Source organism: Manacus candei, unplaced genomic scaffold (assembly GCF_025592945.1).
Source record: "Manacus candei isolate 608988 ecotype Guabito, Panama unplaced genomic scaffold, ASM2559294v1 h1tg000010l, whole genome shotgun sequence".
In the NCBI taxonomy this organism is placed as follows: domain Eukaryota; kingdom Metazoa; phylum Chordata; class Aves; order Passeriformes; family Pipridae; genus Manacus; species Manacus candei.
The window spans coordinates 1,535,165-1,598,767 of record NW_026138058.1 but is presented as its reverse complement, the minus strand read 5'-3'; the positions used below and the strand labels follow the sequence as shown (position 1 = coordinate 1,598,767).

Here is a 63,603-nt window from a genome sequence, read left to right as displayed (position 1 = left end):
TGCTTTAATACATTAAGCCAGTAGCATAGCATCAAAGTATTATAAAGAACAAACATATTTAATATTGCTAAGACACTATAGCTCAGATGATTCTTTAGAACTTTTTTTACATAATGTTACATGAACTGTTACTTTAATTCCCTGCATAGTGACAAGCAGTGTGTTTTATGCCCTTTAAGCCACACACATTCTGTGTGCATGTTTCCTCTTCCAGTAGCAGGATCTGGACAGCGAGTTCACTTCTCTCTGATTATTGTTATTACTACATGAAACACTATTGTTCAAAACAGTTAAAATATCACAAGTGGCATCAACTCACTTCTTCCCTCTATTGTGTTTCCTCCATGAACAAAGTTCTATTAGTTGGAATTAGAAAAATTTACAAGATCCATGTAAAGAAGTTAATCAAGCCCTTGAATATCATCACAAAGAACAATGGGGTGGCACAGGTTAAACATGGAGATATTCAGTTGCTCACAATGCACTGCACCATTTCCAGTGTCTACAGTTCTGTGGACTAGCTCATAACATTAATTCCATCTGTCCATCTGAGTTCTTCAGCAGCTACATGCACTGTTGAAACATCAGGGAGGTAATTTTGGAAAATTATGAAGGGTATTTGCAGTTTGGTTTTTGGGATGGAATTATTTTAACATGAGTCATTTTTCCCCCTGTAGATTTAACATATCTTTCTGTATTACCAACATTGTTATCTTACCAGAACTGTTCACAGTGGGTTATTTTCAGGGCTGAAGGTTCTTAAGCATATGGAAACCAGTTTCCTCATTCTGGAAACAAGTGTTGCAAGCTGCAGCATTTTCTTTCTGGCCTGGTAATCATGGCCTGAGCTGGCACTGTAGTGGTAGGACTTCAACAAGTAACACTGACTGTGAGAAGCTGGAGTATGGTTACTATGAACAAGAATTTGACTCAGCAAACATCTGAGTTAGTTTAAAAGGACAGTTGTGACAAACCAAACTGTAATTCATAATGAAAGGGCTGCCAATCTCAGGGTGGATAGTTAATACTGCAGTCCAGTTCTACAGCTTTTCTGTGCTCAAAGAACTGGTGTAGTCATACAGTGCAAAATTGCTCTTCCCTGCACTTTCCTGTTCCTGTCAGCAGTGATGGTTGTGTCAACACTCCCAGAAACAGTGGCCTGCAGCATACAGACTGTGGTGAACATAACTGAGCAGGGGAAAAATCTCACCATTTTTACAGCTCTGTGGCTTGTCTGTGCTCCTGATATTGGCCTCAAAATTTAGCTATTCATGTAAGAAACAGGATTTAATTCTTTCTCAGGCCATAACTGGTCAGTAAGACTCACTGCAATGGTAAGACACTGAGGCAAAGGGAGCATGTTGATTTAACACTACTAGTCAACTTCAGCATAAGAGGCCCACATCAAATGCCATTAATGTGCTTCTGCTTTAGAACAGCGAGTCCTATTGCTTAAAAAAAAAAAAACCACACAGAAAACCAGCATAAAATAAGTGAAGTACTGCTGTCTCTGATACAGCTAAATTCAGTTTCAAGTAACCAGAGTTTCAAAGGATTCATAAAGCAGGCAAGGTGGCTGCTTGCAGATTTAAAAACTGAACCTATGTTTTCACCAGCTAAAGCTGGACCAGTGTCACTGTATTTCCAAATCACTCCTAAGTGACACCAGTTCTTCCATACATCGAGCACACAGCTCTCACACAGGTGAGTTAAAGCTGACACAGAACAGGCTGTGGGAGCCTTGCACCTAAGCAGACCTGCAGCCTCCCTGTTTGGGGTAACAGGCTGCACAATTAGACTGGGTCTCGGTTTCAAAGGGCACAGGCTGGAAGACTAGATTTAAGATGCCATTTTAGTTAATCACAGTGTATAAATGCCTGAACGGCTATAACAGATTGGGAGGGGAAAAAAAAATTAGAAAACCAAAACGAAACAGCCAAAGACCTCCACCCCTCAAACATAAATATACTAAAACTAGTGATCTGCACAAACTTCACAGAGTTACAGAATAATTAGGGTTGGAAGGGACCTCTGGAGAGCATCTACTCCAAGCCCCCTGTCGAGGCAGGGTCACCCAGAGCAGGTTAAATAGGAACGCATCCACGTGTGTTTGGAATGTCTACAGAGAAGGAGAATCCACGACCTCCCCGGGCAGCCTGTTCCAGCACTCTGCCACCCTCAGTGGAAAGAGGTTCTTCTTCATGCTGAGGTGAAAGTTCTTACGTTTTAGTTAATGGCCACCGCTCCTCGTCCTGTCGCTGGGCACCACTGAAAGGAGTCTGGCACCACCCTCTTTAAACGCCACCTGCACGAAGAACCTGCCCGTGCAGACGCCTCCTGCCCACTTACAGTCCCGGGGCCGCTGTCTGCAGCTGTACACCCGCGGCTGCCTCCCGGCCGCGGGCAGCGCGGCTGGAATGGGCGTCTCCCCACCAGCGCCATACCGGCCGCGCCGCCCCGACACCGCCCGCGCTCGCGGGGCGCCCTGCCCGCCGGCGAGGCGGCGGGGGCAGGACAGGAACAGGGCAGGGCCTGCCGGCCGCCGGAGCCCGTGCCCCCCTGGCCGGGCGGCGCTGCCGTGTCCGCGGCCCCTTTAAGGCGCTGGGCGCGCCAAGACCCCCGCGCGCCTGGGATCGGCCCCGCCCACGGACAGAGCGCGCCAAGCCTGCCCGCGCGCGCCGGCCCCGCCCCCCGCCGCGCCGGGCCAATCAGCGCCTCTCAAAGGGCCGCCTGCCCAATGGGATGGCAGCAGTCGCGGAGCCGCGCTCTCGGGACCCGCCTTCCGGGGCGGGGCCACCGGCTTCCTCGACTCGCGATTGGCCGGTGGGAGCGCGCGCCCCGTGACGCTCGCGCGCGGTGATTGGCTGCGCTCGGGCGCGAAACGTAACGCGGGAAAAGCGGCGGGTCGGCCAGGGCGGCGGCTCCTCCGGGCGCGGCGGCTCCGGTAGCGCTTCGGAAAGGTGCGGGCGCGCTGCCACCGCTTCGGCCCCGCCACTGCTAGGGCCGGGGGCCGCCGCTGACGGCGTAGGTCTGGTCGGGGGTGGCAGCGGAGGCGGAGGGGCGCGGGGGGAAAGGCACCGAGAGCGCGGGGGGCCGCCGTCCCGGTGATGAGCGTCTGAGGCGGAGCCGCGCGGCGACAGGTGGCGGCGGCTGCGGGACGTCCGTGCGGCTGCACGGCCTGGCGCGGGTGGCGGGGCCGTGCCCTCCCTCTCACCGCTCTCCTCTCGCCGCTGTCCGCGAGCGATCGGTGATGGCGGAGCGGCTGCCGCCGGGAGCCCCCTCGGTGATTTTTTGCCAGGACTCGCCGAAGCGCGTCCTGGTCTCCGTTATCAAAACCACCCCGATCAAACCCTCCCCGGCGTGGGGCGGGGGCGAGGAGCCGATGCCCGTCCCGCCAGTCCCCACCAGCCCCGGCTTCAGCGACTTCATGGTCTACCCGTGGCGCTGGGGCGAGAACGCGCACAACGTGACCCTCAGCCCCGGGGGCGGCGACAGCACCGCCGGCCCCTCGGCGCTGCCGCCGCCCCGCGGGGCCGCGGGCAGAGCCCCCGCCGGGGACGAGGAGCCGGCGGAGAGCGGCGGCCGCCACCGGCACCGCAAGGTGAGTGCGGGGAGGGGGAACCCGCGCGCGCCTCCCGCGCCTCCGCCCGGGCGTTTAAAGGGAGGGCACTTCCGGCAGCGGGGCGCGCCCCGGGACGGGGCCGGTTCGCGTCCGGGGAGAACGTCCGTCCTCTGCCCTCCCGACGGCAGGGCCGTGCCCAGCTCGGGGCTTCTCAGGGCCAGGGAGCTCCTGCAGCCGGCCCAGCACGGGCTGCGAGGGTAGTCAGGGGACAGGAGCATCTCTCACACCGGGAAGGGCTGAGGGAGCCGGGCCTGTTCAGCCCTGAAAGGAGACGCTGAGGGGACCTCATTAAAGTGTGTAAATACCTAACGAGGTTGACAAGAGGACTGAGCCAGGCTCTGCCTGTGATGCCGAACAACAGCACAAGGGGAACGGGCAGAAAGTGATGCACAGAAAGTTCCACCTGAACATGAGGAAGAACTTTCTTACCGTGTGGGTGACCACACACCGAACAGGTTGCCCAGAGAGGGGTGGGGTCTCCCTCACTGGGGATATTCTGGAACCCTCTGAACACAATCCTGTGCCATGTGCAGTGGGATGGCCCTGCTGGAGCAGGGAAGTTGGACCAGATGACCCGCTGTGGCCCCTTCCAGCCTGCCCCATTCCGTGGTTTTGTTGCCAGTTCCTCCCCATGTTCCTGAGCATGTGGTGGAGCACTGGCAGTGCCTGGCATCTCCCCTGCTGCCACAGCCCAGCCACCAGGAGCAGGCTGGGGATGGGCTGGACGTGGTCTGGGCTGGTTCTATGCTGTCACGGCACCACTGTCACCATCGTCAGTGCCGTCACTCCGGGGCGTGCTGTGCCTGTTGGCCACGCTGCAGAGCGGGGAAGGTGCTGGAGTTTAGTTCCCTCGTTATTTATGCCCAGGATGGGATCAAACGTGGCCGGCCGAGAGCAGACACCGTCCGAGACCTGATCAGTGAAGGAGAGCACTCCTCCAGCAGGATACGCTGCAATATCTGCAACAGGGTCTTCCCACGAGGGAAATCACTGCAGGCCCACAAGCGCACTCACACGGGTGAGTAAAAGGGAGGGGTGCATTGCTGGGCTGAGCACTTCGGGAGCACCAGGGAAGGAGTTAAAACCACAGAGGAACCTCCCAATACTTGGCCTGTTAATATGTTATTGTAACTACTAATTTAATCATACTTTACTTCCAGTGCTTGTTAGTCACTCACAGTCTTTGTAGCTGTGTTTGTTGTGGCAAAATGTAGCAGCAATTTTGGCTGTAATAGTGTAGGCAAATTACAGAAATATTTTATCTGTTGCAGTTGCAGACCTGCTTTGTAAGAGGGAGAACTTTTTTTGAGCTTGGTGCTCTGCACTTGAGCTTGGTAGCACTTTGTATTCTGACTGCCTCTTCTGTTATTTTCCCTGTTGCTGTTGTGTTTTTCACACCGCATTGAAGTTTCCTGTAAGAGGTTACAGTAACTTAGAAAGTAGATGGCAACTTCAGCACTGTAACACCTTAGAAGTGTAGTTTAAATGTTGAGAAAAGAGTCCACCTGCTTAAAATTAGCACCCAGTTGTTTTTTCCCACCATCTAGAATTCATTTTCTTGGGTGGAGGTGGTCATGCTAATTCTCTGAGCAGTATTTAGAAGGCAGCTCGCAGTTAATTGAAAATGTAGGATGAACTCATTCAGCTGGGCTTGGAGATACTGTTGGTTTAGGTTTTTCAACCAAGCAATTACCTTTTTTTTTTTTAATTCATGTTTCAACAGCACTCTGTATTTGCAATAAAGTGTGAACTAATGTAGCTCACAGTACAGACACAACCATCAGCACTCGCCTCAAGCCAAGCAAACGAAAGCCCACAAAAACCTTGGCTCCCACCTTCGCTTCTTCTGATTCAAGTCCCTACAACTAATCTAGATAATGAAATTAAACAGCAGTTTCCTCATGGATTTTGGTCAAAAGACATTCTTTCACTTAGTTGTACAAGCTGTTGAACTTGTAAGAACTTCTTACCTGAGCAGGTAAGACACCTTACCTGGTGTCATTCCTCCGAGTCACCTCTGTTTGGTCTCCTTCCTGAGGAGCCCTCTCGGGGAAGGAGACACTTGCTGCCTTGTTTTGTCTGGTTGCAGTTTGCATGGAGAAGTCTTCCTTGGTGACTGTTCTAAGAAAACTTTGTTGACTTAAGTCTGGAATAAGTTTCTCGTGCAGCCTCCATTCTTATGACTTTTCTCAAAAGTGAGACTTTCTCCTAATGAGATATTTCTGCAACCTTGTATGTTATTTTAATGTTGACCTCAAGTATTTCACCCTAGTTCAGGCTATGTTAAGGATAAAATTTCTCTGGTTACAACTTGAATTACATCACTTGTCCATTTACTTCCTATATTTCTTGCTCTATAGGGGTCCATAGTTTCACTGGACAAAGCTTATGTGGTGTTATCTAAGAGTCTTAAATCAGAAAACATGACAAGGGAAAAAAATTTTTTTTTCCTCTCTGGAAATAAGTATATTGTCCAGTAGCATAGAACATGTACTTCAGAGTAAACCAGGACTTCTTAAGTAGTTGCAAGTGTCTGAGTGGCTAAAAGGAGAGCTTGCTTGTGTGAGTCTCATGCCAGGGATCACCACTGGGTACTATGACACATAGTCAGCTTTCATAAATCTCTGTTCATTATTTTTAAGGTGAAAGGCCCTATTTATGTGACTACCCAGATTGTGGGAAAGCCTTTGTACAGAGTGGGCAGCTCAAAACTCACCAGCGTCTCCACACGGGAGAGAAACCATTCGTCTGCTCAGAGAATGGTGAGTCATCAGAGAACAATTTGCAGCTTTCTAGGGTCAGAGCAATACTGGAATTGTATACAAGTTCACTTGGCAAAGATACATAAAAGCCTTGGAGTTTAATTTTGGCTGAACTTCTGGGGTGATTCTGCAAATATGTATCTAAGTTGCATATGTTCTCTGCCAATAGATACTAACTTATAAAATGACGAGACACGTTATGAACCTTGCAACTTTGTTTTCAAACAAACCTAGGGTTTTGTGAATGAGGAAGGTTGGGTTCAGTGGCATCTTCATTCCACAGATGTTATGCTTAGTCACTGGTTGGCTGCTTTCCATAACGTGTTCATTTTTGCTTGGTGTTTTTAAGGCTGTTTGAGCAGGTTCACACATGCAAACCGTCACTGCCCAAAACATCCCTATGCCCGGCTGAAGAGGGAGGAGCTCACAGACAGGCTGACCAAGAAGCAAACGGCTGACAATAAAGCTGTGGCTGAGTGGCTAGCAAAGTAAGTTCCCTCATGGTGTCACCTTCCTTGAAATACTTATAAGGGTGGTTTGAAAAAGCATTTTATTCTTCAGAACAGTAAAACCCCAACAAACCAAAACTATACGCTCCTCCAGTACATATCAGTCCTCCTTAAAGGAGTCTGAACTCCTTTAAGACAAAGCTCCTCATGAGACTTTTTTTCTTCCAATTTTTTTTTGTTTTTTTTCTCTGCTTAAATGTCCTTCTTTGCTTGATCAACCCCTGCTAATACCTTGTTAGTGCTGCAGTCTTGCTGAATTTGCCCTTGTATGAGGGGCAACATCTTGTGTTTGCCTAGGGAGAAACGCCTGCTGGGAATGCTATGTAGAGGAGAAACCTGTCACAGATGTTCACTTGGGCACTTTACACTTAAAATACTGAATAAAGAAGGTTTCTGACAGCATAAATACTGTCCTATAAGGGCTGAAAGATAAAGTGAAATGCAGTGCTTAGGCAGATGCAAGTCAGTACTTGGGAGGATTTTGGCAGCTTTGGATTGTTGTCAAGTGTACTCATAGAATCACAGAATCAGCTGGGTTGGAAGGGACCTCCAAGATCATCAAGTCCAACCCTTGATCCAACCCCACTGTGGTTCCCAGACTATGGCACTGATGCCACATCCAGTCTTGTCTTAAAAACCTCCAGGGATGGAGAATCCACCACTTCCCTGGGCAGCCCATTCCAATGCCTGATCACCCTCTCTGGAAAGAAATTCTTTCTAATGTCTAAACCTCCCCTGGCACAGCTGCAGACCCAGCCCTCTTGTCTTGCTGAGAGTTGCCTGGGAAAAGAGACCAACCCCCCCTGGCTCCCCCCTCCTGTCAGGGAGTTGCAGAGAGTGAGGAGGTCTCCCCTGAGCCTCCTCTTCTCCAGGCTGAGCCCCCCCAGCTCCCTCAGCCTCTCCTCACAGCACTTGTGCTCCAGTCCCTTCCCCAGCCTTGTTGCTCTCCTCTGGACCTGCTCCAGCCCCTCCATGTCCTTCATTTGACGAGCGTTCCCCACATTTGGTGTTACAGATACTGGGAGACCAGAGAGCAGCGCGCTCTTGCTTTGAAGACCAAAGCGATGCAGAAAACGGACCAGGAGCAGCAGGACCCGATGGAGTATCTCCAGTCTGATGAGGAGGACGATGAAGAGAAGAGCAGCTCTCACTCAGCTGCCTGCCTGCGCCGGCTGCAGGAGCAGCGCGAGCGCATGCACGGAGCACTGGCTCTCATCGAGCTGGCAAACTTAGCTGTGGCACCCCTGAGACAGTAGATGGGAGCAGTCTCTGCCTACACAAAACGTTACCTGCTGGTGTCACTTAACCAGTTAGATCCCAAGCATAAGCTAAGCACCTTATTTGCTTATCATAGGCTGCTATTCTGTAGAATTTATGAAGAATGTTGTTGCCCCCGTAACGCGGGGTGAGAGAATTGCACTTTTGATAAGATAGAAGACATATGTAAAGTTTATAAGTGTTTTGTAAATATAGGGTTGACAAATTTATGTGTCTTGGGAAGCTAGATTTTGCAAGGTTAACTCATTTATTTGGAGCAGTTTTCACAGGAAGCACTTTCTGAACAAAGTGTTTGCAATTAGCAGAATGGTACATGTGGCCAAAGAAGGCTGACAAAAAGAAAAGCATTTATCTGACTATTTAAGCAAATTTATAAAAAGCGATAGGTCTGGGGATACTGTTAAACAGCAACAAAACTGTGTTTTTCTAATGTCAGTATGTCTTTACCTAGTATCACCAAGGCAAAAGGCAAAGGTTAATCATCTCAGCTTGCAGTGGGAAAGGAACTGCTTCATGCAGGAAATCCTAAGGTTGTTCAGTATCTTCTCTGTGACTGCTCAAGGTATGAGGCTTGACTTTGCTGCTTTACATTTTCTGATTTGATTTCAGCAGAATCTCTTGGTAGCACTTGTTGTTCCTAACATGTGACGTTGGGAACTTTTGCACATTGTTTTGTCTGAAAATGATTAGTCTTGCAAAGTCTAGACAAAGTTAAACAATTGGTAATATTTTTTCAGAGGTTTTTTGACCCTGTAGTGGTTTGGCACTTGATTTTGTTGATAAAGGGGGTATTTACAGGGTGGTATAGATTTCTAGTTAACTATTCCAGATCTTCTATTAGCAAACACTAAGTTTTAAAGTATTGCTTTCATATGATGATCAGCAGATATGAGCCTCCGTACTTTCTGTGCCTAAAGCCACCTTACTGCTTTATTTCAGGATAACATGCCAATTTTGTGTTCACTAACCATAGCACAGCTATCAGTTAAACACTGCAGGAAAATATTCACTATACAACTAGAAAATAGGCTTCCAAAGATAGTTACAAGTGTGTTAACAGTGGGATTTCGTATATTTCCCGAATAAATGAAGTTACAGAATGCTGCCTAGTACTCAGATGTTGATATAAAATGTTTAACAGGGTATCTTGTCACTTTGAGAATGCTGTATACTTTTTAGTAGCATTGTCTCATGGTGATCTTTTTCCATAATTTTCTTTGAAGGCAGCCAGAGATTCCTAATATTCTAACAAAACTTTGTTTTCAGATTGGACTTCTTGTTGTGTGGTTTTGTTGTTGGTTGTTGTTATGAAGCTACTGCTTAAGGGGATATTAATAATGTGCATTTACTGACCTGCTTGCTTTAACTCCTTCCTTTTGTTAGAGGTCAGGAATTTCAAATGAGAAAGGAAGCTTTTTTCCCTCTCACTTAAACAAGAGGAAGAAATAATTTTATCAATCACTTGGTAAAGACTGACCAGATGCATACAGCTGTTCCAGAAAAGTAGAGTGGTTTTACACCAGGAACTGCAACTAGAGAAATGTGTTCTCTGATAACCTGTTGTCTTTGAAAATCTCATTAACCCAGTTCATTTAAATCTTGTATTGATGCACTTAGCTAAAGAGTAATTGAATAATTAAAATAAAAATCGCTTTCATTGAATGTAAATGATTTTGCACCAGTGATACGGTTTAATTTTTGCTTCAGCTTCTGAAAAAAATAGAAAACACTAGTCATACTAGGCTTCTTAGCCTATGTAAAACTGGTAATTCATGTGTGTAGGTTTTGAGTTTCTCAAAAAAATTACATGCTGTTGACTGTTAATCAGGCTTCATGCAAATAATCTGATCCCAAAATGAGCCCTGGACTTAAATCCGTTGTAGTTCTGAGTCATAACTGAGAATTGCTCCTGAGTAGTGTTTCAAAGGGCAAGAGACTCTGTAATTACCAGCCAGTTGCAGACTGGTGTTGTAACTTCATTAGGATTTTTTTTTTTTTCCTAGTCAGCTGTAATGCTTTGGGCAACTTGCGGGATATTTCCTCAAAAATGACAAGTACACTGAATTGTAGTTGGCTGTAGACAAAATTCAGACAGCTGAAGCAGTTCTGGATCATGACAAATTTTGGGTAAAATACCAAGTAAAAGAAAAACCCAGTGTGTGTGAGACTGCTTTTTGTTTTATTAAGTGATTACATACAAGGAGTCATGAAAGTGTTCAGTGCTTTGAAAGATTAAGTTGTAGTTTGGCATGAGTTAAAGGCAGAAGAGTTGATGTGCTGTCATTCTAATAGATGCTTTGAATAAAAACTTTAATTTTCAGGTTTAATGTGTGCTGTTTGGTAATCCTTTAAGTATTCAGCCTCCTCCTTGTTTCTGTAGTGCTGACAGCCCGACTTGTTGCAGAGGGTGAAGGTCCAAATTTGACCCAAGTTAAACCACCCGAGGCAAATTCTGTAGAGCGTTTTTTCACAGTTCGACAGAGCTGTGGGAGTCCCGGGGGCTGCTGGAGCCTGTCCCTGCCGCCGTGCCGGGGGGCTCGCACCTCTCCCTGGCCCGCGGGTGAGTGCCCGGAGTGGACTCGTTCCCACCGGGATGGTTTGACTCCAGCGGGGGCTCGGCGGCACTGCCGGGGGGTGGCCATGAGCCTCGGGAGCCGCTGAGGTGGTGTCGCGGCGCCCCGGGCTTTCACCCCGAGTCCTCTTGCTCGCCGGCCAAGCCCCCCACAGCCGGGCCCCCAGAGCCGACCCCCCCACAGCCGAGAACCCACAGCCGACCCCCCACAACTGAGAACCCACAGCCGAGAACCCACAGCCGGGCCCCCACAGCCGAGAACCCACAGCCGAGAACCCACAGCCGGGCCCCCACAGCCAAGCCTCCCACAGCCGAGACCCCACAGCCGAGACCCCACAGCCGGCCCCCCACAACCGAGAACCCACAGCCGAGAACCCACAGCCGGCCCCCCACAACCGAGAACCCACAGCCGAGCCCCCCACAGCCGAGAACCCACAACCGAGAACCCACAGCCGGCCCCCCACAGCCGAGAACCCACAACCGAGAACCCACAGCCGAGCCCCCCACAGCCGAGCCCCCACAGCCGAGAACCCACAGCCGGCCCCCCACAGCCGGCCCCCCACAACCGAGAACCCACAGCCGAGAACCCACAGCCGGCCCCCCACAGCCGAGAACCCACAGCCGAGAACTCACAGCCGGCCCCCCACAGCCGAGAACCCACAGCCGGGCCCCCACAGCCGGGCCCCCACAGCCGAGAACCCACAGCCGGGCCCCCACAGCCGGGCCCCAGAGCGGCGCCGGGGCGGCAGCAGCGCCCCCTCGGGCGGGGCCTGGAGCCGCCGCTCCCCGGCGCGCCCGGGCCGCGCTGCCGCCGCCGCGCTCGGGGCCGGGCCGGGGCGGAGGAGCAGCAGCAGCAGCCGCGGGATCAGGAGCGGAGCGGGGCAGCGGCGGGCCCTGCTCGGCCCCTCCTCGCCGCCATGAGCGCCGGGCAGGCCGCGGGGGAGGCGGCGGCGGCCCCGGCGCTGCCCAGGGTGCTCTCGGCGCTGTTCTACGGGACGTGCTCCTTCCTCATCGTGCTGGTCAACAAGGCGCTGCTCAGCGCCTACAGGTGAGCTCAGCCTGCAGGTGAGCGCCGGCCAGGCCGGCCCGCGCGGTCCCGGCCCGAGGGCAGCGCTGCCCCGGGAGCCGGGCCGGGCTCCCCGGCTCGGACCGACCCGTGCCAGAGTGTGCGGGCACGGCGGGCCCTGCCGGGAACGGCGCGTCCCGCGGCTCTGCCTCCGAACAGACTCGTTGCCTTCCTCCTTCTCGGGGGTAGCCAGAAATGAAAAGTGAACTTCGTAAAATTGCTTAGTCACAAAACCACTGAAGGACTCTTTGAGTTGACGGGGCTAATTCCCATCGTTCCTTATCCCGTGATGTGGAATCGTTGTGATAGTTGGCATCGTGTACCACTGTGTTAACTGCAGACTTCTTGCACTTTCCATTCTCTTGCAGCTCGGGAAACAGAGGAACTTGAGCATTCCTCTCCAATTCATATTTGCCAATCTGGATTAATACTTGGATTTCGATGATTCTCGTGGGTCCCTTCTAACTCAGAATATTCTGTGACTGTCCTGTGGCTGTGATTTTTCTCACCATTAATATATTTTACTTTGTCTTTGCTCTAGTGTTTTGTGGTTTGGCTCATTATGTACCAAAATCAGAACAAGAAAAAAACAAAAGGAAAAAGAAAAGTTTAAAAGCCAAACTGGCTGTTATTTTCTAACGTTCGCTGCTGTTGGAACACACAGGAACTGTGTATAACATCTCTCAGTATGCAGATGGAGAATGGCCAGTTACTGCCATACTTTGAGTAGTTTTAACTTGATGTACATTAAGGGGGGGGGGAATGGAGACACTCAGGCTTTTCAGGTGTTCTGCTTGAGTTTCTGCCTTCCTAACTTTCGAGTATCTGAATCCAGGGATATCCAGGGACCTGTGATGTGGATACTAATTACTATTATTAATATACTTAGTATTATTAATATTATTAGTATTACTAGTAATTAGTTCTCTAGAACTAATAATTTAGTATCCAGGGAACTACAGGCTGGTCAGTCTCCCCTCAGTGCCTGGCAAGATCACAGAGCAGGTCCTCCTGGAAACTATGCTAAGGGACATGGTAAATAAGGAGGTGATTTGGCTGCACAAAGGGCATATCATGCCTTGACAAGTTTGGGGGCCTTCTACAACAGGATTACAGCAGTAGTGGATGAGGGAAGGGCACCTGGACTTGTGCGGGGTATTTGACCATGTGACATTCTTTGCCTCTAAGCTGGAGAGACATGGATTTGATGGATGGACCACTGGGTGGATGAGGAATTGGCTGGATGGGCACAGTCAAAGAGCTGCGGTCAATGGCTCAGTGTCCAAGTGAAGAGTGATGAGTGTTGTCCTTGGAGACAGGTGCTGGGACTGGCACTGTTTAACATCTTTGTTGGTGATGTGGAGGCTGGGATCAAATGCACCCCCAGCAAATTTGTGTAGTTGACACACTGGAGGAAAGGGATGACACCCAGAGGGACCTTGGCAGGCTTGAGAGGTGGGCCTGTGTGATGTTCATGAAGTTCAGCCAGGCCAAGTGCAAGGTCCTGCCCCTGGGTTGAGGCAATCCCAAGCACACATACAGAATGGGAGGAGAATGGATTCAGACTAGCCCTGGGGAGAAAGACTTGGGGTTGTTTGTTGACAAAAAGCTTAATATGAGCAGGCAATGTGTGCTTGCATCCCAGAAGGCCACTTGTATCCTGGGCTGCGTCAAAAGAAGCATGAGCAGCAGCTCCAGGGAGGGGATTCTCCCCGCTCTGCTCTGATGAGACCCCACTGGATGACTGTGTCCAGGTCTTGGACTCCCAGCACAAGAACGAGCTGGAATGAGTCCAGAGGAGGACCACTAAACTTATCACAGGACTGGAGCACCTCTGCTGTGAAGACAGGCTGAGAGAGTTGGAGTTGATCAGACTGGAGAAGATTCTGAGACATTATTGTGACCTTCCAGTACCTTAAGGGTGCTACAAGAGAGCTGGAGAAGGACTTTTTACAAAGGCATGTAGTGATAGGACAAAGGGGAAAGGCCTTAAGCTGAAAAAGGCAGGTTTATATTAATGTTAGGAAGAAATTCTTTACTGTGAGAATGGTGAGGTACTAGAACAGGTTGTCCAGAGAGGCTGTGACTCTCCATCCCTGCTGTTCAAGACCAGGCTGGATCAGGCTCTGGGCAACCTGGAATAGTGGAAGGTGTCCCTGCTCATGGCAGGGAGCTGCAGCAAGATGATCTTTAAGGCCCCTTCCAATCCAAACCATTTTATGTTCTATCCATTCTTTCAGCTAAAGCTAACTGAAGCTGAAAGGAATGGTAGGATTTGGTAGGCATATAGCCCTTTAGCAGACAAGGGATGTTTCTACAACATTTACCCAGGAATCTGATTTTCACAGAAACATATTACAGGTACATTTGGACTGTAGAGATAAGCTTCCAAGTTAGGCAAGTGCAAGAGATTTAAGTTACTATACCTTCTCAGAATGCATAATTTGTATGTGAGGCCACTCAAAAAATGATGCATTGTTAAGAGTTCACTGAGTGTGTTACCTTCACTTACAAATGTCCCCCAAACTATTAGCAGTTTAGAATTGACCGCCTGTGCATTTCCAATATTATCTAGATTGTGTTTTGCTGCGTAAATAAAATATCAGGACTACAATAAGCGTAGCCCTGGGCACTTCTGAAACACAGGCCCGTCATTCTGTCAGTTGTTGGTTTTGGTATTAAATTTAAACTTTTTTTTTTCCCCTGATTATTGTTTTTCCATTCCTCAGTATTAAATATCTGTCAATACTTTTCAGCTTCCCATCTCCAGTGTTCCTTGGAATCGGACAGGTATGTTCATGAGTAAAGCGTATTTTACATATTCATTATTTTATAAGTTAAACTAATGAAAATAGAGTTAGATTTCAGAGGGCCAAAATCCGAGTTCTGCTGAACTGCTTGTCTTCTGGATTAGATAGACTATAAGGAACTGTAATTTGCTTTATGGAGAACTGGGAAGTTGTAAGTTCAAGTCAAAATTATTGCCTGAAAAGAGTCACGTAAAAGACTGGGAATGCCATTTATTTCTCCTTACAAAGTTCAGCAATTAAGAGATCAGGCCTTCAAAACTGCCAAGGTTTGTTCTAGAAAGTGCATACATCCTGTAAGAGTCCTTGAGCATTTGTGGATTATATTAGATATTGCCCCTCTTTGTAGCAAAACCATGTATTTCCTCATAAATATGTCCCTCATTTCCTAACAGTTTTGCAATAGCACCAGCACAAAATTTTGATTCTCTGCTGCTTTATTTGCAAGTCACAGTACTGCAGCAGAAATGTTTTTTATTGTTTTTGTTGTCAGTAGGCATCGCAATAAAACAAAATAAAAAAAAAGTTCAAATGTTTGCAGGCATGGTCTGTAAAGAAGAATGTGTGACTGGGGTCACTGGGAAAGATAGAGCCTTGAAGCAAGCTTTTTTTTATTTAGGCAAATACATTTTAAAGAGGATTTGCTTTCTGCCAGGGTTGCATGCCAGGGGGTAGTGAGGAAGAGGTTAAAACAGGGTACTACAAGCCTGATGTCTCTGCTGTTCAGTACTGGAGACAGCAAAATGTCTTGTAAAGTTTTTGTGAGTGGGAGGGAGAATTTTACACATCCACACTGCTCAAGGAACCTCAGATCATGTTTCAGTGGAAGACTACAAAATGCAGCAATAATCCATGTGATGCTATGGCTTTGTTTCATTGCAGAACCTAAGACTTAATGGCATTTCCATTTTTTTTTGTTGACTGATCCTTCCAAGATTTCCCTGTACACTTTGTGAAGTGCGTAAAGTATGGTATAACACTTTAGTCTGCAGAACATGACTCCCCTGCGTTCTCTAGATAGTCAACTACTATATTTTTGTATAAGGAAAATTTTACCATTTTTGACTCCCTGAGGACAGCATTAACACTTGTGGTGTGATATGTGATTGCTAAGATATTCATCTTCATTCTGTCTATATCTGTATTATTTCTCCCTGATATTATCTACAGACTGATCAATGCACAACCACTGTCTTTCATTAGCAAAAAAAAAAGCTTTAGGAGTGGTTTTGCAGACTAAACAACTCTTTGAGTAAAAATCTTATGGTTAATCTGGGATTGTGTCCTGTTTTATTTTTCAGCTCCCTCTCAACATGCACTGTTTCACAGAGTGCCACCAATTTTCTTCAGATAGGAAAGTGCATGTGTATATTTTACTTTTAAATAAATAGCTGGCAAAATTGGTAAGAATAAAGTTATTTCAGTTTGTTAATTGCATGCTGTGTTGTTCTTTGAGAGAAATACAGAATACATAGCATGTGTTAATTGCATGTAAAGATTTTCTATGAAGCAGTTCTTTTATTCATATATTACAATTTTGCTCTTACATGACTTCTTTTTGTTTTTTCTTTTTGTTTAGATGGCAGCCACTATACTTATCTTGTATGTGTCAAAATTAAATAATATCGTTCACTTCCCTGATTTTGACAAAAGTATACCTGTGAAGGTAAGAATTAGGTATGTCTTGATATTAATAGCAAGGAGTTATTTCTTATAGTGGCATTCTTTCCTATGCAGACAAAAAAAATTACATTTGTTTGTCAAGTGGGATTATTTGTATCTGTGTTTTGTTTAATATTGGATTTGATAGTTTTAAATTCTTTTCAATATTCTTGTGTGTTTGGGCTGTAGGGATGAGCTCTGTTTGCAGAGAAACCTGGTGCCATTTGGTTATGGAGTAGATGGGAAAGCGTGCTGTACCTTCATACAGCTGGATGAACTCTTTCATATTCCTCAAGTGTTTTCCTGATGTATTGTGGTGGTTTGACAGCTCTCTGTGGGATCAGTGGGAGATATGAGTTTGTGAAAGACTTTTGCACACAGCATGAAGGGGGAAGGGCTGCTTGGAAATCTCAGTGGAGCATGTGATGAAACAATAGGAAAAGAACACGTGATAGACCAAAAGCCTGAACAACAGTTGACTCCAAATGTAAGATTTATATTCCGTAGGAGGGGCTAAGATAATGCCCACTGAAAACACTGTAGGTAGCAGCTAGGTGCATTGTACAGACCTTAAGTGTATATGGTCTAAAGAAGCAGGCCAGAGCAAATAGGAAAGGATCTCCTATTACCTCAGTTTGGGAACTAGGATGTGAAATGACTGCAGCAATGACCCTTGTAGATTTTTGCACCAATGTGCAATGTTGCTGGAGTTTTACTCTGATACATTAGCCCATGAATTTGGGTCTTGTTCCGTGGTGTTGGTTGGTGTTTGCTCAGAGGTACAGAGAGAGTTTCCAGCTCTGCTGCAGGGCTCAGATATTGTGTCTTTTCTGGCCAGCATCTTCATTGCAGAATCTTGTCTTGTCCATGTGAGGTTTTCTATGGATGTCTTGCAGACTTGTTCATTCTTAATGCAGGTTGAAATCATTGGCATTTCTGCATGTAAAAAGTCTTGGAGGAAAATCCGTGGTGTCAATCATAAAATGGACAATCCTTCTTTATTCCAGAGTAAGAAAGAAGAAGGTTTTCCAGAGGAGAGCTTTGAGTTCCACATATAAGCAACTTACTGAGACCTTGAGAAGTTCCTTCCCTCCACCTCCCTCAGTCCCACTGTGCTCCCTCTCTGCTGTTGCCTTCACTTTAATGTCAGGACAAAGGCATTAGCACAACACAGTTCCCATTTTCTTTATCCTAATAATTTCTGTCCTTTGGAAGATTTCCCTGAGTGGACTGGGAGCATCCAGCACTGGAGCACCCAGGACTTGCATATTGCTTGTGGTGCTGGATTTGACCAGTCACAGTGAATCAGCTGGATTGCTCATTGCTTGTTCCTTTACTTTTTAAAGGACCCTTAGACCAACTCTTCATCCTTTTGACAACTTCTGCTTTGACACTAAGATAACCATTACTTTTCACTCCTGAAATGGTTTATGTCTTCAGTGCTTTCAGCTAGAGTTTTAAAGTAGTGAAATGCTTATTTTAATGATGAAGCTTTGGAGTTCTTGACCCTTTTTAAGTATATGATTTACTTATCTCTGGTCTTGTGCTGGATGTTGTAATTTTGTCTTTATAACGCATGAGTTTTAGAGGAAAGATAATGTAATGTCCTCTCTTTGTTTGGTCTATATATGAAATAAACCAAAATGTTCCAAAAAAAATCTACAGAAGAGATAGTGCATTACAAAATTTTTGCAAACTTACGTTGACAAGCTGAATATTTATTGTTACTTATGCTCCTGCTTTCTTTGTAGTCCTAACTTTTACTGTTACTTTCACTCAAAAGTTAACTTCAATTAACTATAGTTAACTTTTACTTCACTTTTCTTCTCACTTGCTGTAAAAGAAATGCAGAATTTTTGACATAGATAAAATGCAGCCCACTTCTCTGTATGCTTTTCCAGCAGACCATGTTTTATCTCCTGAAGCTTGTGTAGGAACAGCAGCAGTTATTAGGATAGAGGTCTGTTTTGTCTTCCTGCCATTCCAGCTCCACCTGACTGATAGTGAATGGGACTGACTGCACACGCTACCTTTGTCCTCATTGATCACTTTAGTTGGTTTTTATCTTCTGCAAATTCCAGCTTCACCCCTTCTCTGATACTACAATTTTTCTGTAACAGGAAAATTCACAGCTTTGAATTGCAGCTGAGTATTGTGTGAAGATCCCTGGCTTCTTTTCTTAAGGCTCTGAAGTTCTGTTATGTTTTCTCTGTATGCAAGTCAGTCTCTTTATGCTAGAAGCTATGATGGATAAAGTTTAATTTATCCCTAAATACTTATCTTTCCTTTCTAATGTCTTGCATAACGTGATTTGTTGGGTAGATCTAAAACATTGTAACTTCCAGGCTTACTAATATATGTGGAGTCTGTAGAGAAGCACAGCATACTTACAGTTTATTCATTGTTTTATGCCAGCTGTTCACTTGCTTATTTAGCTACTGTTATTAGTATTTATACCTAAACTTAAATATTAGAATGGGTATTAATCTGAGGATATAGTAATTAAAATAAAACTGACCAACATTTACTCTAAATTGCAACTCTTTTAATGAATCAGTGAAGCTGTGGTTGTGAATGGTCACATAAATGTGAGCTGCAGATGAGTTTGCAGCATAGTCACATTTTTTCCCCTCAAAAAAACCCCTCTTTCTTGCTAAAAGTACATCTGATATGGGTACCAAATTCTATTAAGTAAAGTTTCTCAGCAGTGCTTCAACACATAATAATCTGAGTTGTGCTTTTAATTTTATCACAGTTGTTTCCTCTGCCTCTGATTTATGTTGGAAACCACATAAGTGGATTATCAAGTACCAGCAAACTCAGGTACAGTAAATGGAAATTATAAGTAGACTGTTTTTTGTCTTGTGAGGTAAAAGACTTTTCTCTTGTGAGGTAAAAAATAAATACTAAAGAAGAGCATTGGGTAGGGCCTTAAATGCATGTGGTGTCTGTCTGTCTCTCTAAACCCCTTGTGCTATTAGGAAATTCTTACCCAATCATTTGATCTGTTTACAAGGTGTCTGCTTCTTTTAAAAGGAGTTTAGCCAGACCTGTACTGCCATAAAAATCACAATTTTTCTATGTGACCATGAAAGTGCTTCCACTTTGCCCTCACACTCAAGTGCCCAGCTTTTCATGGGTATCCTAACCAGAGAGCTGGAAAACTCCTAAGATGTTTCTGAAGGAAGAAGCATAAGTTAAAGAGGTGTAGCATGATGTCATTGCAGGTGTTTAGGAATCACCAAGAGATGGGAAAACTACTGTGTAGTGGGGTGGTCGTAGAGCCCCAAAAGTGGGTTGTTGGGGGGTATTGCTGAAGGGCTCCCAGACTCCTGTGTGCCTGTCAGCATGGATTAGTGAGAGTTGCTTCCACACTAGTGCTAAAAAGGTGCAAGTTATGTACCCAGCATGCTGTAATAGATTGAATGACCAGATTTCCTGTGGAAGAGGAATGCAGGAACGTGGTGGCTGCATCAGGACTGGAGGATACAGCCCTGCCATTGTGGTGGTTCTTTATGTGTTACTGCAGGCTCCTAGGGGTTTGGTTGCAAGCTAAACCAAAACAGGGAGTTTTGCAGGTTTATTGCGTTTCCTAACTTTGAGAGAGATGCTGGGAAAGAAAATAGAATCATAAAATCATAGAATTGTCAAGGATGGAAGAGACCTTTAAGATCATGAAGTCAAAACTGTCAACCCAGCACTACCACTATAACCCCTGAACCACTAAACCACATCACCCAGAGCCTCTTGAACACCTCCAGGGGTGGTGACTCCACCACCCACCTCCCTGGGCAACCCATTTCAATACCTGACCACCCTAACAGTAAAAAAATTTGTTCTAGTAGCTAATCTAATCTAAATCTCCCGTCTCACCTTAAGGACGTTTCCACTTGTCCTCTCACTGCAGGCACAGTAGAAGAGACCAGCCCCCATCTCACTACAACCTCCTTTCGGGTAGTTGTAGAGAGCAATGAGGTCCCCCATGTATGACTTTTAAGTTGTTTACATTTCTTTTTATTTCTTTTTATTGTTTACATTTCTATTTATTAATTCTCTATAATTAGAGAATTAATTTTTCCTATCTAGGAACACTGGATGCCTGATTCTGCAACTTTTTGTTGTATGCATTCAGAAATTGTTCCACTGAAGTGACTGTTCAGGCAGACATAAAGACTTAGGCAGTCCTGTCCCTGGTAGCACTTCAACCATTGTGAATATGAAAGTAGTTTCAATCCTGTAAAAGTTTGATTCATGGGTTTTTCTTTCACTTTCCCTTGACTGTAATTTTAAATGATTAGTGTGGTATTCTAAACATAAGTGCACTATCTCCCTCTCCCGTGGCTGATATACCTCTCTTAGATTTACTATTCGTAATTAATTTTTATAACAGAAAAGTAAAAATGGCTGCAGCATTTCTACCATTAACTTTTTGTTACAGCACATTCTGTTACGATATGTGAGATTTGTTTATGCTGTGGAATTCTCCAGCTAGTTTGGGTTGTCTGGAAGGTGTAGACGATCCAATGCATAACTCAAAAATATCTCTTTCAAACTGATTAAACTCTGTGTTAGGATTTGTATCATTTATTAATGCAGTTGGTAGTAACTATCTTAAGCAGAGGATTAATTGGTCCATATGGCCATGCTGTCAGATTTCCAAAGTCAGATGCAAGTGTTTTCTCAATCAAAAAGATTTCCAACTGCATTACTTCATGAAGATCAACCATATGTTGCTCAAAAGTGACAGTTTGGTAGTTGCAGCTGGTCCCACCTTTCATGTTTCTTGTGCTTGCTCTGATTTTTTTTCTCATGGATTTGTTTTACTTTTTTGAAGGTACATCTTGTTTAATAAGCATGGTTTCTTTGTATTTTATTTCTTTTACATGTTTTCAGAGACAAGTTTATTGTTCATCCTCTAACTTTATTATAGAAATAATTTTCGCTTAACCCTGACCATGAATTTTGAAAAAAAAAATAAATTTCATGGGGTTATGCTAGGTAGAAAATATCTATTAAATTCCATTTCACTAATGCAGAGGGACCTTTAGAAGGTAACCAGTTGCACTGGTTTACAAATTATCAAAGCTTGTTATTTTTCAGTGATTTAGTTATCTAATTTGTGTCTAATGTCAGACTGATGCTAAGTGATTGGATATTTGATTTGGTTTTTTACTGCTGGACTGATGGTTCCATCCTCTGTTTAGCAAAATAAGAATTAGAACATAAGAATGTTGTTAATCTGATATTATGCTTGGATTTTTATTTTGTTTTTTTGACAGTTTGCCGATGTTTGCAGTGCTCAGGAAGTTTACCATTCCACTTACTTTACTGCTGGAAATCATCATACTTGGGTGATCCTTTTTGTTTTGTTTTGTTTCTTTTTCATTTAAGATACCTTTATTTTAGATCATATCAAATGGATTACTTGTGACAGCTCATCAGAATATTGAATGAGTGATTTTTACTGACAAATAGAGAAAAGCAAAGAAAGTGGTGTTTTTTTGAAGACACAGATACATAGATTTTAGTGAATGCAGAAAAAAAAATAATCTTGCTTTCATTTACACATCTCTCTTGGCTGTTGCATGGGATTCATGTAAGCAGACACAACTTAGAGACTTTTAGTGGTTATGTTTGTGTCTCATCTGGAAGGCCCCTAATCTGCAAACGGCTTCAAACAGACAAGTCCTTCTGTCTCAAAACAGTGGTGATAGTATAAATACATCTTATTTTGTCTACAACTTCATAGTTCTATCCACATGGCTGGTAGTAGATTAAGATGAAGTCACAAGGGGAAAAACAACTTGCTGAAGCTGAACCCAGGCAACAAGAGAGTGATGGTCAAGCTTTCCAGAAAGCCCCCAAGTAGACTGTCATCTCCTTTTTACTGAAGCAGCAGCTGATCAGTGTGATTCATATTTGGAGATGCTCTGGTATTCTTTGCAGTTGTAATTTCTCACAGGGAAAGCACAACTTGCTATCTTCTCCTGTGGGCCTGAAGACTCCCACAAACACGTGAGAAAAACATGTCAGTGAGATTGTCATATGTGTTCAGCTGGACTACAGCCATGTGTCTGTGAGTGCAAGCAGCATCCTAACATCCCTGCTAAGGGAAGCTTAGGAGCCTGGGACAGTGTATTTCCTCAGGGCTGAAGATGAAAGGACTCCAGAGGGTCTGTGCAGGTTTATGTCAGGCTTTGAAAAACAGTCAAGGTATGGCTTGTTACTGTTGAGAGTCATTATGATCAAAGATTGTTATGTCCAGAGCCTGCATATAGCTTTATTGTTGGGACTGTGGTCCACAGCTGGGCTCCTTTAACACACAGGATTTCTCCAAGAGCATTTTTCCAAGAACACTGTACATTTTCTTTTGATGTATCTCCTCTCTCAGGCTAAGGACAGACTAAGGACTAGGGAGATGTCTCTAAGGCATATCACATGTGGTGCGAAAAATGAGTACTTAAGGCATTTCCAAACAAAGTAATGTAGATATATAAAAGAAAGAACAGCTTTACATTATGCTTTTCACTGCTTTGTGGCAGCACTTTGGTAGTGAAGAATATCATCAGCTCCGTGCTTTCCCTTTCATGCACAAAGTTTCAGTTTGACTTCAAAATAAGTATCTGTTTGAAAAACAGTCCAGATAATGTGTTGTAGGGCATCCTCCCCAGGAAAAATGATATGAAAAACTAAGTGAGAGATACACAGTGATTTTCCCTTACTGGGTTGCTGCAAGACACTGAAATATGTCCATTATGAATACCAATACACATTTATTCCAGTGCTGTTACTTTAAATCTTTAATATTTACTGCTGTAATTACCCAGTAGCAGAATGCTCACAGTGCTTTTTCAGTCTCTGTTCTCAGGGGCCAAGGTCTGACAGTGTGGCACATGGGCAATCACGTTGCTTCTGCAAGGTTATCAAGACTTTGCCCTCCTGTTAAATGTTCTGGGACTACTAATTGCTTTGGAGCTTTTCAGACAGACAGCCATTTAATCTCCTCTTCAAATAATGAAAATGTGAACTGTCTTATTTTTGCCTACAGGAAGTGGTACCCACTGAGTATTATAGTCAGCGTGTTTGCCATCATTCTTGGGGCCTTCATAGCAGCTGGGTAAGGTTTTAGATTGTTATATGAAGCCATTTTATGAGGGGAGGGAAAACAGAAGGGTTTTTTTCCTGGTTTAGTTCCAAGTAAACCTAAGCTTAGATCAGTTACTCCGGAATAAATTGATTTTTAAAATCTCTCTGCTGACATCACTGGGAGGTGCAGGAATACAAAGGGGAAATTCTGGTTCCTGCTGGAAGTATTTGGGTGCTTCTATTTTCACCTCTAAGTTTTTCCATGTTTGCAGGATCATAAATGAAGCAAGCTAAAGCTGTGTGAGGAATGTTGCTTTTATTTCATGATATCAGTGTATTTTAATATTCTTAGAAAAAGATATATTCCTGTTCTGGATAGAAAGATTGATTTTTTTGGTTGTCAGATATTGAGTTAAGTATTGTCTATGTTTTTAATCACTGTGAATAAGTTCAATTGTGAGATTAAGTTCACAAAGCACTCATATGCTGTTGTCCTGTGCTTTCTTTCTGTTTGAATATTCCTTTACCTAATTGGAAATGTAATGGGGTTTTTTGTTTGTTTCTTGGCTTTGCTGTGTACAAGGGTAAATAATTTCCATGTGAGGTGACTCAGATAGAGCCATGTCCTATTAAGTGAATTACCCTATATCCATGAGGTAACTAGTCAAAACAGAAAGGATGACAATATGTCTGGCCTGGCTGTAACAAACCATCAGACTTTATTCCCTAGCTACTTTTTGTATTAAAAGTAATAGGTAAGTATACTCAGTAATAATTGGAGTGGTTGTCAGGGTTGAGATGGGTGGAATTTTTCACTGAATGAAAATTGAACATTTCCTGCCACTTTCACACTGACTGCTGGGAACTCTCCAGTGGCTCATTAGTGAAGGTCCTGGGCTGGAGAAATGTAGAGTACCTTGACTTACAAAGAATGCTTGAAGCAAAACCTGTGACTTGCTGCTGTTGTCAGGATTTGCATATCCTCATTTACAGTGTCCGTCTAGGTAAGCAAGGCAATGCAATGCATTGCATGCTGTTTGCTTATTTACAGTATAATGTTTCTTCCCCAGGTCTGATCTGTCTTTCAATCTGGAAGGCTACATCTTTGTGTTGCTGAATGATATCTTCACAGCAGCAAATGGAGTTTACACAAAGCAGAAAATCGATCCAAAGGTAACTGTGGAGTGATTAGATTGAATTTAACATTATGACAATGCAATAACAGTGGGTTACTTGTTATGTAATTTTATGTACTTAACAGTTACAAACTAATAAAGAGTTTCATTTACTTTCACATTTCCGTTGATATATGCGTCTTTAATACAGAACAGCCTGGGAAAATTTGTTATTTGAATCATTGGCCAGGCTTAGGTAAACAAACAGTATATTTTTTAGTTTGTCCCAGGTCTCCTAGGCAGAGTTTGAGGTTACTTTAAAACCTTGCTTTTGGCAAAAAAAAAAAAAAAAAAAAAAAAAAATTAATCCAAACCATAAATTAATCATTCACATGTCAGACTTCATTCATTTTCCTGTTACGTGTTTTCATGGTTAATTTGCAAGAGATGGAATGAGTAATCCCTTGGCCAGGTAGAGCCTTATGTGGAGTCCCAAACAAAGCAGTTCTGGACCAGTTCTTTGGGAAGTTCTTGACTAGCTGGCATTGTACAGAAACTGTCCAAGGTATAACAGAGCAGTCATATTGTGCTGGGTATACAGACAAAGGGACTGAAGTGGAAATTAAGCTTAGTACAAAACAATGAATCCAAGGATCACAAGGCTGTGTTTTAAACTGAAATGTATTATGTCCTGTCTGCTCATTGACAATAATGTCAGGAAGATTGCCAGAGTCATATGTAGTATTTTGCTCCCAAGTGGCTTGCAGTTCCAAACACCATCTTCCATTTTTTGCAGGAGCTGGGAAAATACGGTGTCCTGTTCTATAATGCTTGTTTCATGGTGGTTCCAACAGTTATTATTAGCTTTTCTACTGGAGACTTTCAGCAGGTAAGTAGCGGTATTGCATATCTCAGACTGATAATTTTGTTTAGTTTAGGTTTTTTTCACTTGGGAAGTGGGTGGGCTTTTTGTTTGTCTCTAAAGAGATAATTCTACCTCTATGTTATTGACTAATATATGAAAAGTGTGACTTGGACTTACCCTTCACAGGTAGGAACTTATGATTATTTACTTAATAAGAAGGTGAATTTGTGTGGTAGTCCTCATATGAGGTTTTGTTTAAGAACTAATATATGTTTTTTCAGCTAGAGCAATTTGGTTGATAATCCAGCTGCATTGTGTGGTTTGCCAAATGCTCTAAAATGAAATGGGAAATACACGGACATTTCCAGTCCTTCTCTCATTTTGGTGTGCAGGACAGATTTCTGTTTAGTCTTAGTCTAGTTTGATAACCTACATTTTGCATTCTCATAGAATGACAGCAAGACCCTCCATAGTTAATCCTGATACAGTATCACAGTCAGCATGTCCTGACATATAAAGGATCAGACCAGAAGGTTTGTGTTTTTCTGGCTCCCTCATAGACTCACTGAGTTGCCTTTTTCTTAGCAGTAAAACGAGTCTAGTCACTCACAGTCTTTTTTAGAAATGTTTGAGATTTGCTACTGAAAATTCTTTGGAGGGTCTCATAAATTGTTGCTATGTTCTTTGTTGTATGTTGTTGTGCCCTGGACTTACGTGATTTTGTCATTGTGTTCCTAGAAGTCTGTAATAAGTGGAAAAATTATCATTCCCTGAAAGTGATGGATTTAGGTCTGCCGTGAATGTGAAATCTCTTTGTACCATCAGTCCATCATGATCTTGAGCCAGTTTAGGAGAATGCAGCTACTGCCTTTCTTGGAGAAAGGGCCCAAGTTTGTGTAGCTGCAAGGTTTGAACTGCTGTTCCAGCACACAGGGCTGGAGGCATTTTGGGGGACCTGGGCAGGGAAGTTTAACTTGTTGCTAAGTTTGCTCCATGGGAAAGATAAACAATGTGCTGTGGCCACTGCCTGATTTGGGGCAAGCAACTTAATGCTCAGTTACCTGAAAAGAATAAATATATATCAGAGAGATCCAGTTTGCCTGTTGTGTATTGCATTGGCTTGGTCACTCAAAAGAAAGTCCTGTTAAATGATGCAGGTAACCGATGTCAATGTGACACACAGAAATTTAATCACAGAAAAAAGGGAGAAAACGGAAAAATACTGACGAGAAGTGGACAAATTATTGTAGATAACACATGTAGATAACACATCAGATTTTCAGGCCAGCTTTTATCCTAGCAGAACTTATTGTGTTGCTCCATCACAGACAATGCATAGCATATGTCTTTTGCCAGTCAAAACATCAGTACCATGTCTGTGTGATAAGCACATTGCTTCTGCTCCTCTAGCTAGTTCTGGAACGTTAGCTACCACCTCATGCGAACTGTAGTTTTTGAGTGTCTCATTATTCACTTCTCTTTTACCAGCTGGTCCACTATGAGGACAGTTAAATGCATTGAACTGTTTCCAGTAGTAGTATAAATGATTCATAATTTTAGTATGAATTAAATGTATTTTGTGTTTTTTCACATTTTCATATTAAGCATGTTTTATGTGTGTTTACAGCTGATTATATAGCACATAATTCTCTCTCTTTTTTTTTTTTAATAGGCAATACATTTCCAGCACTGGACAAATTTTTTATTTCTCTTTCAATTTGCTCTTTCCTGCTTGTTGGGGTAAGGACACAGGGGAATCAAGCAAAATGTTTTTATGACAGTGTTTCAGATTGCAGATCTCAAATATAAGACTCACTAATAAGTTATGTTAGAGTTCAAAGAAAATTTTTTTTTTTTCCCCCAGGCTTCTGTTGTGTCTTTTAAGTATTTCTGATGTTTGAAATAACCGTTTCAGTACTATCTGTGTTGTTGACCTCACAATACAGTGAGGTAACAACCTGATATTTAGCTTTGTACTTTCTGTACTCTCTCTTCTATCTCTCTTCTGATCATTTAAATGTTTTGCAGTTAATGACATGTAAGTCCTTCAGTATAGGAACTGTTTCAGTGTGTTTGTTCTGTAAAGTAGCTGGGGAACGTGTGGGAGACTCAAAAGCAGTGACCCAATGCTTTGTTCCTGCTGGAACTGCAGAGTCAAAGGAAGAACAGAAGAATGAGTTGCATCTTGTTTTCTCTTCCACACATCACCAACCAAGGGGTCAAACTAATTTCAAGTACTGACATTTAAAAAGCACAGAGAAGAGGGATGGCTCTGCTAGAGCTCAAGCATGTATTTTGAATATTCTGGATACATACCTCATTAACTTAAAATACAAATCCACAGGTTTGGGGGGTTTTTTTAGGGTTTGAAACAGGTGGGATTGAAGATCCCAGAAAAATACTGATCCAGAAAATGTTGAACATCTCAAAGTGTTGCTAAACTTCTGAGCTCCCTGGGAAGAATTTATAAAATTTTCTCTGTTATTTAGGTTTCTCTTGATGTATTCTACTGTCCTATGCAGTCATTACAATTCTGCACTCACAACGACAGTAGTTGGTGCCATCAAGGTGAGTTATGGAGCAGAAGAGGGAAACAAGAATGCTCAAATAGACAGGGAGGAGCATTGGCTCAGCAGTGATTCTAATTATACTCCTCTGAGATGGAAAGTCAAAATGAGAGCTAATAGTGAGACACTGCTTGTGCCCAACAGGGTCACACCACAGAGTGACTTTGTTCTCTTCCACTGAAGCTCATGTATACCCTAGAAAGCAATGTTAGTGTTGGTTTATATTTTGTTTTTCTACGAGAATAACTCGAACCACTTTAATTTAAAAACATATATTTAACCACATTTCATCAGGTACTACCTGCTTCTGTTCTTTTGTTAGGTTATTGTGTGTTAGTCAAGGTGGCCTGCTGCAAATGCAGGCGAACTGACACAGACTAAGCTGAAGTAAGAGCATATTCCTTTTTGTTTAACTGCCTCAGCCTCTGTGTGAGAATTTGTGTTCCAGCTGAATGGACTATTTCCTTTTGGTTTGTGCAAATTCTGGTCAATTTGATCAGCAGCAAAACATGCATGTCTTAAAAAATTGGTTTCTTAAAAACTCGGTGTCTTTACAGTCTGTTTTCTTTGACATGGTTTAATTTAAAACCAGTGCAGCTTCCTTGGTGTTGTTGAGGCCAACATGTCTGAACTGGGAACATCTCTGACTGCCCAGGCACCTGGAACAGCTTTAGCAGGAGATAAAACTGGTGCAGTTGTGGGCCAAACACTATCAGAATCCAAACTAGTTAAGGCACAGCAATAACAGTCCTCAAGGTCATCCCTTATGTGGGTGGCTAAGGAAAACAATACCTCCAGCATAGGAAAACCTGCAAAAGGAGGATGGTACTGCACTTTTTCCAGGGTTTTTTTCCCTTTTTTGAAAGCTGGCAAGATTAATGTAGTGGTTTTCATTCTGTGGCCCTGAAAGTGTTCTTTACATTTTATATGTCTGCATATATGAAGTCAGAGCAACATAATTTCTATTTTCTGAGCTGTGATAGTCCTTGAGACGCTTCGTGCAGCTTTATAGTTGAGAAGCAGGTTATGATGCAGCAGATACCAGCAGAAGCTGGTAGGAATGATGTTGTTGTCCAGACCAGGTGCTAAAACATCTGAAGGCAACAAAGTGTTGGTTCACACAGTTCTACAGCTTTCTTTCTATTTTTAGGAGACATTTTTTCCAAAACTTGAAGGGGGTGGGTGAGAGTTTGAACCTTTAACTTTAAACTGTGCCTGTCTGGAACTGATGCCCAGTGCTTTCAGTGCACATTTCGTTGGCAAAGTAAGCAGATAACCTTGTTAAAGTAATAATAAAAGAATTTTATTGTAACTTTGAAGTGTCCTTTTTATGCTTGAGAACCCAAAACTCACTTTTAAGAAATGGGATTTAAAGGGAACCTTCCAAAGATTATAAAGAAGTAGATTTCAAAAGGTGGCCATAGCTCCATTTTGCCTAATATCTAGTAGCTGATTTTCTTTTTTTCTTTTTTTAACCCAGAAAATCACTCTCAGAGCATTTAGAAAACATGCTGATTTTATTATTCTGTTTCATTGCTACATTATCCATAAGGCTGACATCACATGAAAGGAATTTAAACACTGATTTTAGAGTGGTCAGTAACAGAGTATATCTGTTTCCCTAGTTGATATCACTTATATTCATGGGGATGAAACCTGAATTAAATAAATGCATGACTTTTTTTTCCTTTCAGAATATATCCATCGCTTACATCGGAATGTTGATTGGTGGAGATTACATATTCTCTGTGTTAAACTTCATAGGCCTAAATATTTGGTGAGTGAAACTTGAAAAGCCTTTATTTGTTAGACTGAAAATCTCTCAGTGTTGTTGTTTGGGTTGTTTGATTTTTTTGACCTGATGAAGCACTGCCTCAGGATGTAAAAGTACATTACAGTTAGTTAGACACATTTTATCATGTCTGTTTTCAGGCATTGAATCGAACTGTGGTAGGGTCTTAACTGTGGAAGTATTAGTAAAACTGTGAAGTTTTACTGTGTGGGATTGAATTGATTTTTTTTTTAATGAGCAGCAGCTCTGAGCTGCGAGGCTTGCAAGCGAAAGCCCAGTGGTGTAGGAAGTGAGAGCACTGACTGACTAAGTTGTGCACATTGAATATAAGTTCTGACTCGTGAGCTGTTGCTTTTGTGCTTGGATGAGCTGTTACATCTGTGTGTATGAATCTGTGTGAGCAACTGGTGATTGATCTTTGCCTGCTCAGATGGCTTACCTAGCTCTGAGGCACTCCTAATTTATGGTAGCTGGTGTTCTTTAATCCTCTGGAAGGAAGGGTTCATACCTATGAAATGGCATCTGTAACATCAGACATCTCTGACACTGCTGTTCATTCCCTTTTCTTTAGCATGGCAGGAGGACTGAGGTACTCATTTTTAACATTGAGAGGAAGCAGCCAGCCTGCACGACCTGGGGATGAAGAGAATGCACTTCCTGCCTCAAAGAGTTAGCCAAAGTGCCTGCCTTGAAAGGGACTGAAGATACAAGCATTGCTGAGAACTTAAATATGTGATGGGACACATTTGGAACTAGAAAATCTACCTCGATTGTCAGAGATGTGATTCATTGGCTCAGAAATGTTCTTGCACACCATGTTTTTTACATATAGACTAGTTTAATTTCAGGGTTTTTTTTTTACACCACAAGCCAATTTATAGGAAGGAATGCTATGAGCAAATCTCAAGCTGTAAATTTCTGTGTTTACCTGTGTTTGGGTGCTGTTTGTACTCACCAAGATCAGTGTCTGCCGATAGTCTCTTGAGGCAAAACTCCCTTTAAAGACCATGAAGCCTGATTCACCATTGCCTTATGCCATGTGCAATCCTTACTGTCAGTGAAGAGATCAAAAATCCTGGTGGTGCAGACTGTTTTCACATTTACCTGTGTGTGGGTGATACAGAACATATGGGGCAAAGAGGATATGTTCCCCCAGATTGTTTCCTGTGTTAGTGTTGACTAAAAAATTGGGGATATGTCCAAGTGTGTTCAGTATACATTGTGTAGGCATTCCCTTTCAGTCTTTTCTTCATGCTCAATAACACCCTGGTGCTCTGCTGCAATTGGCACTGTTAGAAGTGAATCCTCATAACTTTGCAGCAGGATCAGGGAGAGCAGGAAAATGACAGAGGATTTTTTAGTATTTAAAGGTGTTTGTGTGTGTGTGTGTGTGTGAGAGAGAGAGAGCAAGTACCAAAAAAAAGTAAATCTGTTTTTGTTTACGTGATTTTTTCTTTTAAAATCACCATCACCTCCTCTGATATTTTGTCTCTATCTTGCTGCAGAGAAGTGATGCTGATATGTACAAACATAGTAGGGAGGGGAGACTGATTGGTATATGGGAGACTAACTCGTGTTTAAAATGAGAAGAAAGGCTCAGTGTCTTGTTGTGTCTTTATATATATACAGTGAAAGCTTGTCTGGTACTAGTTTATGCTTTGAATTCTGAGCAAGAAATCATTATAAGCCTGGGGATTGCTGGAGTAGGCACAGTCCACACTTGTGATGGTCTGAGTTATCATCTGGGACAACAGTGACACTGCTCTGTATCTGTGTTTCCTTCTTTGAAAATACGGTTGACAATGCTTACCTGTGCCTCTGAGGATAAAGTGTTAACCTCTGAAAACATGATAGAAGCACTGCAGCACTGGAGGACAGCAGAGTAATTAATCTTGTTGAAAGTCTCAATTCCCTGCAAGCACGAGCCAAGATTTTTGAAAATAATCAAATCAAAAGAAGATTTTGGAAGACTTTGATGTGGAACCAGTGTAGTCTAATGACTTGTTTGATCCCCCTCTGAATTAAAGCAGAGCTAAATCTGAAAAGCATTGCTCTGTGTGTAGCACATGGATGACCAGTCTGGATTAGGTTGAAGAGATGTGGGTGGATCACACCAGAAGCTTCAGGCAATGAATGGGCTTCCCACTGCCTGCATGGATGCGAATGGCAAGTGAAGCAGTGACTGAAGATATTGCAAGTGGAATTTAAGGGCACAGTTGAAGTGAAAAGAGAAATCTGAGCTCTCCCAGCTGGCTAAGAGATGTGACTTGCATTTTCTATCTGTTGAAGGTCTGGGGAGGGAAGGATTTGCTGTAAATATTTTAAGAGTTTTTAAAGATTTCCTTTATACTTAAAAAGCCTTCAATATTTTTGAGTGCATTCTTTTGTAGGACTGCTCTTTTTCCAGATCATCTCTACCTCCACAATCCAAATTATTGAACCTCAACCCTCTGCAGTGAGACAAGGCATTGGAAGGTTTTCATTGATTATGAAATGATTATGAGTGCCATTTGATTGCAATACCAATGAACAAACAATGGCACCTGCTAAATAAGATGTAGTTCCCACCAAGGAACCCCTACTGTGTGCATTGAATTAATTAATATTTTGCTGTACCTTTTATAAATAAAAATATATGAATTATGGTTTTAATAAGTTTTTTGATTTTTTTTCCCCCCTGTGGATGGACACCTGCTCTCAAGCACATGCACAGGACAAATATTTGCTTTCTCTATAATCAACTGCTGTAACATCCTTGAGGTAGTTTCATTGGTTCATTCTGTACCACAGTGGAAATTACTTTATTTAATTCATTGTTCATGTAAAATTTTTGAGGTCCTTCAGATTTAGACTTCTCACCTAAAATACAGACCTGATTTTCCTAGTCTTTATGATAGTATTACTCAGAATTATTTAAAAAATACATTTAGGAATAACAACAAGTTGGTACTATCTAGAAGGACGTGCAAGTGCTTGCATACTTTCACAAAGCAACTCAGCTTCAGTCACTATTTTCCTCTGTATCTGCAGAGAGAATGCAAAAGATGAAAATTTGCTGGTTAAAACCCTGAGAATATGGTCTCAACCAGGCACAATATTGTGTCAGAATTTAGGCAATTACAGAAAGGGCTGTTTCATTCAGAACCTCAGAAATTGTGTCTTTCAACTGATAAGATAGGAATTTAAAACTCATTTTTGTTAGATACAGCTGTTGATAGTCCTCACCTTTTCTACAGATTTCATATTAATGAAATTAAGGTTTCAAAAATTATACTGGTACCATTACAGGAGTCGAGGTATATTTACAAGGGAGCATACAAAGAAAAACAGTAACTGGACTAGCAAGGAATATTGTCCTGTACCTTGATCTGTTCATACTCTAAATTTTATGGGGATTTCTTAGCAGTGGCCTAGCTCTAGTGGAGTGAGATTAAGAGACAAAAAAATATGGTCACCCAAAGAACTTCCTCTCCATGCACTTTGTAAAGTTCTTGCAGTGATTCCTGTGAAAGTCAGAGAGGCAATACCTCAGACAAAAACCTTAGAGTGGGCTCAATAAACAAGTCTTCACATTCTTAAGAATTTATTATTTTTCCTCTCAGTATCTAATTTACTACTAGGCCCCTGAAGTTCCATAGTCCTATCTGAGACTCCTTGTCAACCTTAGGAAAACAAAAATGACAGGGTAACAGGGAAGAGTGGAAGAGAAAACTGGCAGCTATGGAAGTCTGTGTTTTGAGTCCATCATCAAATTTAAGGGATTGTTAAAATTATTATTATTATTATTATTATTTTAATTTAGAGGAGGTATTCAGCATTATTTTTGCGTATGGAAAACAGTGAACCTTGTTCAAATTTAAAGTATTCCTTGAATAGGGAGTGATTCTTTGGGTAATTTGTGGTTGTTTACCTTCTTTTAAAATTTGACTGGCCTTACCTATGAGGTAAAACAAAACTGGAAAAATTAAGACAGCTTTAGTGTGAGGAAACTGGGTTGTTGTTAAGATGGTAATGATAATTTTATCTTCTTGTTTCAGATAGTGTTACCTGACTTGTGATCTTGTAAAGCATCTTCATATTGTGGTTTTCTGTCTGAAGGTGTCAGTAACATGACATGTTAAATTTTTTGTTCTGGTTTCAGCATGAACTTGCCCTGGAAATGTCTGGGCTACAGCTTAACTCTTCACTGGAAGAAGTGGTATTGATCTGTGTTATCCCCAAGGTTTGGAGTATTATTTTTCAGGGTTTAGGTTTAGACCCATCTTTGATCTCTGTGAATGTTAAACAATGACAATAAAAATATTTTTATTTTTGTTTTCGTGTGGTTTTCCAGAAAAGGAGTGAAACTTTCGCTCTAAGGCAAGCACAAGAAATCATTGTTTAGTTTGGATTTTTTCAGTAGTTTACAAATGGGGTTGTACTGTATCAATGTTATTCTAATCTAAACCCTGGATATTCCTTGGAAAAAACAAAATCATGTGGTTTGATTAGTCTTCTCACTTCTGTCCCTTCAGAACAAAACACAGTTTCTGCTAACTATGGTTTGCTTGATTTCTTTTCCTTTTCTCCTAAAACTTTGGGTTTGTGGACCTGAAGATTTTTGATTGCTTGGGGAGAATAGAGAAATAGTCAAAGTGGTAACAGCTCGCACCCTGAGGTGTAGATGGGAATTCTCTCCCTGTTCCTACTTCTGATGTTTTTTGCTTTTCTGCAAAGGCTTTCATTTTAATAGCATATCCTTAGTTTCCTGGTGTGTGAAGCAACCAGTTTATGTCTAGCATACGTTCTCTGCTTTTCAAAGTAACTTTTCTTTGCTCCAGTGTGTTTTTTTTCCAAAGTGGTGACCTCTCCTTAATGCTATCATTAGTGAGCTGAGTGTGCTCTAGCCTAAAATCTTCAAAGGCTGCAACTTGGCAGTGCTTTTTATAAAGATAATGTGCATTTCCATAAAATAACAGAAAAGTTTAATAAACACCTTCTTCTTCCCATTGATCACTGATGTCTTTCTTAAGCTTGTTAGATGATCAGTGTGAAGGAAGAATGAACAGGTACTGCAGTTTCTGAGTCCCTTGGCTACAGATGTTGCTGAAAGTGGCTTCTTGTTAAGAAATGACCTGAACAGTACACTCGTGCTTCATTCCTTCCTCCTGCCTTAGAGACTTGGTTAAATATACCTTTAATTAGCACATCTCACAATGGATTAATAAGAAATTAAATCCACACCTGTGCAGAAGACCTTCCTGAATACCAGATGCTTCCGAAGCAGCGCATAAATCCCATTTTTATTGAGGTGAGGCAAGGACCTCCCTTCTGTGCATGACATGAGGAGCAGCATGTGGAACTTTCTGTGTAAAATCTTTGTTTCCATTGAAGGTTGGGAGACTTCTTTCCTTTATGATCTGTTTTTATAAACAAAGTCTTCTGGGCCCAGTAAAATTCACAAGTCTTGAACAACTCTGTGTATCCTGTGGCACATGAGATTCTGAGAATCATGAAAATTAAAGTCGGCATATAGAAGCTTGTTTCCCAACAGACTCTTTCTTTTCATTTCCAGGTCTGCTAAGCAGGTAAAGATTCACCAACTGCTTCACTGGGATCTCATTTCTCTGTGAAATGAGAGAGTAATTGCTCTTCTGTTGGCAGCAATTAACCATTCAGAAACATCTATCTTTCCCTGTGTCTCTTGCAATATAGAAGTCCTTAATCCACATTTTTTTGATATTGACTCTTTTTTAATTTGCTCTGAAACTTATAAGATTTACCTTGTACTTGCTTTGATACTTTGCTACTTTATTTCTTCTAATTTCTAAAGTGAGAAGGATTTTCTTTCTATACTTCCTCTTTGGCATTTATTTGCATAGCATTTAAAGTTTAGGGTGCTTTACAAATGCCAAAGATAGTTTGTTTTCCCAGTAACACTAAATCCAAAAGTAAACCGAGTAGGGCAGCTCTGAAGGAAGAGCATTTTATAGATTATGGTGAATTTGCTGTGATCTTTCCTTAGGGATAGATTTCTTGTGTGAGAAATTGTTATATCACCTTCAGACACCAGTTAGTCCTTATCTCCTACTACTCTGCCACCAGCAAATAATGCCAAGCTTGCAAAGCAGAACGTGTGAAAATGTATATGTGGAAGAAAATTCTGCCACATCTGAGGTACTTCTTACTCGTTTACACTACTGAAAATGAGGGTAATAATTACCTCCTGTTATCACCCTGTAACCCCAACAAAGTTACCCTGGGGAGGGATTTGCTTTGAAGACAAAAATTGCTGGATGCAGTAACTGAAGGATGCAAAGGTACAGGGAAAAAAATTTTTTGAAAAAATTGATTCTGTGCTTCAGAAGAGACACATAGGTTGCAATATTCGAGAAATGCAGATGATGAAGATTAAGGATTCAGAAAGAACGAGCTAAAGCAGAGCTCCAAATTGAATCCTTACCCTTCTTTTTGTTTTCTCCAGTGGTCACGGGAGCAGGAGATGGGCTTGGAAAAGTCCATCCCTTTGAGGTAAGTTAGAATATTTACCCTTCAGTTTATTTTAACAAAATGGCCATTGCTATCCCTCCCTCAGTCTCTGCAAGTTAGTAAGATTATTCTAGAATTCAAAGCTACTGTGACAAACATGGTGCTAATCCTTCTCCCCTGTATGAGCAGAGTAGTATTAATGAAATTCTGAAAGGAAACTCGTGCTGCATTTCAGAGGAAAGTCATTCAGACCTCAGTGGTCTTGTCAAACCAGGGAACTAAAATGAATAATCCATGAATGTCTGTCCAGAGTAGGAAATCTCCTAAATTGTCCATTTTTTCCCCGGTTTCACAGTTAATCTGCTTTTTCACCTTCAGTAGGCTGGTCTAGCATTAACACACAAAATGTACTTTTCTAGCTTTTACACTTGCAAACACATTTTCGAAGTTATATGTGAAGTAACCAATAAGGGAGAAAGCTTTATAAATTAATATAAACTGCAAGTTCTGAAAATTATAAGGAATGGTTTGATTAACAGTAGCTCTAGGATGCTGCAGGAGGAAGAGGATATCTGTGCTGTCCCTGTAGCTGTGCTGTCACTGCAGCAGCACCTGCCTGCTGTTCAGCACTGAAGGCAGGGTGGCCTTGTCCTGTCTTGTTCCAGCCTTGCTACTGCTGATAGTGACTGAGGGGTAGATTTTCTCTTTGGTGCCTTCATTTTAAACTGTCTCCCCTTCTAGAAGGTGAACAGCAGTGAAACATGAGTTGCTGTCTTCAGAGCTGAGGTGACTGGGTAACAATTATCAACCCATAGTATGCAAGAGTTCAGATGTGATGCCTTCTGCTCACAGGTTATAAAATATATCTCACAGGATAGGAAAATGAGTTGGCTTTTCATTTACAGGATTGTTGCACTAGTCTTTTCAAGTGTGTCCGTAGTTTAAACACCTGCCTTGTGATTTCCATTACTGGGAGTGGCAATCCAGTAACTACTTTTGAAGGAATATTGAATGTAGGAAGCACAAGACAAATACCAGATATTAGCGTTTAACATTTGGCATAGTTGTGACAAAAATCAGAAGCTCTCCCATGGGGGAGAAGGGACAATGTTGCCTCCTGTCTAGTCACTGAGTTGCTGTAGTGGTGAGCAAATGGGACAGATCTGGTGAATACATACATCCAGGGGGAACTCAAGGGGATCAACAGAGGGAGAAGAATCATCAGAAGTACTTACACATTTATTTAACATCACGCCTCTGGGTGTAGTCCCCTGTACATGCAGCTTGCTGGAATAATTCTGTGTGTGAGCACCTCTAAGTGGTCAATAAAACCACAGATGCCAGGTCGGGGGTAGAAACTGGGATCTTTATTGGGGGCAGGACATGTTAATGAAGAGGACGAGTTATGCTAATTAGAGGATTGCATAATTCTCTATTACAGTTACACACGTGGTTAATATTTCCCGAAGCGAGGGGGAGAGAACAAAAGGTTTTCTATGTGATGTTGTCTGACAACATCACCACAGAGTCTTTCCATGTCTTGCTGAAAGAGACAGGACAGTCAAACACAGCTAAATATTAAAATATTAACAGGTCTTGTAATGAGGCTCCTCAGAGTAAGGAACTTCTCCCAGCTCCTGCTGTCCATGGCCTGCTACATAATCCTATCAGTTCCGTTTCTGCTGATATCCAAGTTTTGGATTGCAGCAAGCACCTGGTGATATTTTATCCTTGTGAAGCATGTAAGAACCTGTGAATGTCTAGATCAGAGCTTCTGCCATTGTTCTGTTTCCTCTGTGCTATGTGGGTTACACAACAGTAAATCCCATTTAAAAGGCCAGCTGTAACATGTTTTATACCATGGCTGCTTTATACTACCTTTTTTTTTTTTTAATGTCTCTGGAGCTGGCTAGGTTTTGTGGAACATTTGTTCATTATTTTTGGCATTTGTGGGATGAGTCAGAGCCATCTTCGTCCACGCTGAGATGTCCCGTCCTCCCCAGGTGGTCCCTTTGATTGAAGCTGTGCTCAGCTACTGCTCTGTGGGGCAAATTCCAGGCTCACACCACATGAGCTCATACTTGGCACATCTTGCTGGCCGAGGTGGGAGCACACACTTGTGCGTGGCTTGTGGATAAATAAATCTGACCCTGCTGTTTTGGTATCTCTGTGCCTTCAGAGTTTCTGGCTCAGCGCTGCTGTCTTGCTGCTCTGATGTCAGGGGCACAAAACTCTCTGATGTTCTCCTGGTGTAGGTTTCTCTGGTGCTGTGTGCTGATGTGAAGGCAAGTCTTGTTTGTTGGTGTGGTGGTTTGAAAAACCCTCCAAGCCCAAGAGGAGCTGCTCAATGGAGGCCGAGCAGTTGTGGGGGGGGGGGGTGCAGCCTGACCCCCCAAAATCCTGACTGAGAGAGAGAGAGAGACAGGCTTTAATTATCTCCCCGAAAATTTCTCCTGAACTGATGTGAAAGGGAGGGTCCAGGGGTGGTAGAAATTGTGTTAATACTGTGTATTTATTTATTCTTTAGTTTAAGTTTCTTTAGTTATAGTTTTCTTACTTAAAATTGTTGTGTATATATGTATATATGTTAATAATGGTTATAATATATTTCCCCTTTCCCCTGTACTGAATTCTGAGTTGTCTGTGTCTGGTAATTTTTTCTCTCACACATTGAAACAAGTTGTGGCAAAGTTTTTGAAACTAACTTGGCTCTTGGAGCTCCCATGTTTTTCAAACCACCACAGATGGGCAGAGTCTTCTGTTCTTCTAGAGTTTGAGTTCTGACACCAAGTGATGAATTTCTGACATCCTGAGCTCAGGCAGGGGCAGATAACAATTCCCAACTCGCTTAAGGACTCCACATTTGATGGTAGCATATGCTACAGGATACTGAGGAGAGCAGGTTTTGTGTTTCAGAAGGCTGATTTGATGTGGTTTTGTATGTTCAGTGTTTTGTGGGGAAAGCCCAGGAGGTGGTTCATGGGGTAAAACACAGCAGACTGAGGTCCAGAGGATGACAGTATTTACTGGTTCAGTACCCTTGTTTCCAACACACGCAGGGTCACTCTTGAGGAGAAAAGACAACGCAGAAAGAATCGTGTTCTGCAGAATACACCATCTAAGGAGTCTTTCTGCTGTGCCTTTTGCAATCGGATATGTCTGTCTCGTATTGGCCTCATAAACCACCAGCGTGCCTGTAACAAATGTGGATAGAGCCTTCCCAAATCTTCGTTTGCGAAGCCCAGCCATGATGACCCTTGTTTCCAAGGTTTATGGCTAGATACAGGTCACTGCAAAACCTCCCAGGTTCCAAAGCTGCCTGGGGCTGTGTGAGGAGCCTGGCAACTGGGAGGTCTCAGAACACTTCTTTGTTGATGCCAGGACACAGACCTTTAGTTTCCCAAGTTTGTATTGAGAGGCAACCACACACAGAACTTGAGCTTACTCTCTTCTGCATGAATATCTGTGTTCAAGTAGACCAGCGTGATTTTGAAGGACTGGTCTTCCTGAGGATAAAGACCCCAACCTTTTAAGTGACTAATGTGGTGTCAGAGTACTGGGATTTGGGGTCTATTTTGCTATACTTATTTGAAAAGCCAGGTTTCTGTAGTGCTTGGTCCATGAGTTTTTGTCTTGGTTTAGAGTTTAAACTGCGTGTGGTATTACCAGCAGCATAATACAAATAATAAATATGATCTGAGTTTTCCTGCTCCAGTTGTAAAAGTATTCTATTTTCTCCACTTGATCTTGGATTTTTTCCTGAAAATGCTGCTATTCTACTTGCATTGAACAGATGTAGAGCTAGCAGAAAGATTGCAAAATCCTTGTGCCCTGTCATCACAAACCAAAAAAGGGTTAAAAGATTTGGATCGTAGCTTTGAATGAGTGAGTCCTTCAATCACAGAGACCCCACAGGGGTGAACCCCAGGTAGGGAAAGACAAAGGGTGAAACACTGGGGCCATATCAGCACAGTCTTGGAGAAGAGAGAAGAATCTCTTTTCTAATAGGTAGAAAATTATGGTGGGCAGCTCTGGATTCCATAAAGCATTATTAGGGATTTTAAGGTATTACATCCAACGATTCATGTAGAATATAATGAGCTTGTCGGGGTAAATATAGCAATTGCATGCATGATTTGAATATAAAACCTGTATCTTGCCTTTCACGAAGCTTTATTGTTTAAAAATTCAACTCAGACTGAGCTGCAAAAACGTGCTAGAAAGTGCAGAGTGACTTAATCCTCATTTAATGTGGCTTTAAACTTTTTAACCGTGCATTTGTGAGATTCCAGAGTGCTGGTCCTGCTTGAAATGTCTTCATTATTAGCCCCATTTCTGAATGGTGACTTGTCATAATTCCTTATGGCCGGAGTCGGTAAGTGATGTTACTTTTTGGCAGACCGAGTCTCAGGGGCGTTTCAGTCCTTTGCCACTGGGAGTCAGGGTTTCCTAACACGAGCAGCTTCTCATGACACAGTGCTGGGAGCCAGTGCTTGTTCTTTACTGGGAAGGGAAATACCATCCTCTAATGCCAAAGCCTTTGTCCGTTAGGAAAATCCTACGTGCTAATGTTACACTAAAAGTTACCTTTGTTTGAAGTATTGGTCTAGATTTAACCTTTCCAGCAGATGGTCAGGAAATTCTAAACACAGTTCTTTTCATTTGCTTGAGAGTCCGTTTGAATCTCGTGTGGTCGCAATGTCCTAAAAATCTAATTTCTGAAAAGGATGGACATTTTCTGCGCGAGTGAGGAAGCAAAGGAGACCAGTCAGGTGTACAGCCTCCTTTGCCCTGAGAAATGCCTTGTACTTCTGATTAGTCCGGTGCACAGCAGCAAGGGAGATTCTTCTCACTTGATGAGTAACAGTTTTATAGGACTGCCCCAAACGTGTCCTTTTAGCTGAAATACAGTGTGATCTTAACAACAGCAGCCCTTTTTTAGTTATGTTTTTTTTAGGAGGGATTTTTTTACCACATGAAATACAGAGACAAAGCTGGTACAATACTGAAAACCCCAGTGAGGCAGAAATTTTTTTTTTAATTTTGTGCATGACGTGGCTGATATTTGATCTTGGGTCTGAAGGTGCAAAAATTAAAACAGTCCCTATCCAAACACCCTCAAATGGCAGAAAGGAGCAGGTGAACACAGAGACCACATCTCAGATTGGAAATGGCTTGAGTCAAACTCTTTGTAGATGAAATCTGCCAGTATGTGGACAATTAGAATTCTCTTCCTGAGAATTTCAAGTGGAGTGCTTGAAAGAGACTTTTGTGGTGACCAGTTTATCTCTCTTATTGCTCTCATGGGCATTTTTTCTGCTTTTAGTTTTATCTTTATCCACTCAGCAACTCAGCTCAGCTTCTACTTGTTAATAACTCAGTTTCAAAAGCTGGGGCCGTGTTTCCTTCTCTGACCTCGTTATATTAAATAGTGTTTGCAGGTATAAAATTCCACCTATTGCCAACATCTTTGTGGATGTACATTTATGTTACTCTATTTTGAGTATTTGTGCGTGGACTTCACCTTTTTTTCCTTGATTTGATTTCTGGTTGTTTTTTTTTTCTTCTAAGTTTGCATCCAATTAAAAAAACAAGGGGGGGAATTAAAATTTATCTGTCTGCCTGTATCAAATTTTATTTCTATTACAAAAAAAATAAATAAAATGCAAATCCTTTCAAACTATTGAGCCTTCAATTAAATATACTTAATCTGCTTCCTCAGGATAAAAAAATGTTATAGTGGAAGGTGAAGTTGTAAACCAACTGGGGAACCATCAACTTATCTGGGTTCACAGACCCAAATAAAAATAAACGTGTGTTTCTGGGAAATATCGTGTAGTTTTCAGTCCTTGAAAGCTTTCACTCATTTGAAGTTGGCTCTGGTTATTTATTTTTGTTCATATGATTGTGGTTTGATTTTTGTCCAGTCTGTTTTCCTTGTAAGGGTCCAAGAAGTCTGATTATTGTTAACCTGGTTTTAATACCTGTTGTTTACCCACTAGGCGGGTGACAGGTGAAAGAAAAACAATTTAAAAAATCTATTATTGCTTTAAAAAATTTTATTAGTTTATTATTATTATTTTTATTATTTTATTTTTTAATATATTTTTATTTTTATATATATTTTTTAATACTACTGTGTCACTTGAACCCTTCTAGACATGGATCTCTTAAAAAATATATCCTGTCTTTCAAAGAGCATAGTGGATTTGATTAAAGAAAAAAAAAGGATATGTGTTTTTTACTGCATTTATCTGCCCTTAAAATCTGTAAATACTCACAAAGGAGATGTAATAGGAGATTCATCAGAGGGATCTATCAAGCAGTTTGTGCTTAGGAAAATAAGGTTACCTTTTAAATAGTTCTTGGAACACAGCAAAGGAGGACTAAAACTGAAATGAAGTTTTTTTGTTTGTTTGTTTGTTAAGGTTTTCAAATTACATTTGGCTCTCAATGAAACAGTTTCTTTAGAATTAATGTTCCTTTTCTTTCCCTCAAAGGAAATTAGCCATTTACCCTGGGGAACAGCCTGTAGAAATACACTGAGATTGACAGCTAGAATTTATTTAGGAGTCAAATGAGTTTTATCCTCCATTAACTTCACAGATTGCTATAATGAAGATTATTCTTTGCACTGTGTCTCTTTCTATACGTGGCTTCTGTCCACCAGATTACTCGATTCACTTGTCTAAGGTCTGTGCCACCCCAAGACCACATCTCTGTTGTAAAGACTTGCCTTTAAGGAGGCCCAGCAGGCAACTCCAAGGAGCATCAAGTCCAGGAGACTTCTCTGAGAGAGAGCAGTGCATCCATCAGAGATGTGCCAGGCTTGAGGCTGGTGAAAAAGTCTCCAGCTTTTGAACTTGTAGCTACCAAAATCGAGGATTGGACTCTGAAATTTTCTAATCAATATGCCTTTTTTTTTTTTTTTTTTGGTGGGGAGGGGTGTAGATTTTTTTTCTCTTGGAAAGCAAGGAACCTCTGAGGAGGAGAGCAAAAACCCCCCTGACTCTGTCCCTGTAAGAAGTCGTAACTGTGACACCAAAGTGGCAATTGTCTACACTAGTCCCTCTTAAGTGAACAGCCATAAAAAAATTATTTCTGTGGGAAGTAGGTGAGCTCTGGTGCCATTGCTGCACTTCTTTGCAGCTGTGTGTTAGAGAACCACAGTAACAGAAACCTGAAGAAAAAAAAGCTAAAGGGTTTTTATAGTTTCTTTGTGTTGTAAATTATAAATAGAAACAAAGAAGAAAAATGGTTTCCTGAGACTAACATAGTTAAGTAAAGGAAAAAAAAAGTGTTGGAGGGCTGGGAAGATGGCATACTGTGAATTCCTCTGCACTGTGATTTATTACAAGGCTTTATTTATTATTTATTACTGTACACCTTCCTCGTGGAGGCCATCCATGTAATCCAAGGTGTGGGGATGTGGCTCCAGGAGATCGGGCTGCACTGATCAGGTGTGGACACTGCCTTCAACTTGGTTGTGGGCAGAGCCTTCCCCAAAGCTTGCTGAGATTGGTGGCAAACTCCAGTTTTCAGTGGTTTTGGTGGGTTTTGGCCAAAGTCCAGAGCAAGTCATCCGTTATTTGTTGTGTCAAGTTGGAAATGGGTACATAAAAACAAATAGATGACACAAAGAAAAGGGAAGATAATAAAATACAGCGATGAAAGCACAGAGTATCTGATGTGGAGGCACTAAAACCAGCAGGGAGCCCTGGTTGTGGGCTCATGTTAAAATTTTGGAAATGTTTCACGGATTCCAAAGTCCAGACTCAGGCTTTACTGTAGTTAAGCTAAACAGTCATTGGGAAGGAAGGAAAGTTTAACCTTAGTGTGATGTTGTGAGCAAATAAACCACAGAAACCAAAATTGAAGCAGAAATGTGATCAAGAACAATTGTACTCTTTTCTAAATTTTGTAACTCTCGGAGATGTTTTCTTTCTAAACCACCTAAACAAGAAGTGTCTCACTCCAAGCAGCTGAACACACATGCAAGGAAATCAAGGCATTGAAAGACACAAAGAAAAAAATATTGGATGTGTTTGTTGCAGGACTGGACACGTTAATCTTCTTTCCTTTTTTTCCTTTTTTCTTTTTTTTTTTTAGGCATCTACAGCATGCATTTTTCTGCAGTCAGTTGGACACCATATTGGCAAGACTTGCCTCCTTTTTCAAACTGATGGTATTATTTGCCTGACCACACTGTCACATCAGTTTGGATGCCGAACACTGTAAATTAAAAGAGTCTAAACTGGGGGGGTAATTTCAAAGATCTCAGTGTTTGGCCTTCCAAGTCCTGTGGGCTACAGGTGTGAACTGGAGCAGGTAAGTAAAAAATAGCAAAGTGCAGAGAGAACCATCACACCAGGTATACTGTGATTTTAACATGTTCAGTTGTGAAACATTGATCAAACCACAATACTGGGGGATTATAAATGATGGAATGCTGTTCACTGCACTCCTTTTTTTGTTTTTCTGCCTGTATTTCCTAAGCAAGCTGACAGGCAGAGTTAGGTCCTCTTTGCAGAATTATTTCTTAAGACCTATTTATATGACCAGGATTTGTACCATTTGGTTGTTAAATGCCAAATAAACAAAAAAAAAACCCCACTTCTGTAAGATGTAAAATTCTTCACAAAAAGTGTGTTTGGGTTTTGTGGGGTTTGGTAGGGATTTGTTTGGGGTTTTTTGTTTTGGGGTTGGGGGGGGATTTTTTCTTTCTTTTTGGTGGAGTTTTGGGTTGTTTTTGTTTTTTTTAAAAAAATAAATCTTAGTTTAAGGGAAAATAAGCTATGTGACCCTCAGTAAAAATACAGCTGTATCAGTGTAGACCAGCTGAGCATGCAGTTAATGAATTTGGATTTGGTGATGCAGGAAATACGCAGAAATTATGCCTGCTAATATAGAATAAAGTAGTGAGTAAAAAACCAGTCAAGAATACAAAATGTGCCTTGCTCACACTGAGCCCTATGAAGGTGCTGGTTCATTTACCTGTCCTACCTGCTGTGATACCCTCTTAGTGATACCTTTTATAACATATCAGATTAAACAACTTCATTCATGTTTTTAATTTTCTCTCCATTAAAACAAACCAGATCAACAATAACAACAGGAAAATAACCTGTCTTGAAGCTAAGTTTTTTGTGTCTGGCATGCTCAGGACTTTTAAATAGAGTTGTAATGGCTTGTGTCTTCAAAGACTGTCATAAATCTTTGTCACAGAGAGGGAGACCCATAAGAAATATTGGAAATTGTTTTTTGTCTCACTCCTTTGCAGAATTGTTATAATTTCTGAAGAGCTATCCCTGGATAATTAATTTGTCAGCATGAGGGTTTTACTGGTTTTTTAATATGTTGGTTCATTCTTAAATGGAACAGAGGAAAACCATCTGGAATGCTTGTTTGTTGGTTGTGCTGGCTGGTTGCAAAGAAAGTCCAGATCTTTGGAGGTTTGTTTGCTCCTCATTTTTATGTTGCTCTAGTTTTGGCTGCCCACCTGACTCCCCACAAGAAAGATGACCATAACATTGCTGCACTTTTTAAGACCATCTCATTTTGTTTATAGAGTTCTTCAATCAGAAGGTCACTGTAGGTGTCTGCTCCAGCTGTTGCTCTGTTCTTTCCCACTCAACTGCATTGACATTCACAATGTCCTTTTATTTATAGTTTCACCACTGGCCCAGCCTGGGACCATGACGGGCTCATTTGCCACTGGAGTTGCTTTTATAGGTTGAAGGTTCAAAGGATGTTTTGTCCCTTTCATACAGAGAACTGCAGCTTGGAAAGAGAGCAGGGAAAAGGGCACTCCTTCCTCCTTTCTTCTGTCATGGAGACAGATGTCTTCTAAAATTGCACACAAGATGCAACCCACATTTCAGCTCTGGATTCGCAGTGCCTGCTTTTTCGTCAAACTGCATTGCTGGAGTGGTGCAAGGTGGTAGAGACTTGCAATTTGTTCAGGGGCAAAGAGGAACAACTAGGAGGGAATGGCTTTATCTCGCCCTCCAACAAAGGCTCTGTTTTGTGGCAAGTTGGCCTGGTGGGCCCAGTGCCAGCTTTTTGCCAGCCTTGCTCTCCTGCAGGAGCTGGTGCAAGGCTTCTTCTTCCTGCTGAAAGCACATCCAGGGATGAGGCAGAATTTCTGGGTGGAAATCAGTGACTCTGATTCTTATTCAAGGCAATGCTCTCTGCCTCCTGTATGATAAAATCAGGCTCCAAACAAGCAGGGACAGTTTCTCCAAAGCATGCTTTCTGCCATCTGTGTGCACCTGAATTCCTGCCACTTGCAGAGAGCCTGCAACCCGATATTCTATTGACATTTCCAAGCTTCGCCTGTCACTTTGTCAGCAAACTTCATCTGGATTTCAGGTTGCCCATAAAAACTTGAAAGCAGCTTTAGTAGCAAGAATTTGCAATGTGAACATCTAGTTTAGGGGAACTTTACTGGGCCCCTTTAAAGGAGAGCCTTGCCTTTAAAAGTGAATAAATAAGAACTTCTATGAAACTTCCCCATGAAACTTCATTGAAAATATCAATAGCAATAAATCCACTGCTGAGAAAAATGGTAATGTACAGCTGGGCTCCACTCCTGCATAGCAATGACACTGGAAAAATCACACACATTTCCCTTTTCCTTCTGTGTAAATTGACATTTCAAAATTTAAGCTGTACCCTCTCTAAAATGCCTTTTAGTGCTGCAAAACCCTGGGTGAGGTTCAGTCTGTGGGATCACAGATGTCAAAACAGGCAAGGAGCCGTTTGAAAATAATGCAGGAAATACTGTATCACACCCATCCTTGTTTGCCCCTCCTCCTGTGTAAAAAGATGAGTCCCACTTGTTCAAATGCTCATCTTCTCCATCAAAACGCTTCTAAACCATTTTGCAAAACTGTGCTTATGGAGAGGACCTGGCACCCACATTCATTTGTCTGACCTATGCTGACAGTGTTCATCTGTAAATATTACGATATCCAGGAGAATAAGTCCTGTGTGGTTTAATTCTGCATTTGTTTTGTTTTACCTTACTGAAGGACCAAATCTTGTTTAGATTTTAGAAGAAAAACTCCATTGATTTTGGGGCATAAATCCATCCTACATTTTGCCAGGCCACTTCCCTGAAAAAATTGGGTAGACTGAGAGTGTTATGCTTGTGCTGTATTATTTCTTAATGGAAGAAAGTTGGAATAATTGCTTGTACAGTGGAATTACTGAATGAGAGATCTACTTGTTTCTCAACATTGATTGTAATCATTACTTAATTACAGCTCTCCCTCTTTCTGGATAGATACAAAAAGGTTGGGGGTTTTTTTGAGGTTTTGTTTGTTTGCTTGTTTTATTTTGGGGGTTTTGGTTGTTTTTTGTGTGGTTGTTTTTTTCTGTTTGTTTGTTTTTAATTATAGAGAAGGCCACAGGTCAAAAGGTGAAGGTTATACAAGCTGATTTCACTAAAAATTCAGTGTACAGGAACACTGAAAACGATCTGAAAGGGTTGGATATTGGTGTTCTGAGTGACTCATTAAGGTCTGTTCATTGAAGAGTATTTTATGACTGTGGTGTATTAAACAAACCCTGGTATAAATGATCTGTCATAACAAATTAGCCAAAGCTGTCTAATGCATTTGAACTTTACTTATCATGAGTTTTAAAGGTGAATTAGGATTTTCCAAAGTCTTCTTGTTTCTGTGTGCAGTGGGTTCTTTACTGTGACACCTCTTCTGCTACTTTACAAGCAGCATCCAACTTGTGGAGGACTTCTTTTCCATTTGACCTCAAGGAATTAATTTTCACTATTGGTTGTTTTACAGCTGTTGGTAACTCTTATATTCAGTCTGAAATGAGCCTGTGGCTCACATTATCCAGTATGATTCATGAAGGAGCAGTGAAAAGATGGAGCTTTGAAGGTTTTTGCTGATCTTTTTTAAGATGAACATCCTTTTAATAGTGAAGCAAATGAAACAACAACAGAACACAAACAAACAAACCCCCGAACTGTAGCAAAAGTCTATTTCTGTTACATGTAGTCAGCACTGATCAGAATCAGTGACTTCAGTGAGAACAGGACCTGGTGTTAAATAGCATTTCTCTTGACATACAGCTCAAAATCTCCTGGGTCTTGAGGAGAAGCCATTTGTTTAACCAGATGAACTATGCATTTGTCTAGATTTGGTTCTTACCATTGTATTCTCTTTGACCAGTTAACAACGTTGAAATGCTTCATAATCCTCTTTCATGCAGTTTCCTTAATGAACCAAACATAGATGATGCAGGATTATTCTGCCGGTTTCTACTTCTAACACAGCAATGAGAAGTTGTAATTCCATTGAACAAGGGACAGATTCTGCCCCTGCTACAATCAGTGTGTATTAACTATTCAATTGAGTTGGAAAAGAACTGGGCCTGAAGAAGCATATTTTGATTGTCTCCTTCCTTTACAAGAATATTTAGTATTTCGTGCTTTCCAACTGATCAAGATTTGTGTTTCTCTGTTGTTTGCAACCAGCACGTTGACATGAACACGAGAAGCAGAAGAGCTTTGTAGTTCATCTCAACCTTGGCTTTCACTCCTTTCATGTCTCTCTAAACATGACATGAAAATTAGCAACAGATGCTTATCTTTCTTTGACTAGCAGAATTTACATCCCGAACTTGTACTGTTGCTTAATGACTTCAGATAGCAAATAATGTAATATCAATTGAAGCAAAGTAGCAGTTTGGTGAACTTGCTCCTCCTAGGGTTTTCACAAACAATTCCCCTTCTTCCAAATTATGAAGAGGAAAGCATTCTCTTAACCAGCATTCCTCGTGGTTTGGTCCAAATAATCTTCAAATCTTTTTTTGGTTTTCTTTTCCCCTCCCTGTCTGGATTCCTGCTTGCAGTGTGATTGTCTGAGCTCCAGGTATCCTGGCTCCCACAGATGTCAGTGAGATTGTCAGCACTGCACAAGAAGGACCTTTTCCCTCAGTCTGCACTCATGTGGGAAGTTGCCCAAGCCAATGTGCAGGACTTTGCACTTGGCCTTGTTGCACTTCCTGAGGTTCACATTTGCCCACACCTCAAGCCCGTCAAGGTCCCACTGTGTGGCATCCCTTCCCCCAGCTGTGTCAACTGTGCCACTCAGCTTGGTGTAACCCACAGACTTGCTGAGGGGACACTTGATCCCTTTTTCTATGTCCCAAGTAATGCTGGGACATTTCATGACCTTCAGCTGGAAGAAAAGTTCCATCTGGTCAGGCTTGCGTTGGATCCCGAAACGTAATATCTGCAGAGAGAGATTTGAGTTGTCTTTGGGAAAAGCCATGGGCTACAGAAGCTGGGAAAAACCCTCTTCATTGACCTCATCCCTGTGGATTTTTCCTACCTTCTCCAGCAGGATGTGAAGAGACTCTTTGCATGATGTTATCATATGCCCTGCCCAAGCCAGAGAGTTCACACCCTGATCTCCTCACCTATGCAGAAGACTTATTGTGCTTTATCTCTCCCTTTGTGTTCCCTGAATCCTTGCATTCTGTAAACCAGAATACCTTTTCTCCCCTGTAATTCCCCCAAGATAAAATGGGTTTTCCCCTATGATGTATGTGTAAGACCCCAAATTTGTTAACCTGGGTTAACCCCTTTGAGGGTTTTTTTTGGTTTTGTTTTTGGTTTTTTTTTTATTTGGTTTAGTTTTGGCAGTTTCTTGGGGGTTGGTTGGTTGATTTTGGGGGGGGGCTTTCTGTTTTTGTTGCCAAGGAAGAAAGCTATGTGGAAAAAAAAGTCTGAGAAGTGTTCCTGGTTACTTACCCAGTGAAGAAAAACACAGGAAAAAGGCAGCTGGCCCAAGAGGGCTATTACATTCCTCTCTCCCCTCCTCTTCCCTCCACTACTCTGTAAACTTCAGAGTTGAGTGGTTCAGAGAAAGTGAGTGGAGAGCAAGGTCAAACACAGCTCTAATCGCCCAAGTCCCACCTTGACAGCTTTGCAAGCACGAGGGGAGAGTGTAAAATCCACTGGAGGAGAAACTACTGCAGTTTGTACCTCCCAGATGTATCAAAGCAACTAGGACTGTTACTTCCTATGAACACATTAAAAATCTATTGGGCTTTCCCAAGGAACCTTTTGGAAATTCTGTGCAGCTAAACAATTGTGCTTGCTGCTGCTCAACAGGATAAAGGCTTGTTTCAGTGCAATGAGAGACTTTGCTGAAATGCTGTGACCTAGGGGGAGATGTCCTCCTGCTGCCAGACCTTGCTGCATTGTGAGCACAGCGTGACTTTGTGCCTGGGAAATAATCTTCAGTGAGCAGGTCAATGAAAATTAAATAAATGGACATCAAAGTTCTTCTTGCCATCTTCAAATATACTCTGACATAGAATTTACTAGTAACTAGTGGAAAGAAATAATGGTAAAAACATATTGGTAAAGGAAAGGAAGGAGTCCAAAGCAACTTTGATGTAGACTAAAACCTATTTGGGGTGCAGGAGAGAGAAGGGAATAGATGAATCTGGTGCCTGACCTGGAGCAGTGGAAGGGGAGTGATCCAGGCTGAGAACTGGTGCTGTTTAGGGCTCAGTAGGTGGTCTGATGTGATTATTAAGACCTCTAGGGCAAAGTGTCCCCCCATGGAGACAAGAACATTTATCCCACATCAGAGACACTGAGATGTGAAGCCACTTTCTTGGAATGCTTCTTGCAGGCACAGGGATGGCTGGTCAGTGTTAATGCTGTTTAATGGCTCAGAATATGTTAACACTGCAAGAGCTGGAATATTTAATCCTTTCTTTACAGATTGTACAGCCTAAAATAACTTCTTGAAGAAAAAAGGTGCAGCCTACAGTAAGATTATAGCTGCTTGAATTCCCCTAGGCTAGGTTAACTTCTACAAGTGTGCTTTAGAAAGTATTGATCTGTCAACATGGAAGGCAAGGCAGAAGAAAGATTTCCAGTGACCTCAGTGGATTTTGGCTCAATCCCCAGTGAGACAGAATGGATCAGCATAAACCCAGAAATCTGCTGATAATGGATATTGTGTTTCAAGCAAAAGTGTAGTGTTGTAATTCATCTCATTCAGACACTCAGTCCCGGTAGGGTTTTTAAAGAAGCACGAATTTCTTGCAGGGAAGTGGCTTGGCTGAGTTAATCAGAGCAATTGATACCTCTTAGCGAACACTGAACTGCCGTTATAGAAACTCTGGGCTCGCCACTGAGAGGTGCTGCGAGAGCGTGTGAGCGAGGCAGGAGCGAGAGCAAAACCCCATCCTGTGCCTGGGGAGAAACCACCGTGCTCGCTAAAACCCGCGGGAACGGAGGGTGCTCGAGAGCACACTGGGTTGTACGAAAATCAGAACGAGTCAGGGTTCGGAGAACAAATTAGATCTTTAGGCTTGTACCGTTAGTACAAATAAAAAAGTTTAAAAATTACGGGGAGCCACGCAGCTGTGCGAGCAGATACCTCGGGGGGGCACTATGACCACAAAATAAAACCCTGCGGGGTTTGGCTGCTAATTTATTTATTTCGTTTCTTCTAATGGCACTGTAAGCTTCACGCACTCATTCAGCTCTCTATCCAAAGGTATATACTGTATATTTTATTTAAAGGAGTAATTAAAAAAAACAAACAAACCCCCCCAAACAAACAAACAACAACAACAAATGCTGATTTCAACGGTGTTTTTCTTAACCAGAACTCAGCAAAACCCAGGTAAAGACACCACCGACTGTGGCTCTTATCTTTTTCACTGTGCTCCATACAAGCAGAAATACTTCTGGGTCTTGCTCTGGTAGAGCAAACAATGATAGAAGTGACATTAAGGTAAACGGAACATCTTTCTGCCTTTGAAGAACATGAAAGAATGTTATACATACATATACACCTTCTCACTGATCAAAGGTGTTCTATTGCCCTGCTTGTTACAGATACAGACGGCTTTATTTGTCTAATATTCACAGCAGATACGGCCATTTTAATCTGTCACTCCAATTTCCTGGTTTGTCTTTGGACAATAAGGTTTGGTGTGAAAATGTAACTGAGTATTTACACACTCTTTTTATTCTAGCTTGAGTTTTTACCTGCGTCTCCTTTCCAAACCACTCCACCCCCTACTCTCCAGCATGTGCTTAGCAGCACTGATGATTTAAGATCACAGTCATACATTTCACTTCAGACAGAATGGATATATCTCAGATATCACCAAAATATTCTCCCTCACACACAGGAGAGCAGTGACAGAGGGACCTGAGAGCACAGGCGAGTGGGAGAAAGAAAAGAAGTCTGGAAAAGGACTTTGGATTGAAGGATTCAGCTCAGCTTAAACAACTGAAGGAGCTCATCACAGTGGTTTGCTCCTCCAGGGTTTGCTGTGGCTTGGTCTGTGTCTGATTCTTTCACTGACCTCAGGTACATGGGTAGTTCATGCTGTGAATTGGTTTCTCGACTTCCTTAATTTGTTTTGGTCTTTAGCTGGGACTGATGGGAAAAGTAAAGACCTTTTAATATGAAGATAAATCAAACATTTTCCTAGCAACAATCAAACACTTTGTAACTTCAACCAAGGGCCTGTCTCTCATTGTTTCTCTCTTCTCTCCTGTATTTTACAGTGCAAAAATGTCTGGTTCACCTGGAAAGAAAGTGTTTTACTGAATAAAAGTATGCATATTAGGAAAGCACCTAGGAGAAGAAGAGAACCTGGGGACAAGAGTTGCCTAGGGAAAGGGATAAGAGATTTACAGAAGAAGTGGACCTGGCGGCAAAAAAGACTTGGGGACGTGTCTGCAAGATGTGAGTTTTGAACATAACCTCCAGCAAGACAACCTAAGAATGAGATCTGGAGACAGGAGACAGAAACATTAGGAATGTGTCAATTCCTTACAGTTGAGGGACAAGAACAGAGACCTAGGAGAGCAAAAGATGTAGGCATGGAGATGGAAATCAGCTTGTGAGGCAAATGAGAATTTTTTGTAAGGAAGTTCTTCAGACTGTAATGACTAAAAGCTTCTGAAGATGTTGTATGTATATCACCCTTAACCGCTTGCACCCAAATACAATATGTGAGTTGCTCAGAATGGATAAACTAAGCACATTCTGCCTTTTTTTTTTCCAGAGCAGTAATAGTTTTGAAAAGGAGGATGCATTCTGTACCAAAAAAACAAAACCAAAACCCAGCAGAAGCTCTTGGTATCTGAAACAAATGTTCGCAGAGCACTAACTATCCTCACATGCTGATTTTATAGATCCAGGCTTTAAAACGCAGCTTTCTTCCCCCAGAGCCTGACCCACATAATAAATCAATAAATAGATCAATAAATAAAGTAACCAAATGTCTGTGCTGCTGATACACAGTAGATGCCAGCTTCTCTTCCTGTTCTGTTTGGCACATTCCCATGAACGGCACAGGGTGGGTGGCCCATGCATTGATAATCACCTTAATTTCCAGGCTGCCTCGGTTTAAGCTGTGACAGTGATCCCATCTGGATTACAGAAACCCGTTTTGCTGATGAAATCACAGCGAATTTCAGTAAAAGTTGAATAATACTCTTTCAATATTGAATCACTGCGTGGATCTGGGCATATGGCAAACATATGAACAACATGCTGTACTCCCAATCTATTGTTTTACTTTGTTTCCAGCAGTTTCAGTCCAGAAAAATCCTTCCTAATAAATTATTTGTGATGGTTTGTTAGGGGAAAAAGATGTTATAGCAGAAGAACATCCTCCCCTCCTTGCTGCCTGCCTTTTGAGGTAGTATTAATGTTGCACACAGACAATTTTTAATTTTTTTTTTTCATTATAAGCAAGTCTGGCAAAAAGAAAACTCTGTAGTAAGACTGAAGCAAGGTTTATCAGGAAAGATAATGTCCTTTGTTAGATTGAGTGTCATATTTGGATAAAAGAGGCAATCTTACAGATACGTATGCCCTTCTTCAGGTTCTAATGTATTAAATAATAAAATATTGTCTCTCCTGACAAACCTTGTCTGCTTTTACCCTTGTACCTTGTATCACAGCTACATCACCACAACTGTTAGTATAATGAATTCATATGCTTGTGAACAATGTTCATAGATACTTGAAGTTGAAAATTTCAGATGTTGCTTTTGGAGTTTGCTTTCTGAGGATACGCTCTCATTCATCTCATTTCTTTTCTTTTTCTTTTTTTTCTTTCTTTTTTTTACATTCTGTAATGTTACAGGCTTCACAGTAAAAATGAAAATCCCTGTATTTTCAAGGTTTCATTTTGATTTTTAGATTTGCACTTTGGATATCCTCTGGTGTAGATACAGACCTCTGCTTAATGTCAGCAACAGCTTTAATGACTCTGTAGAGACAGTCTCTGGCTCCCCAGGTGCCATATAATTCCAGCACTGGGTATATTCTTAATCCCGTTTAAATGTGAAGTAATTTGCTACCTTTTCTCCTAAAGAAGGGCCACCCAGCACTGTCTGATACGATGGGGGTGTTCACAAACACAGTAAGAAGGTGAAACTGCTTATTCAGTGCATTTTCTCACCCTGTTTCACACTCCAGCACATCTAGCTGGTGCATCTGTATCTATGCTGAAGATGGATATATCCTGCTTTAGAGCTGTTCCTGCATATGGATTTGGCCTTCTCCTTCTTCTTCACCAATCACTTCCTTATGAAACCTTAATTTCTGTTGTAGGATGTTTCTTCCCTGCCCGAGGAAGCAGTGTAAAGAGTAACTACAGCCTCTCACAGGGCTTGAGATGCTTCCCTTTTGCCTTTATCTGTGACTGGCAGCTGCATGGGGCATCCCTCCTCCTCCTCCTTACAGCACTGTTCTTTGTTTCTGGTGCTCAAAAACTGTGCTGCTGGCCCTGGCCTTGAGCAATATGAAACTGTGCCACGTGATTTGATGTGAGGTGATGGGCCAGCCCCTCTAGGGATGAGGTGCTGCCCCCAGTTCCACCATCTCATGTCCAGGCTTTGGGAACGAAGATTTGGGGAGGGCTCTGCCCACGTTTGTCACAAACACGCTGGTGGCTGAAAAGGCCAATACGAGACAGACACGTCCGGTTGCAAAAGGCACAGCAGAAAGACTCCTTAGGTGGGAAATTCTGCAAGACACGATTCTTTCTGCGTTGTCTTTTCTCCTCAAGGGTGATCCTGCTGCGTTCTCAAAGGCAGCAGCAGCGTTAGAGATGGGGTGTCTCCAGACCTCCTGACTGGAGCCCAGAGCAGACCAGTTCTGGTGATCAATATGGCCAAGGCTGAGATGTTGTTTCAGGCAGTCCTTGTATCTCCTCTTTGGGGCTCCTCTCTTGCAGCAGCCGGTGGTAAGTTCACCATAAAGCAGGATCTTAGGGAGGGGGTGGTTGGTCCTTCATCCTGGAGACGTGCCCTGCCCAGCACAGCTGTGTTCTCAGCAACATGGCCTCAATGCTTGGGACTGCTGCTTGTTCTAGAACAGATGGATTGGTCACATCATCTGACCAGGGGATGTTTAGGATTGTTCGGAGGCAGCGTTGATGGAAGCGTTCCAGGAGTCGCAGGTGGTGGCTGTAGATGACCCAGGATTCAGATCCATATGAGAGAGTAGACAGCACTATGGCTCTGTAAACACTGACCTTGGTACTTTCCCTCAAGTGTTTATTACGCCATATGAGATAGCAATATTGAAGAGATAATTGGACTACCTCTTCAGGGGAACCAGACATCTCTCTCTAAACTTTGAGGTTCATCTATTTGCTGCTGCTGCTGCTGTAATAATACCTTTGATTTCATTATAAGCTGCAGGGACAATATAACCCTTTGATATTTGTGGCACCATTCATGCTCCCGGCCCCCTGTAAGTCATAAAACTCATACCCATTTGTAAAGGTTGTCACAACACAGACAGCAAAAGTATGTTAAAACAAAATTCTGACAATTCTGACAATTCTGACAATTCTGACATGTGCAAAAGTGAGATGGAACTACAACAGCCCCAAGTTGTCTTGCTTTGAAGAGTGTGGCACTTGTGCTGCTGTGCCCCAAAGGAGTGCCTCACCTCTTTCAAATCAGACCCTGAGCACAGTAACCACAGCAGCACCTGTCACACCCAAAATTCAAACTGGCATGAGCTGCAACTGCATATCTGGTGCAAGCGCACAGGGGAGATGCTGTAGCTGCCACTCCTCTCCATGGGGCAATGTCAGGGAGCCTCCCCTCACAGCACAGTGCCAGGGCACTGCAGGCATATTTTGGATTTCTCTGACATTTCACTTTGCTGGTAGAGGACAGAGAAAAGGAAATAATGCCAGGAAAAGGAAATAAGCTCACGTGTTTTTTTCAAATATTTTCCATGGTGTTACTCTAAATATGTGTATGATTTGGAAAAAAATAAAAAGGGAATACCAATGGACCTGCCATTCCACTGCAATCTAGTCGAGATAAAATTCTGCATGGTGCTTCAGGAGAATGGCAGATAAATGTCATTTATCCCTGAGGTGTGTTCCTAGCTGCCCTACTCCCTATCCCCAGCAGTCTGTGTGGTGCACTGACATCAATTTGTACTTGTGGGAGTTCACTACCACATAGGGAGCAATTGTTGCCTTTCAGGATGCAGCTTTTTTTCTTTGGAGACCATTAGTCTTTGCTATCAAACCCAAACATTGGAAAAAATGGGGAGAATCAATCCTACAATGACTCAATTTACAAGGCGTGAAGCTTTAGGATATTAAAATGCAGTGAAAAAGGGTCTTCACTTTGTTGGGCTCCCTCATGTCCTCTGCTTTGAACTTGACTCACTCTAATTAATATGAGGTTTCCTGGTTAAAAAGAAGAACAGAATGAATCATAAAGGACATTTAATCAGGCAAATGTCTTTGATACCAGGAAAGAAGGACAGCACTAGGGAAAATCTGTTCCATTGGAATATGGTAGTTCAGAATATGTTTATGCTTGTAGAAGCACAATAGTCTTTTATTCTCCATTTAGATATATTTTCGAAGTATAATAAGAAGTTACCCAGTAGTTTCTCATCAGGTGGTGTCCTGGGTGTATTCTGACCCATAGCAGCTGTGCTGGTTTAAAGGTAAACCAGCAGGGGAAATGAACTCAACTCAAAAGAGAGATTATAAATCAGAATAACAATTTAATAAAATAATACAATAAGTACAATTATACAGACAAACAATTGGTTTTAACCCACAAAACTCAAATATATAACCCAGCACCTTGGGGCATGAACAGAGTGATGTTCTTTGGGCCCCCTGAGTTCAAAGTAAAGGGAGAGGGGAAAAACCTGCTGGTGGGAGAGCTGTTGCAGTCTGGTCAAGAGTGGTGATTGCAGTCCAGTTGAGAGTGGTCGTGCAGTCTGCTTGAGAGTGGTGAGCTGCAGCCTTCCTCTGGATCCCACAAGTGGTTAAAAAGGTCCCAAGACTCCAAGATTATATATCCTCAGGTTCAGGCAGGAATGCCCAGTGCCTCCCTCAGGGCCGGGAGTTCCACAATGGGTGTGAGGACAGGAGCACCCTCCTGTCTCCCAGGCCCCCTTACACCAGTTTATAGCCTGAGGAGTCAGGGCTGCTCTGGGCAGAGGGTGTAAATGGTCTATTGATAACAGTTTCTGGGCAATGGCATGGAAGGCTCTAGAATACACAGTTTTGGGTTACACCCATCCAGTGATGAACTGGTCTCAGCTGTCCTAACTAGGACAGCAGTATTTTGGAAATGGCATTTAACATCTACAATGAGATGAAACATAATTCTTCAAGTTTATAATTGTAGGTTATAAAGACCATGAGTGATGGTCTGGCAGAAGGGTCCTGGCAAGGAGGATTACAGTGGATTTTAATAGGACTTTGGAATGTAATGAGGATACTTTTGATGTTGTGGTGGTTTGAAACTCTCAAGAATCTAATTTTTAAATTCAAATGTCCCCCCCACACACAGTTTGCCCTTGTGAGAGGGTTTAGTGATGGTATGGACTTGATATCTTTTTCACCTCATGTGGAGAGTTTTCAGACAAAACATAACCATTCGTTATTGGGGAAAGGGGATAATATTTACAAAGGTTTATTTACACCCACATATATTTTTACATTAAATTAAATTTCTCCTTTTCTTCAATAGAAGTCCAAGAAGTCTTTCTGTCACCTCTCAGGCCACAGTTCCTTCATTTCAGTTTTTTGTGGCACTGGTTAGTGTCCTTCATTTTCCCAAGGCAGCAGATTTAAGTGTGGCAGTCAGGACTTTTGTTCTTACTTGGAAATTTCCTCCGAGCCCGAGACTTCGGGGGATTTCCTTGTAGATCTTCACTCCCTTGGGTTAGAACATTGAAGGCAGCTTTCAGTTCAGTCTTACCAAAGCTCTTCTGCTCTGTCTCAGCTCAGTAGCAGAATAGAAGCAGCAACAGCAGCAGCAGAGGGCACGGCCACCTCCTCCGCATTCCGTCCTGGCTCAGCTCTCAGGACAGCTCCGGGTTTTCAGCTCCTTTCTCCCTCTCTCCAGCTGCTGCTGCATTTCGGGACTCCCTAAGGGTTTGGAAGTCCACCCCTCCTCTTCAAGGAGTCTCTGGGGTTTGGGAAAGTAATACAGTCTTACCCCAAACCAGCTCTGTTGAGTTTTCCTCTGTTTTGTTGCCGGCTCTCCCTCCTGCAGGAACATCTCTGCATCTCTCAGCTGGCTTCACGTTATCTCGCTGCTACTGGCTATCTTTTTGGCTTTCAACCATCGCTGTCTCTGTTCAGGACTGTTCTGCTGCCGCTTTCAGTGTCTTCTGCTGCTGCTGACAGTAAGGGAACTCTTCCAGCTCTTGATTACAGGACCCAGTCCAGCTTTGACGCTATACCAGGTCTCCTGTGGCCTCAGCTGGGGGCTGGGCCCTTGGCCCCCAGAGGGGCTCACTGGCCCCCTGCCTCCTCGTGGCTCAGATCATGGCTACCTATTTTCTACACTATCTTCACCCCCTTCTCTTCCGTTTCTGTGGGTGTGTAATTTCCGTAGGGTGCACGTGGACTATTGATTGGTCCAGTATTATCAGTGGGGCAAACCATTACTGCCTCAGAGAAAAGGTTTTTCAAACCACCACAGATGTCTGCATATTTTGGTATCTGTTTCTCCCTCCATGTGTTCCAGACAGCATTAGAAAAGCTGAATGAGTGTTACTATGCCCATGATACTGTGAAGATTTAACTGCTGGATGGTGCCCTGGGTAGAAGCCACTGAAGAAAGCCCTGCCACAGGGTGTAGCATCCCTGCAGCTGTTGGATGAGTCAAGAGAACCCAGGCACACATGTGACAGTGTGTTTTGATGGTCCATGTCTTCTCCCCTTTCTGCACCTGCTGAAAGATCCTTTTATCCCCAGATCACTGAATGCCATCCAGAACAAGCCTTCAGGTGACAAGGGAGTCATCAGTTGCTCCTTCTGCCCTGCTGCTGGAATGACATTGTGGTAAAGGGAAACTTGATGCCTTTCTTGCTTCCAAAAATCATGGAAGGTGTTCCTGACAAGGGAACTGTTACCCAGAGGAGACAGCCTGGTCATGACCAGCAGGCTTCTCCAAAAACCATCACAACTTCAGTAATAATTATGCTGGCAATTCTGCTTCCTCTTTTAGGTAGGTGGGATTCAGTCATGATGAGGGGCTTGCACTGCTAAACCCAAGCAATGCCTTTTGTTTTTCCCAGTAGATGAAAGCTGAGAAAGCTTCTTAGAATGAATCCTAATCTGTGGAGAAATGGGGAACTCAGCTCACTCCCTTCATAAAGAAACCTCCCAGGAAATCTTCCCTGTTAAAATCACTCTAGTTTAAAAGCTGTGGAGTCATAGAATTTAACTGAACAATGGTTTTTCGTGTAAAGGGCTCTTCAGTCATAGGGCTCTTCAGTCAACAGCTTCTCTCTATGCTGTTCCAAATCTGTTGGCTTCTGTTGCCTGAAGATCAAGAGCAGAAAAAATTCCAGACAAATCTGATATAGATAAGATAGAGAACAGCTCTTTTATGAAGGCCTTTTGGCATGAGGAGTGCATAAATTTGACATGAAAAGGGGAGAATAGGGTTTGGTAAGTGTTAACTACTATTCTAAAGTGTGAGAGACTATACAGCTACAGCTAAAAATCCTAAAAATTCCAAGGCATCAGGTCAGTAAGATCAGATGCTCAGTCAGTGCAGGAAACAATGTGACTTCTGTAGGTTTAGCAGCTGTTCAATATACTCTTTTGTGGTGGGTCTGTCTGTCTGTATGCAATTTTGTCATGTTTTTCACAGACTTCCATTATTGTGTCTATTAGACAAGACACAGAAGAGATCAATTTTTAAAGTAGTTTGGGGAGGGACTTGAACATATTTATTCAAAGATTCTTAGTTAATTTAGAGTCATGGTTCTCACATGTAAAGGAATAGGTTCACAACTGCAGGTGTGCATAGGGGCACAGAGATCTGGCCTCCTTTGCTCCAAATACATCATTGTCCCCCTGCTAACGTGTGAGCACTGCATGAATTATCTGTGAAGCTTGCTGCAGATGTACCAAGTATTTACAAGCTTGCTGAAGTGTTTTGTGGGAAAAGCAGGGAGAGAAGTGCCATTCTTAGAGCAGTGGTGTGAGCTGTTCTCTTACACCACTTCAGAACACGCTTCCACTTGTCCCCTAAAAACATGGGGTGAAAGTGGGAGCTGTTTCAATGTTGCAGAAGATTTCAAAACTGTCCAAGAATGTGCATTTTGAGGATGAACTTTAGTTTGTTTAGAAGGGAATGTCTGTACGTGATTTTGTAAAAAGCCACTGCTGACCAGACAAGAGCAGACAAGATAAACTTAGGATAGATTAATTTAGGATAGTAAGGTCCAGACCCAGAAAGCTATCTGGGTGCCATATGGGTACAGCTAACCTCTCTTTTTGATCCCAACCTAAGAGTTGTGGATAAAAACAACATGGTGCTACCAAGTCATCACAAACAGTTTGGGAAAGAATATGCACCACAGAAAGATATTTCAGTTGAAAGGGAGTGGTAAAAAAACAATTTTGATGTGATCACTGTCACATGTTTAAGTTTATTTAGGTAACTGAGTTTCAGATGCATATGAATATTCACTGACATTTCCTTCAATAAGTGAAGAGAAAGGGGAAGTTCTAGGGTATGGGGCCTCTAATCCCATGGCAGGTATGTAGACAGCTCACAAAAAATCCTCCCCATTGACTGCCAATGAAGTCCAGTCTAACAGCTCACACCAACTAGATGCAGCAGTAGTTAGTAAGTACAATTAATAAGACAATACATGTTGATGTATAATTTTAAGCACCTGAACTAAGATGAAAGTAATTTTACTCCCTCTAACTGAGGAAATGAGGCTCTCATTTCCTGCTGACACTGAAGGGAAGTCGGTGCTGCATTAGCAGTACTGAGTAGTTACAAACCCCTCTGTCAGAGCTGCTGAGTTGGTGCTTAGAAGACCCAGGATGAAACTTCAAGATTCCCTGGTTCTCTTTTAAGGGTGCATTAGGTTTGTGACAAGAGTCACAGGAAATTACTTGCTCTTATGCAAACTTTTCACATGATCAGGGCTCATGAGAATATTTTGGGTATGGAGGAGTGAGTTTATGCCATTCAGCAGGCATCCTTAATGTGAAACCTCCCCCACAGCTCCTTTGAACAGAGCATCTGGGGCACCTCTTTTGGTCACAGCTAGAAGAAAGGGAAAATCTAGTAGGAAAGCCCAAAGCCATCTAGGGCTTTGTAGGTCAAAGTCAACACCTTCGCCTCAATCTAGAAAAGCAGCAGGCGAGCAGCAGAGATCACAGAGCACTGGTGTCACACATTGCCATGCTGAGGAGTTGTCAGCAAAAATCCAGCTCAAGGAGTGCTAGAAAAACAACAGATAGCAAAAGGTTTGTTTTGCTTTGTTTCAGCTGAGTTCTGAGGTTACCAACCTTCACAGAACGACAACTACAATGTACATTTTTATAGTCCAGCAGAGTTCAGAGCCCTGGTAAAAAAGCAAATCGCTGCTTGGTCAGCTCCACACAGGCACAACAGTTCAAGGGTTCGTGTTTTTTCTCTCTCAGCTAAGCTGTTTTCCCAAGAACATCTTTGTTACTTTTTGCCATAAAACAAAAGGTCGGGTTTGATGTTGATCCTAGAAATGTTCTTGTTGTTCTGTTTGTTTATATAATCCCCTTCTCCTTGCATCTGATGGGGAATGTGCTCTGCTGCTCAGTGCCAGCTGCACACAAGATGATGAGAAGAATGACAGCCCCCAAAAAAAGGGGCCAGGCGAGGGGGGACACAGAGGGGTGAGGGAAATAAAGGGAAAATAAGCAGAGTTTTGCCTCTGGTCATTTTGTAGACAGCTTGTGAGATCCTCACATCACACACATTGCTGGGCTGCCTGTGACGTCTCTGAACACACAGGCTGTTATTTCCTCACAAGGAGTCAGCACCACTAAACCCTTTCAGGCAACGTGGGTGGGCGCTTTAGAAGACACACTGTCTCATCCCATTCAGGAACTGCCCTCTGTCGCTGCTCTCCTGGCATGCTGGATGTTTGTTGTTTGAGTAAATAAACTGGCTTGTGTCTCAGGCTAGCTGTGAATGCTGTGTCCTCCCACCACCACCCTTTCCTAGCCGTTCCAGGGAATGGGAGAAAAAAAAGGAAAAAAAAAAAAGAAAGAGAAGAAGAAAACAGCTAAAAGCAACAAGAAGATGAAAAAGTTCACAGAGAGCTTGATGCCACCCACTAAGCCCCGACCTACAAATAATCAGTGACCAAATGGTCATTAGAGGCCCCAACATCCTGTCAGCACTCGGCCTTCCGATGGAAGTCCACGGTGGAGGTGATTTCAAAACCATCTTCCCTGTCTCTTTTCAGAAAGAAGATTCTGGGAAATGGCTATAACAGGGTACTTCATTTCTTCCAAGTGCACCTTTGTTGTGCAGGACAGTGGCCAGCTTCAGCAAAACTGAAGTAATATTTTTTGAAGCCCTGTTGTCAGCTTGCCTTCTTCCAAGCCTAGGGAATGTATGTGATGTAGAAGGGAGACATAAGATCATGAATCCACACCTGTTTTGGCAAAGATGCACAAGCAAGATTGCAAACAGGCTTAATTTGCATTTTGTTGCATCCCCACTGCATTTAATCTATCTTGGTGTTAAGGTACAACAGGGGAAACAGACATCTGCTGCAATATGAATTGTCTCTAGGGTTAATAGGAATTTTCCACATTGGCTGGCACAGCATACAGTCTTTCATATTCTTCTGTTGGTGAAACCATGGGTATTCACGTCCCTCAAATGTAGAAACTTCATTAAATCATCTGGCTAGCCACCCTTACTATGCAGTCAGTGAGAAAAAAAAGGCAGGTCAAATTAGAATAATTCCAGTAACTTCTCTTTGAAATCATCCTCTGCATGATTTTCTCCCTGTCTCCTTTTATCTTCCCTTCCCTCTCTCCACTGCCTCTCTGCTGCTGGATCCACCAAGTGCCAGTAATTGAAGAAATTAAATTACTTCT

The 63,603-nt window shown here is 42.4% G+C and overlaps 2 protein-coding genes across 2 annotated transcripts; both read left to right on the top strand.

Annotated features, from left to right (window-relative positions):
• Window positions 1–3,107: 3,107 nt before the first annotated feature.
• ZNF367 (zinc finger protein 367) lies at window positions 3,108–10,498 on the top strand. The gene is made up of 5 exons (XM_051777388.1): window positions 3,108–3,601; window positions 4,490–4,640; window positions 6,265–6,384; window positions 6,734–6,872; window positions 7,909–10,498. Exons 1-5 carry the CDS (start codon window positions 3,251–3,253, stop codon window positions 8,147–8,149), a joined length of 1,002 nt encoding a protein of 333 aa, XP_051633348.1. The 5' UTR covers window positions 3,108–3,250; the 3' UTR covers window positions 8,150–10,498.
• Window positions 10,499–11,538: 1,040 nt separating this feature from the next.
• Window positions 11,539–34,016, top strand: SLC35D2 (solute carrier family 35 member D2). Its single transcript, XM_051777389.1, has 12 exons — window positions 11,539–11,791; window positions 14,566–14,599; window positions 16,196–16,282; window positions 19,034–19,101; window positions 21,558–21,629; window positions 23,327–23,395; window positions 24,435–24,537; window positions 25,276–25,368; window positions 27,017–27,084; window positions 27,834–27,912; window positions 29,606–29,688; window positions 30,275–34,016. The coding sequence occupies exons 1-12, from the start codon at window positions 11,661–11,663 to the stop codon at window positions 30,375–30,377; spliced, it is 990 nt and encodes a 329-aa protein (XP_051633349.1). The 5' UTR covers window positions 11,539–11,660; the 3' UTR covers window positions 30,378–34,016.
• Window positions 34,017–63,603: the final 29,587 nt, after the last annotated feature.

Coding starts and splice junctions, on each gene's coding strand:
- SLC35D2 (XM_051777389.1), top strand. CDS start 11,661: ATGAGCGCCGGGCAGGCCGCGGGGGAGGCGGCGGCGGCCCCGGCGCTG. Junction 11,792..14,565: donor GCGCTGCTCAGCGCCTACAG/GTGAGCTCAGCC, acceptor AATACTTTTCAG/CTTCCCATCTCCAGTGTTCC. Junction 27,085..27,833: donor GCTCTTTCCTGCTTGTTGGG/GTAAGGACACAG, acceptor TCTGTTATTTAG/GTTTCTCTTGATGTATTCTA.
- ZNF367 (XM_051777388.1), top strand. CDS start 3,251: ATGGCGGAGCGGCTGCCGCCGGGAGCCCCCTCGGTGATTTTTTGCCAG. Junction 4,641..6,264: donor CCACAAGCGCACTCACACGG/GTGAGTAAAAGG, acceptor ATTATTTTTAAG/GTGAAAGGCCCTATTTATGT. Junction 6,873..7,908: donor GTGGCTGAGTGGCTAGCAAA/GTAAGTTCCCTC, acceptor TTGGTGTTACAG/ATACTGGGAGACCAGAGAGC.